The 59,754-nt window shown below is 58.0% G+C and overlaps 4 protein-coding genes across 5 annotated transcripts; 1 reads left to right on the top strand and 3 right to left on the bottom strand.

Annotated features, from left to right (window-relative positions):
- Positions 1-1,841: 1,841 nt before the first annotated feature.
- TCFL5 (transcription factor like 5) lies at positions 1,842-20,137 on the top strand. Its single transcript, XM_004332579.4, is given in 7 exon segments — positions 1,842-2,540; positions 3,631-3,817; positions 4,102-4,264; positions 5,657-5,903; positions 7,761-7,902; positions 19,351-19,439; positions 19,441-20,137. Coding segments are annotated over 7 exon segments (1,509 nt in total). The 5' UTR covers positions 1,842-1,890; the 3' UTR covers positions 19,472-20,137.
- Positions 20,138-20,141: 4 nt separating this feature from the next.
- Positions 20,142-42,220, bottom strand: COL9A3 (collagen type IX alpha 3 chain). Its single transcript, XM_073793163.1, has 32 exons — positions 42,143-42,220; positions 41,580-41,648; positions 40,355-40,390; positions 39,671-39,742; positions 38,991-39,044; positions 37,830-37,865; positions 37,574-37,597; positions 37,304-37,357; positions 36,637-36,690; positions 36,182-36,223; positions 35,022-35,078; positions 34,562-34,615; positions 33,893-33,946; positions 33,645-33,698; positions 33,156-33,209; positions 32,760-32,813; positions 31,931-31,984; positions 30,941-30,994; positions 30,792-30,845; positions 30,562-30,606; positions 30,364-30,417; positions 30,230-30,283; positions 29,682-29,735; positions 29,505-29,576; positions 27,226-27,261; positions 26,676-26,720; positions 25,310-25,342; positions 24,988-25,134; positions 24,763-24,817; positions 24,075-24,257; positions 21,794-21,871; positions 20,142-20,970 (listed from the first exon to the last, which is right to left on the bottom strand). The coding sequence occupies exons 1-32, from the start codon at positions 42,218-42,220 to the stop codon at positions 20,780-20,782; spliced, it is 2,055 nt and encodes a 684-aa protein (XP_073649264.1). The 3' UTR covers positions 20,142-20,779.
- Positions 42,221-44,523: 2,303 nt separating this feature from the next.
- OGFR (opioid growth factor receptor) lies at positions 44,524-51,887 on the bottom strand. The gene is made up of 7 exons (XM_033839770.2): positions 51,562-51,887; positions 49,793-49,861; positions 49,072-49,150; positions 48,130-48,208; positions 47,292-47,358; positions 46,506-46,654; positions 44,524-45,844 (listed from the first exon to the last, which is right to left on the bottom strand). Exons 1-7 carry the CDS (start codon positions 51,853-51,855, stop codon positions 44,851-44,853), a joined length of 1,731 nt encoding a protein of 576 aa, XP_033695661.1. The 5' UTR covers positions 51,856-51,887; the 3' UTR covers positions 44,524-44,850.
- Positions 51,888-54,359: 2,472 nt separating this feature from the next.
- Positions 54,360-59,242, bottom strand: MRGBP (MRG domain binding protein). 2 transcript variants are annotated; one of them, XM_033839771.2, is made up of 5 exons: positions 58,946-59,242; positions 58,466-58,587; positions 56,204-56,285; positions 55,848-55,922; positions 54,360-55,375 (listed from the first exon to the last, which is right to left on the bottom strand). In XM_033839771.2, the coding sequence occupies exons 1-5, from the start codon at positions 59,091-59,093 to the stop codon at positions 55,188-55,190; spliced, it is 615 nt and encodes a 204-aa protein (XP_033695662.1). In that variant the 5' UTR covers positions 59,094-59,242; the 3' UTR covers positions 54,360-55,187. The 2 variants fall into 2 exon arrangements, with proteins under 2 accessions (XP_033695662.1, XP_033695663.1); XM_033839772.2 differs by lacking the exons at positions 58,466-58,587; positions 58,946-59,242 and adding an exon at positions 56,580-58,453.
- Between the last annotated feature and the right edge of the window lie 512 nt (positions 59,243-59,754).

Raw genomic sequence — 59,754 nt, 5'->3', positions numbered from 1 at the left:
GAGGGCTCAAAACTGTTATCTGCAAGGAACCCGCCCAAATCAAGAAACACAAAAAACAACGTAGCTGTCAATGGTCTTTATTTCCAATAAGCGAAAAACCAAGTCGCATATAATCTTGATTTTATTTTCTTTTTTAAACATTGTAAATTTCACCATACTCCGTGATTTTGCTGCTCAAAGTGGGGTCAACTGATCAGCGGCACACACATCAGCTGCGGGCTCCTTAGAAAGGTGGCATTCCGGGTCGCACCTAGGCCTGTTGAATTAGAATCTGCTTTTAAACAAGATCCCCAGGGCGAGCCTGTGCACATTATGGTCTGTGTTGATGTCACGCTTAGAATCTTCTCAAAGATTTTATCGATATCATCCTATATATTTAGTAGTTATATAATTTTCTTTTTAAATTTAGTTATTTTGATGATCTGAAACTAATTTTTATGTTAGGTGTGAGAAAAAGTGCTCTTGTTTTTTCCCCCACACCTGATACATTTTATTGAGTAAGCGGTCCATCATTTTCCTACTGGGGACATATTAAGTGGACAAAAAGAAAAGCAAATATATATATATATATTTTTTTTTTTTTTTACTTTTTTTTTAAAGTTTTTTGGCTGTGCCACGTGGCACGTGGGATCTTCGTTCCCCTACCAGGGATTGAACCTGCACCCCCTGCAGCGGAAGCACAGAGTCTTAACCACTGGACCTCCAGGGAAGTGCAGGATGATCTTATATTGTTCAAAGAAAAGATACTGCAGAAGAAATGACTAGCACTCCATAGATGTCTGAGCTCTGACAGAATGAGCAATTCAGAGCCTGATGGAAGAAAACTGCCTAAATCACAGGCCTTTCTTTAAACCACGTGGTTCCTATACAGAAAACAACCACTGGTTGAGATGGGGGTAAGGGTGAGAGGTGGGTACAGTAATTATTTTGAGCCCGCAAAAATAATTCTTCTAAAGACCACCTATTCTATGATACCATTTCTAGGACGTACCCAGGGTTGGCAAACCCATAGGGACAGAAAGAAGGTTAGTGGGTAGGGAGTGCTAATGGGTATGGGGTTCCTTGGGGTGATGAAAATGTTCGAAAACTGATTGTGGTGACAGGATGTGAATACACTACCACTGAAGAGCACACTTGAAAAGGATGAACCCACATGGCATGTGCATTCTAGCTCATCACTGGCCAGTGTTTGTCGAGTGCATTGATTACACGAGCCCTGCCGGTTCTAGGAGGAACGGTGCACCACGTGTATTTATTTATCTGACTGAGTTTTCACCTACGTACAGCCTGCCTTGTCACACCTGTATTTGGGGGCGCTGTCTCACCTGTCTACTGTTCGGGCTTACTGTAGGCCTCGTGTCCCGAGAAGGGGGGGACCGCGCGGCACCCCGTGGATACGTGGACTCGTGGTGAAGCGTTACCTGGAGAGGCGCCTCTTGCATGCGCCCTGATACCCGGCCAGGCCCTGGGAGGCCCCGCGGACACTCGACCCAGGTGTCTGACCCTCGGACACTGGACTCGGGCGTTTGGCCCCTTGGACATTGGGATCCGGGCGGCCCGGCCCTGCGGACACTCGACCCGGGTGGTCTGGCCCCTCAGGCACTGGACTTGGACGGCCTGGCCCCGCGCGCCGCAGCCTCGCCGCCCGAACCCCACGCCCCAGACCTGCGCGCGTAGCTTGGGACTGGGCGCCGCGGCGGAGGCGCGGCGGGCGGTTGGTGTGGCCGGGCCGTGGGGCGGGGCCGCGGGGCGGGGGCAGGGCCGCGCCGGGGAGGGGCTGCCGTTGCGGGCGGGCGGCGCAGGCGCGCTGCGGCCGGCGGTTTCCGCGACCCCGCCCGCCCGGCCTGGCCCCGCCGGCCTGCCCGCGCACCCTACGCCGTTGGCGCCGGCATGTCGGGCCCCGGGCAACCGGAGCCGCCTCAGGCGGGCGGGCCGGCGGGCCCCGAGGGCGCGGACGCGGCGCTGGGCGAGGCGGGGCTGAGTTTCACGACCACCGACCTGAGCCTTGTGGAGATGACCGAGATCGAGTACACGCAGCTGCAGCACATCCTCTACTCGCACATGGAGGCGGCGGCGGCCGACGGCGAGCTCGAGACGCGCCTCAACTCGGCCTTCCTGGCGGCGGCGGCGCCGGGCGCGGCGGCGGGGGGCTTCGCGGCGGCCGGGGGCGCGGCGGCGGGGGGCGCGCCGCCCGTGTACCCGATGCTGTGCCCGCCTGCGCTGGCCGATGGCGGCTTCGCGGGCGCCAACCAGTGCCTGGGTCACATTGACTTCCAGGAGCTGCGCATGATGCTGCTGGGCGAGGCGGGCGCGCCCCCCGCCGCCGAGAAGACGCCGTGCGCCGACGGCCCGGGCGCCGGCGCACCCCGGCCCAAGGCGCCCGACGGCGCCGGCAAGGAGAACGTGGAGGGCGCGCCCGAGGCGCGGGCCAAGTCGGCCGTGCGCGTCCGCCTGGAGGACCGCTTCAACAGCATCCCAGCCGAGTCCCCGCCAGCCCCGCGCGGCGCGGATCCCCCCGAGCCCGGCATGGCGCTCAACAAGTGGGTGCATCCCCCAGGGAGCGGGCCGGGTGTAACTAGGGTCCTCTGCAGAGAGGCACCAGCCTGGGTCCGGGTGTAAACCAGGGTTCTGTGCAGCGAAGCACCAGGCTGGGTCCGGGTATAGACCAGGGTCCTCTGCAGAGGCCACCAGCCTGGATCCGGGTGTAACCAGGGTCCTCTGCAGGGAGGCACTAGCCTGGGTCCGGGTGTAGACCAGGGTCCTGTGCAGAGAAGCACCAGCCTGGGTCTGGACGTAGACCAGGGTTCTCTGCAGAGGCCAGCGGCCTCACTGCAGCTCGCATCTTAACAGGGAGCAGACCTCAGTGGGTCTGGAGGCTGAGCTGAAAGTTTGTGTGGTCTGTGAAGCACAGCAAGCAGATATTAAGTACACAGCCTGCAGCATCACCTTTGCAGTGTGCACTCAGCGTCTGCATGCGGAAGAGAGATGAGTTGAGATAAGTGCACACATGTTCCTGAGGAACAAAGGTTTTGTCCCCAAATCACTCACCTAAATGTCAGGAGAGACCTCTGCTTCCCCCTCTGTTGACTCAGGTTGAGGCTGACCTCATCTTGCACAGATGCATCCCCTGGGAGGAAAGACGTCATGTTGTGAGGTTCTGAGTGTAAAATGCAGCTTCATCCTTCAGCCAGACTGCCAGCCCATAAGTGATCTCGCAGCAACAACTATCGGAGAGGAGTCGCCTGTCTGCTAGGGTGTCTCCTCAGCTTCCTGTCTGTCCCCACCCTGTAGTTTTCCCCATTTTGCCCATAGTCGTCAGATTTTGGAGGATGGCCAAAAAAACAGATTGGTGTCAGAAGTGTGATGGGAAGGGAGGTGTAACTAAAAGATGACACACAGCCACACCTTCCAATGTGAGGAAGAAAGTTTGAACTTGTCCCCTACAACACTAGCTGATAATTGTCTGTAGAGATTTCCATGATGGGGGGCATTCATGGTAACAGATTCAAGTTCCTATCTAGAAAATCAAATGTTAGCCTTTAGAGTGTGATAGTTAGTGATTGTGGTGTTTCAGGAAACTTACCTGCCACATGCTCTTCATGTGTTTCTGGGTTTCTTTTGTCTTGGCAGTTTGGTAACTCTTATTCGCCATCCATCCGAATTAATGAATGTTCCTCTCCATCAGCAACAAAACAAATGTACAACATTAGTGAAAAATAAAACTGCTGCTGCAGCCACTGCTCTGCAATTTACATACCCTCTGTTTACTGCAAATAGTTGCTCTGCTAGTGGAAATTCTAATCTTTCACAAACACAGGTAGGGAAAATGATTTGCGAAGCTTTGCTCTTCTGTATTAAATGGATAAATTGTATTTTAGTTAGGCCCCAAGGATTTTTTTTTCTTTCATTGAGCTCAATAACTTTTTTAAATCGAGAGTATTTATGTGGTTCGGGGATATTTAAAAATCCTTAGTGCACCTAAAGTTCTTCAAGTTCATGTGAATAGCTTTGACGTTACTTCTATTAAAGTGCATTTTATTTGTACGTAGAGAGGAGATTGTCACCTGTTGATAAAGTTCCTGTTGCTTCATTTTTTTCCAGAGTTCTAGTAACTCATGTTCTGTACTTGAAGCTACCAAGCATCAGGATATTGGATTGCCGAGAGCATTTTCTTTCTGCTATCAGCAAGAAATTGAATCCACTAAACAGACTTTGGGTAGTAGAAACAAAGCTTTGCCTGAGCAGGTTTGGATTAAAGTAGGAGGTAAGCGATAAAACAGAAGCTGGCAGGTGCTTTCTCCTCCTGCCTGATGTCTTTGCCCCCCCCTTTTTTTTTTTGGCCATGGGTGGGAGAGGGGAGAGAGGTGGTTTATAAACAAATGAAATGATCTCGGAAGCCTGCTTGCATCTTAGAAATCCTTCCGTCCCTCTGCCCAGTCACCTCACTTTGAACATCCTTGCGAATTTTGAACATCACGTTTATACTTGGCCTGGAAACGTTGAGTTTAGGGGCTGCTTTTTCTTAACAGTAACCTCCTTAAACAGAAAAATGATAGACTTAGGTACATTTTCGTTACCTTCAAGTTACTGACAGCACTTTCAGGTTTTTTTTTTTTTTCTCTTATTTCATACTTCATGAGTGAGGCAGGAGTCTGAAATCCGCTCAGACCTTTAGAGGACGATCTGCAGATGGGCAGAGGATTGAGTTGGGAGCAAGAGGCCATAAGGTGATACAGAAAGTTTTAGAAATAAACTTCTGAAGGCAAACTTTGCTTACCCCTGACGTTAACCCTCAATCCGTTTTTCCTGGGAAACATTCTTTTTCGAGCTATCCAACAATAACACAGCTTACACTCAGCTCTTCGAGAGCTGATAAAGACAGGGTAGGGATGCAGCTCTCCTTCTTTCTCCCACGCCAGTGATTAGTTTTCCATTGTTCTTATGACATTGCTCGCGAAAGTATACGTTAACATTTGTAAGGTAGAAAGGTTAATGTTAAAATAGTCCCTGTACTGACTACTCAGCTGAAGAGTATTAGCGATACTTGCGAATTCCTCTCTATGTCTTTTGAAAAGTTCTCACCATTCTGAAATGTGTGTTAAGGGGTTCTTTCACCGTAGAGGGTTTGGCTTTGTACGGTACCTGGGGAATGCACATCACCGCAGGTACTAATTAGACGCCTGCTGTACTTTGATAGAAATTTGACATATTTCTGTAGCACAGGTCAAAGCTATGATGTGATTACTCCTTTTGTGGGGGGGAATCTCACTTGTAAGGTGAGGGCATGTTTAATCCTAAACCACTTAGGTTTTGTCCTCTTCTGAGCATTGCAGTTAGAATATCAGTTGTCTATTAGGATAATTGCACATCAAGAAAATCTCTTGGAGAAAATATTTCAAGTGTTTTTTTCCCCATTCTGAATATCAGAAAAATCAAACAACTTCTTGGTTTTTTTATTCATAGATGACAGTTAAAATGCCTGTTGATTTAAAAGGGGGACTTTTGACTGTATTGCTGTATAAGCTGTATTGATTACGGAATACCTGGGGTGTTTATATCTTGGATCGAAAATACCAAAAAATATATTCAGCATTCACGAGGGTAAGTTTAGAAGACCAGAAAAATGAAAATACCACTTTTTCCTTCTTTTGCAAAGAAGAAGCGCTGTGTAAGCAAGCAATAAGCAAGAGGAGTCGGAGTAGGATACGTCAGCTGGACACAAACCTAGAACGAAGAGCCCTGGGAGAGCTCCAGAATGTGGGTGAAGGCTCCGCAGCAGCGCAGGGTGCCTGGCAGTCGGTGGAGTTGTCCCAGGCCACCTTCGGGGAGCAGACCCAGAGCGGGCCCCAGCGGGGCCGGTCCCAGCGCAGGGAGAGGCACAACCGCATGGAAAGAGACAGAAGGTAATGCGTGACGTCGGTGGCGTGCAGTTGTCTTAGACGCCGAGCTGATGACAGTGGTGGTGGTGACGGGCGCCTTTTTGTGGAAAACAATGGTGTAGCCATTTCTGTGTTCAAGGGAGGGAAAGCTGGCTAGAGTCAGTGGTCACCGTGCTTTGCTAGGTGGATGGGGGTACCCGAGACCACCCCCAGGTCTGATGATTCATTAGGAGGACTCATGGCTTTGATTTATTTTGGACGAAGAACCCAGCAAAGTCGGCAGAGGCGCATGGGGAGAGGTCTAGGGGCCCCAGGCGCCAGCTCCCCAGAACACCTCTCAGCGGAGCCACTCAGGATGCCTGTCACCCCCCAGCACTGGTGACATGTTCCCGGACAGCAAAGCTCCTTAGAGACTCAGGGCCCTGGATCCTACTGGGGGCTGGTCGGGGTGGGGGGGGGGGGCATTCCCTACCTGGCACGTGGCCAAGTCCCAGACACCCAGAAGGAAAGCTGGTGTTTATAAGCCAGTGGCCAACGGTGGTGGGAACCCCCCCGAAATCTAAGTTCCCAGGTGCTGACCGGGGCAGCCTTCCTGGGAGGGGGGCCGCCTGCGTACTGGCCTACTCAGTTTTGCTTGGCTCTTTTAAGGATATTGAAGAAGGAGGAAGGTACAGCTTATGTAAGTTGTTTTATCTGTGGATTTTATTTGTGCTGCTCTGTGGAGAAGCAAAAGGTGGTTAATTTTTCTGTTATAGCTGGGTACGGGATGAATCCCTAACTTCGTCATCTGTTGAGTGCTTTGTACCAGTTTCTGTTTTAGGCTCAGGAAATAGAGCATTGAGCAAGACAGATATTCATCTCTGAACCTACAGTGTTGAGCAGTGGAAATTTATTTATTTAAAGGGATATATTAAAGCTAGGCAGCTAGATACCTTTCCTAGGGATGTGTCCGCACATACAGGCCAAGCGATGGGCATCACTGAGCTCACCGCGAATTATAATGGGCATTGTTTATATTTATTTAATAAACATTTACTGAATACCTACCATCTGAAAAAAAGCCTTATACGTACTACGTGTTGACGGTAAAAGTTTTCATCCTTACTCTGCCATTTCCTAGTTTAACAACTTCCTACACACTCTTTACCTCTCCACCTGAGTCTCTCATCTATAAAATAGGGATATCACCTACTGCGTAGACGGGACACAGGAATTAAACAGGCTGGAATGTAGTGTCTGGCCCAGTGCCTGCAGTTGCAGAGCATCTAGTGAGTCCCTGCTGTTGCTGTTACCTTACAAGGTTGCTCTAGAGTTCTGAGTGTACAGGTGGGGAAATAGGAACAAGGGCCGTATTACCTGAATGTAATACGTGAAAGTTAAAAATGGTCTAAGACTCCAGGTGGGATGTAAGTCATCCCTAAAAGGACTGGATTTGGGGATATTCACAGGCTGGTGGTCTGTGGTCCTTTATGAACCGGGGCGCCTTGGAGAATCAAAGCTGTGAATCCTAGCTTCTGTGACTTCCTTGGCACCTGGGGGGCAGGTGAGTGAAAGAATGTCCTGCCCAGAAGAAACACACACACAATTTTGCTTCCAGTTTCAGGGGGTTTGGGTCCATCCTTGGTCTAGAGACTTGGACCTGGTCCTTGCTCCTGGCCCAGGAGAAGTAAACGGGAAACTTTCCAGGGAGCGTGGCTGGGCTTAGTGGGCAGCTGAGGGTGGGCTGGCCGCTGTAGAGGGGAGCCCCGAGGTGAGGGCCTGCCCTTCCTACGCTCTCAGTGGCCAGGCCGCGAGCTGATTCCTCAAGACACACAGACACCTGCTCTATTCCTTTGTTCTGCTTCAGCTTCTCTATGTGATCACTTTGGGTTTTGACTGTAGGCGCAGAATCCGCATTTGTTGTGATGAGTTGAATCTTTTAGTCCCGTTCTGCAACGCCGAGACGGATAAGGCGACGACGCTGCAGTGGACCACAGCGTTCCTGAAGTACATTCAAGAAAGACACGGGGATTCTTTCAAAAAGGTTAGTATCTAGGCCAGGATATTTTCAGAATCCTGTAAATGTATCCGTGTTGTTATTTATCCTTTTTCCTCTAAGATGTCCCAAACTGTCCTTTGTTTCCTGGAACCAAACGTCCGATGCTGAGTCCAGTGTGAATAATGCCCTGCTCGTCACTTACCAAGGTGCTAGCCACAGCCTGGATGTGTGGTCAGCTGGCAGTTAGGCCCCTGCTCTGTGCAGTGGATTGTTTGGGGGCTTAAAGGGGTTTCAGAGACCTGCCTGTAGGGTATGATTTTTTTTTTCCCCCTCAGAAGATGTTGTGAAAGGGATAAAGCACAAATAGGAAAAAAAAAGAGGCAACTAAATGTCAAATAAATAATCTGGATTTCAAACATGTTCAGAAGGCAGAGAAGAGAAACACTGTGGCCTGGGGGATCGGGGTGGGCGCTCAGGGGCTCGAGCATCTCCGTTCCTTAGGGCAGCCAGCTCGACCTTGACCCTGTCTGTCTGGGCCGAGGAGCCATTGATTCCCTGCAAGCCCTCCAGGTGGGAGCGGATGCTGGGTGTGAGTGAGGGTCCCACCTGCCCCCTCCTTGGGGGTTCAGATGAGAGAACATTCCCTGCATTGGCTTCTGTGCTCTGCCTTGGGGGGACCTTGGGTCCAGGTACCGGCCTCATTTCTCTGGGGATCAGGGCGCGTGGGATGAGGCCTTAGTGAAGAGCGGCCTGGTTTTGCTGCTGGTCCCTGCTGTCGTGTAGTCGCTGCCGTTGACGGCAGCACGGGTCTGATTAGAGAACCGAGCTGAGGTTGGCACTATAAACGTGCAGCCTTTTGAAAAAGAGCCTTCCGTATCTAGATCCTGGGGGAGCGGCCGGCCGAGCGCCCCAGGCTGCCTGGAATGAGGCCCCTTGGGCTGAGTGCTAAGAGTTTGTCTTCTCCGTTTCCCTTTTCTGTGCCCACGTGCATTTCCATCTTGTGTGTTTCGTAATTCCGTCAAGTTCCTTATTTTCATTGTATATTTAATTGCCTTTTAAAGCAATACCTGCGTCAAGTTTGTGCTGATTGGATCATTTATGGTTATTTATAATGTGGTTACTCTTTAACATTATTTTTTAGCGATAGACTTGGTTTATTGTAATAAAATAAAGCTTTTATATTTAAAAAAATGATTTAATGGTTGGCTCTGTGTACCTAATAGTGGTAAATTATTATTTATATGATCCATTCAAATATGATGAAGGTGTTTGCAACAATAAAAAAACTTAACTGTCACTATCTGTACTCAAAGATTAAATAGGTTAGAAACTTATGGACATTAATTTTTATGTATATTAGGCTTCCTGAATATTTCTGAAATGTAGTTACATTGAATTTGTAGATTGTTTCTGGGTCGGATTACAAGACCCATGAAGAAACAGGCCGAAGTGACGTCAGTAGCAATTTGGGGGGAATTAGAATGTAGGCAGCTTAAACCCTTGTGTCCTTCCTGTTTCCTCAGTGACTTTCCCCCTCTTACTTGCATGAACATTTTGCATTTTGAAAGATGTGATACACGAAAGTCTTCAGTGATTTTCCTAAATTATTTCAGTACACATCTCATCCCACAGGTCTGTTCCGACTCTAACCAGGCTTCTGTCCGAGACACTGGGGGCACCTTGAATAAGACAGAGACCCCGTGGGCTGGAGGGAAGCGGCTAACAGGTTGAGGGTGAATGGACCACCTCCATCCCGGTGTGGGGTCTGGTTGACATGCTGCAAAGATGACTCTCCCTGCTGCGCAGCAGGGAGACTGGACTCCAGGAGGAGAGATTAGGGGTGGGCAGGAGTGGAGACACAGACCCTGGTCAGAGGCCGCAGCGGCTCTGCTGAGACTGGCCAGGGCCCGCGGTGCTGGATGTAGGGCTGCTGGGCAGAGGAATTGGGGTCCACGGTGGGGTGTCTGGCTGGAGCAGCTGGGCGGGTGGCGCTGTTTCCTGAGATGGGAAGACGTGTGGAGAAGCAGGATGGGGTGGGGCGGAATCCACGTTCTGTGTCCGACGGGCTAGGTTTTCAGTGCCCAGGAGGCGTCAGGTGGAGGAGTTGAGAAGGTAAATGAGTCTGCAAGCAGGTGGTTCCCTTTGTTTTATTTTTCTACTGAGCACAGAGTTCACTGAACACCTGCCCTCCCCTCACCTAGTCTGAGCCGTCAACATTTACCATGTTTAACACACACGTGCACACGCACAGCACAATTTCAAAGACAATGACGTATCATGACCCTTCACCTCTAAATATTTACGCCTGTGTCTCCCATGTAACGCCAGTGCCGTTTTCACACCTCACAAGGTCGATAGTCATTCTCTTCTACCATCTACTACCCAGTCCGTATTCTCATGTCCCCCAGATGTTCTAAAGGTGACTTTTATGGCTGCATTTTTTCCCAAACCAGCACCCAGCCATGCTTCTGTGTTGCATTCAGTGACGTTTTTCTGTCTCTGAGCTATAGCAGTCCTCCCTACCCCCCAGTTTCTATTACGGCACTGAGCTTTTGAAGAGATCGGGCCAGACAGGTGCCTGTAGAACCCTGGATTTAGATGATTCGTTGTATTTATTTATGGTCATTAAAAATTTTTATATAATTTTAAACTTGCAGGAAAGTTCCAAGGTGAGTGCTAAGAGCTCCTTGTGTGCCCACCCAGGTTTACCCAGAACCCCCAGTTGTTCACATTTTGCCCCATTTGTTCTGTCTCTTGCAGTCTAAACCATTTGATGGTAAACTGTGGGCACCATGTGCCTTGATACCCAAACACTTCAATCGGTGCTTTTAACGAATATTACATTATCTTACATAACCAGAATACAATGGCCAAAATCAGGACACTTAACATTGGTGTAATACTCTTATCTAATTCAAATTTTGCCTCTTGTCCCAATAACATCCTCTACACCATTTTCCCCGGTCCAGCCCCAATCCAGGATCGCTGGTGACGCAGTTGTTGTGAGGTGACATTTTGGGGTCGTGACCTTGAACCCTAGCCAGGCTCTGGGGCTGCGGGGCAGTCTGTCACCCTGTGCTTCCCTCTCCTCTGTCCTGTCACCATCACAGTCGTTGGGCAGGACGGTGGCGCTGCCCCCCTGCTTTGTCTTCCCTCCTCCACCTGAAGTTGGGCTGGGGGCCCGGCCCGCACCCACGTGTCCTTGCGCACCAGCCCCAGTTATCAGGTGCAGCCGTACTGTTACTTCTCCCTTTCCTGTGCAGTAGGAATTCTGTCCTTTTTATTTTAAATTTAGTTTATTGCAGTGTGGTTGATTTACAGTGTTGTGTTAGTTTCTGGTGTAGAGCCAAGTGACTCAGTTGTGTGTGTGTGTGTACATATATATATATATATACACACACACACGTATATATATACACACATTCTTTTTCATATTCTTTTCCATTATGGTTTATCACAGGATACTGAGCATGGTTCCCTGTGCTGCACAGGGAACTGTAACGCTCTACAGGGTTAGGACCTTGTGTGTCCATCCTGTATATAATAGTTTGCATCTGCTCACCCCAAGCTCCCACTCCATCAATGCCCCACCCCCACCCCCTTGGCACCCACCAGTCTGTTCTCTGTCTGCGAGTCTGTTTCTGTTTTGTAGATAAGACACAGCATTTTATCTGTTTCTCACATTTATTTCTCACGTTCTGATCAGTGCAGATGGCAGTTTTAAAAACGTGTTGGGGCTTTTCCATTGTGACCTCTTATGTGGTCAGTTTTTTAAAATCCTGTGTTTATTTGGAAAGGACGTGCATTCTCGGTTCGGCGAATTCTGTATGTTTATTAGGTTGAGGTTACGAATTGTGGTTCAGGCCTTTCCTGTCCTCTCTTGTCTGTCAGACCTGTTGTTCTCAGAGCCCCCGTGGCATCTCCCACCGTGACTGGCCTTGTCCCATCTCTGTGGGGCTCTCAGCGTGGCTAAGTGTCGGGGGCGCACCCTCCCACCTGGGCCCCAGGTCTGTCACCCCTCTTGGTTTCATTAACCCTTTTCCTTTAATTCTCTCGTCTCTCTGTACAGATGACACCTGTCTTCTTCCTCTTCCTGACTTCCTGGTATAATTTCTCGACATGTAATTGGAACGATCTTTCTTTTTCCCACTAAAAATAGTTTTTATTATTGGCCTTCTCCTATTTACAAATTTAATGTGAATATCCAACTTTGACCAGACGTCATCTCAAGGTGTCTGATGAGTTGTAAAAATCCCTTAACACTCAGCTATTTCACTTAAGTTTCGTTGAAATAGACACTAATTGAGAGAGCAGGGTAACAATTACTAGCTTACCTTTGACGCAGTCAAGGGCGGGAGGTGTCCACTTGTCTCCCTCTTTCACGGTCACCCCAAGTTCCCATGAACTGAGTCCCAGGGACCTCGTGAGAGTCTAGATCGAGCTACACCTTAACCCCACTGCTGGCAGAACTATTCAAAATAAAGACGGGTGCCCAGGGCTCCTCATTTTATGATGATTGTTTAGAAAAATCTCTTGAAGTACCTTCTTGCATCTGAGAGGTGATTGTTTTCTTCCTCTGACTTCTACTTAGGTATTCTCAAAGGTCAATTCTGCCTTCTCAAGTACAGGCAAATATTTTATAGCTGGGCTTTGGGTGTCAGAATATAGAAACCAATGTATCAAACCATGGTTCATCTTACATTGCATTAAGACCCGTTGAAAACCTTTTAAACTTTGGGAAGGAAATTAGAATGTGTTTCTGTGCAGATATAGCTTCTGAGCATAGACAGTTGTTGCAAATGGCAGATGGCCGTGGCTGGGATGCCACGTAGCGTGTGGACAGGTGGAGGGCGCCAGCCGTTCCAGATGACTCAAAAGTCAGAGCAGTGGCAGCAGAGAGAGCGCTTATACTTCCCTTCCTGGACACAAATTAAATAGAAACCTATTATAGTCCAGCAACAAAGAGACAGCACAATTCAAAAATGGGCAAAGGACTTGAATAGACGTTTGTCCACAGAAGATAAGCAAATGGCCAATAAGCACATTTAAAGATGCTCAACATCACTAATGATCAGGGAAATGCAAATCAAAAGCACTTTAATGGATGTGAGATACCAGTTCACACCCATTAGCTGTGGCTACTGCAAAACAAAATAACAAGTGTTGGTGAGGATGTGGAGAAATTGCAACCCTTGGGATTGCTGGTGGGAATGTAAAATGGTGCAGCTGGTGGTTCCTCAAAAAGTTAAACATAGGGGCTTCCCTGGTGGCGCAGTGGTTGGGAGTCCGCCTGCCGATACAGGGGACGCGGGTTCGTGCCCCGGTCCGGGAGGATCCCACATGCCGCGGAACAGCTGGGCCCGTGAGCCTTGGCTGCTGAGGCTGCATGTCCGGAGCCTGTGCTCCGCAACGGGAGAGGCCACAGCAGTGAGAGGTCCATGTACCACAAAAAAAAAAAAAAAAAAAGTTAAACAGTTACCCAAAAGAATAGAAAGCAGGGACTTAAACAGATATCTGTATACCAGTGTTCATAGCCGCATTATTCACAGTCACCAAAAGGTGGAAACAATCCAAGTGGTGGAAACAATCCAATCAACAGACGAATGGAGAAGCAGAATGTCTGTACAGCCAATGGATTACTAGTCAGCCATGAAAAGGAATGAAGTTCTGACACATGCCTCACAATATGGATGGACCTCCAAAACAGGATGCTGACCGGGAAAAGGCAGACACAAAAAGACAAGTACCGTATGATTCCACTTACATGAAGTACCTAGAGTCATCAGATTCATAAAGTCAAAAAGTAGAATGACGGGTGCCAGAGACTGGGGGAGGTGGTTGGATGGAGGGTACATGTTTAACAGGGACAGAGGTTCAGTTTGGGGAGATGAGAAAGTGCTGCAAATAGATAACGGTGATGTTTACACAACATTGTGAACGTACTTAAGCCACTGAATTGTACACTTACAAATGGTAAAAAATGGCAAATTTTATGTTATATATATTTTACCACAATAAAAACATTTAGACTTAATTGTGTAAGAATGCTATGCTTTAAAAAAAAAAACTTACAGAAATGTATACACGCACAAAAACGGAGAGACTAGAATAATGAACGCCCGTGTCCAATAACTCAGCTTCAGGCATAACTTTGTTTCACCTATACATCCCCATCCTCCCACCGTCACTGAATTATTTTAAAGCACTACCAATTGTCATATCATTTTCATTCACAAATGTATCTCTAAAAAGAAAAGGGCTGTTTAAAAGCACAACCACGTCATCATCAGCTTCCTTAATCTCCCTCCCTGTCCAGGTTTCTCTGATTGGCTCACAACTGTCTTTTTACTGTGGACTTACTTAAATCGGTATCCAAACACTGCATTTGGTTCGTAGCTCTTATGCACCTTTTAATCTGTTCTGGCTCCCCTTTCCTATTTTCCTTGCTGTTTGTTTATTGATGAGGCTGAACGTTACTGAACCAAATTTGGGTCCACTTGCCTGCACACAGTAAAGCCAACTTGCTGACACCAGTTGCGGTGAAAACAAGTGCAGCGTTTACTGCAGGTGCCAAACAAGGAGTCTGGGCAGCTAATGCTCAAAAGACCTGAACTTCTTGTTTGGCACCCGCAGTCAACGCTGCACTTTCTTTCACTGCAACCCAGTGTCAGTAGATTGGCCTTACTGTGCGCGGGTGAGCGGACCCAAATTCAGTTCAGTAACAATTTTTGGTGACCCAGATGGGATTTCCAGCCCATCTGGGATGCCAAAAATTGTTACTGAACTGAACTTGGGTCCGCTCGCCCACGCACAGTATTACACATCATGATTAGCTATACTCTGTGACGACTTCAGCAGAGAAGTTTTTTCCATATAATGTTTTTTGTGTCATTTAATATACTACATAATCTTCATTAGTTTAATATTTCTCTCTGAGATGCTTCAGGAGCCCTTTGGAAAACTCAAAGTCAGCTAGAGAAGGAAACTTACAACTGTTGTCGAAAGCAGCTCGATATTCCAGGAAAACTTTGCTGTCTCAACGGAGAGAGAAAACCACTTCCAGTCTGCACCAGCTTACTTTTAATAGCGAAGTTCATTTAGTTAATTAAATTCAATCTAATATGAGCCAATCTTGACCCCATGCAAAACTCTTTCCTTAAAGTTCCTTTTCCACAAACCTTTCATCACTTTCTGTATCTGTATTAGTTTGTCCATTATTTTTTCCCTAGCCAGAAACAACCAGCCCTGGGACGAAATTATTCTCCCTTTTTTCCCTTAACAGAGATATTTCCATTCTTTATACCTTCTCTCACTGACAATGTATATCCTACTTTCTGTACACACTGAAATGCTTCCCTTATTACTTTTAGTAGTTTAATTACACACGTATTACAATTTTTAACCCTTAAAAACTTTAATCTTTACTGAAAACCAAGAAGCGAGTAATTGGACTTTTCTTTATATCAGCATGTTTTGATTGGCAAACTTATGAACACACCTCTAAAAACATACGTTTTCCTATAGCACAGTTTTTCTCTTTAATGTAGTACAAGACGTGTATCTAATAAACTCAAACATCTCTAGCTGTTTTTCTCTCTCATAAGAAGGCAGGAGGTGAACTTAGACTTGTCTAGTAATCGGTGTTAACGCTCAAAAGACCTGAACTCCTTGTTTGGTGCCTGCAATAAACGTCGCACTTTCCTTCACCACAACCTGGCGTCAGCAGGTTGTCTTTACTGTGTGTGGCGAGTGGACCCAATCTGGTTTAGGGACAGTGTTGGTGATTGAGGTGGGTCCTGTTCAGCAGCTGTCTGAGCACCTTTGTCTCAGGGGCAGCCCCAAGACCTTGCCGCCAACCAGCCATCCTCGGCCCACAGCGCTTTTGATTTTTGTGATAAAAGAAACAAGGCACTTGCACTGGCAGGTTGAGATGTCTTTGGTAAGTAATGGAACTCACGTGTGGTGACACCAGAGTATTCTTCCCTATCACATTGACTTCTATAGCAGAATATTGGTTGGGATTTTCCCTTTTGCACTAAGGCTTGGTCATTTGGCTTTTTTTTTTTTTAAACAAATTTATTTATTTATTTTTGGCTGCATTGGGTCTTCGTTGCTGCACGTGGCTTTCTCTAGTTGCGGTGAGCGGGGGCTGCTCTTCGTTGTGGTGCGCGAGCTTCTCGTTGCAGCGGCTTCTCTCGTTGAGGAGCTCGGGCTTTAGGCACGTGGGCTTCAGAAGTTGTGGCATGTGGGCTCAGTAGTTGTGGCTCGCGGGCTCTAGAGCGCAGGCTCAGTAGTTGTGGCACATGGGCTTAGCTGCTCCGCGGCCTGTGGGATCTTCCCAGACCAGGGCTCGAACCCGTGTCCCTTGTATTGGCAGGCAGATTCTTAACCACCAGGGAAGCCTGGTGACTTGGCTTTGTCTCTGATGGGGCATTGGTTGGGAGTTTCCCTTTTCGGGACTAGGGAACCTCGACCCTGAGGGACTGTTTTCCATTGCATCGGTTGGTTTGTTTGCTTGATATTTGACAACAGCGGCCATGAATAACTAAGAAATGAGTGATCAGAGCTCTGTTCCATCTTGTAGTCTAGGGTATATTTTACTAAACTGGTAAATGTTCAGCTGTGCTCCTATAAAAAGAAAAATGTTTTTTCTGACACCACATGGCCACAACTTTCTTCAGACTCTGGAGAAAATTGGTTAAGATGAGACTCTTTTGAAATTCCAAACCTGGTTCTTTTTTGCCTATGCAGTTTGAGAAAGCTGGCTTAAATATTTTCTCAGAATTCTGACCCTCAGAGAACAAAAATATTTCTAGGAGAAAGCTTGAAGCCATAACTCTTACCATGTCTTTGAAATGCAAACACAACCCACATTGCCTGAGACTTCAGCCTGGGTTAATTAGTAGAACTTCAAATCAAAAGGAAAAAAAGGGAAAGAGCCTTTTTAAACTCAAGTAGGTAAATTTAACTTGTTCCAACTGTTACAAAGTTTTACGTTTGCTGGGTGAGTTGCCATGACACGTGAGGTCATGATTTCCTATCTTTTCATTTGCATTTTGTTTGTTATTAAAACAGGAACCCTCATTTGGGAACTTGAGGGAATTGTTGGACTTCACTCTTTGTTTTTGTCCTGCAGGAAATAGATTTTGTTCTTCATGCGTGTGTGTGCGTGTGTGTGCGTGTGTGTGCGTGCACGCGCATTTGTCTCGTGTGTAAGTGTGCTGGTGTGGGAAACTCAAGCTTATTTCCTGAATGCAGCCCCTTGGGGTGCATTCTCCAGAACTGGACCACTTTCAGTCACAAACAAATAAAATGTAAAAAAAATGATTTTCCTTTGTAACATGGCCTGGCCATGATACTCCATAGATTCAGGAAAAAAGTGGCCTGTTAATGGATCCTTAAATTATGCTACTATTATGCAGTTAGGGCTGTTTTACAATAGAGAGGGAAAATGGGATCAAATTTATAAACTAATAAGTTTTTTTATTGAAATATAAGCTATGAGATCTCCGGATGGATGGATGGATGGATGTCTTTATATAATATTGTCATAAGTAATAAAATAGAGATAAATGGGATAAAAGCTTTCAGGTGAACTCTTTAGGAATAGTCGTGTATTAGTTTTTCCGGATTTTTGGTAACTTGAAACTTTAGTTTTGCTAAATTAAGTTATATGACGGAAATTCATTAAAGGTCTAAGTCATTTTTCATTAAGGTAAAATACTGGAACATTGATTGCTGGAGAAGTCTAAGTTTATCTTCTCTTGTCTGCTTATGAGAGAGAAAAAACTAAAGATGTTTGGGCTCATTAGATACATGTCTTGTACCACATTAAAGAGAAAAATTGTACTATAGGAAAACGTGTGCTTCTAGAGGTTACAGAATGTGCTCATAAGTTTGCCAATCAAAACATGCTGAATAAAGAACAGTTCAATTACTTGCTTCTTGGTTTTCAATAGAGATTAAAGTTTTTAAGGATTAAAAATTGTAATACATATGTAATTAAGTTACTAAAAGTAATAAGGGAAGAATTTCAGTGTGTAAAGAAAGTGGGCTAGGGGCTTCCCCAGCGGTCCAGTGGTTAAGACTCTGCGCTTCCACTGCAGGGGGCAAGGGTTTGGTCCCTGGTCAGGGAACTAAGATCCCGCATGTCGTGTGGTGTAGCCAAAAAAGAATGGAAATATCTTTGTTAAAGGGAAAAAGGGAGACTAATTTTGTCCCAGAGCTGGTTGTTTCTGGCTAGGGAAAAAATAAGGGACAAACTAATATGGATACAGAAAGTGATGGGAGGTTTGTGGAAAAGGAACCTTAAGGAAAGAGTTTTGCATGGGGTCAAGACTGGCTCATATTAGATTGAAGTTAATTAACTAAATGAACTTCGCTATTAAAAGTAAGCTGGTGCAGACTGGAAGTGGTTTTCTCTCTCCGTTGAGACAGCAAAGTTTTCCTGGAATATTGAGCTGCTTTCGACAACAGTTGTAAGTTTCCTTCTCTAGCTGACTTTGAGTTTTCCAAAGGGCTCCTGAGGCATCTCAGAGAGAAATATTAAACTAATGAAGATTATGTAGTATATTAAATGACACAAAAAACATTATATGGAAAAAACTTCTCTGCTGAAGTTGTCACGGAGTATAACTAATCATGACATGTAATGCTGCACGTGGGCGAGCGGACCCACGCTGGGGTCAGTAACGTGACTACTGCTTCCTGCAGGACATCCCACCTTCTGCATCTTGCAGACCCGTGTCTTTTGTTTCCTGGAGGCCGATGAGCTTCGGGTGGTTTGCGTGCACCTGCCTTCTCTTTTTGTGAGCTTGAGACTGACTCAGCCATTAAAATTGAGGCCTTTCACAAAGTGTCTAGAGGCGTAGTGCCATGAACTTGACCCGCGGCCGGCAGGGTGTTGGGGAGTTAGCTCTTGGTCTGGCCCCGTTGCCACGCCTAACACGAGCAGTCAGTGGGGCAGGGGCAGGGGACAGCAAATGCCCATGGCAGGAGGGGTGTGTCACGGTACAGAGTGTCTGTGTGGGGTGGTGGAAAGTTCTGGAAATGGATGGTGGTGATGGTTGCACAAGAGTGTGAACATACTTAATGCCACTGAATTGCAAACTTACAAATGGGCAAAATGGTAAAGTTTATGTCTGTGTTACCACAACGAAAATAACAAAAAAATATGGCTGCTTCTAAAAAAATATCAGAAGGGTTTACAATATGGTCAGGCATTTTGAGAATCTATTGGAAAACTAAATAAAAATACACGTAAAGGTAACTATTTGAGACAAATGTTTGAATCCCCATTTTTATCATCTGTATCCCCTTACAGGATGTGACATACGTTTGTGAGTGACACCTTAACTATATATTTTGAGGTGGTTTAGCTCTTAATTTCAACCATTTGTGGGTTTTTTTGTTTTTTTTTTCATTTGTGTTTTTGAAGATAACAGTTTTCATGTCTGTGTATATTGTACGTTAATGGTCATTTCTCAACTTTAGGAATTTGAGAGTGTGTTTTGCGGTAAAACTGGCAGAAGGCTAAAGTTGACCAGACCAGACTCCTTGGTGACGTGTCCCACACAGGAGAGTACAGAGTAGCCCAGCTATGGAGACCAAGTGACTGACTGGATGTGAGCACTGATGTCTGGGAAGCAAACGGCTGTTCCTTCGTGACCCATAAACATTTCCTAGGACCCTGGAACTCAGCTCTGATAGTCTGACTCTAAAGGGACATGATTCAGCTGATGGGACTCCAATGGGGACTTTGAAAGCACATTCTGTAAAAATATTTATCTAAAACAAAATGCTTACCGATTAACGTCCTCTTAGACCATTTGGGGATGAAGACATCTTGACAATTAGTAAGTAATTTTTCAATTATCTGTCTGATTCCATCATGTTTTCTTAACATGATAACTTGAAAAATTAACATCCTTTGTAATTTCTTTAGTCTTAGAAGGTACATTGCTTTTTACTTATTTTATTTACATTTTAAATATGCCCCCTTAGCAACTAGAACAAGTTAAATTGTTCTTAACTGTAAGTAAGACATTTTATTTCATTTGTCTGTCGCTTCCCCTTGTAATGATTTCTAGCTGCATAGAACTGTATTGCAAAATGCAGTCCTATTTTAAACCTTTTTGCTAGAAATTTTCCAGAGATCTCCTTTAAAGGTACTTGTGTCCGTAAATGAAATACTTGCTGGATATTAGACTGCTTCAATGCCCTCATTTTCGTATTGAGAGTCATTACTTTCTGTGTAATAAACTGTAGTGTTTGGAACTGAGGTTTTCAAATGAGTGGCTTTATTTGTTACAATAGATAAACCAATAGACCTTAGTGCAGTACAGTCACTTGCCATAAATACTGTCAATGGGAGATAGTTAAACGTTTGTACACGAAGGAGGCGGGTAAGTCAGACGAGACCTTTGTATGGAAGGGATACTGTACATTAAATTCTTTATTTTTTTTGTAATACTGTGGCCAGTCATTAATCTGAAGATTTCCTATATCATTTTATTGAAATGATATCTTAGCCTTTACACAAATGCCATGTAAACAAGTTGCTGAGTATTTTTTTCTCTCGTGAAATTGCACAAACCTTTCTCTATGTGCACCCGAGATCCGTCTGAAACGTTGGGTTGATGATTTTATTACATAGGCCTGGGTCTGAGGTATGATGTTACAGCCGAATGGACCATTGTAAATACACGTAGAGACAGAACACTTTGACAGCACCTCGATGAAGGACGCTCTCGGGGACCAAGTGTCCAGTCGCTGCCGCTGAGGACAGGAGGGGCAGGCCTCGCTGGACGGCACGGCGGTCTCCGACCATTGATGCCAGGACACTGCTGCTCCCCGCGGGGCCCTGGCACAGCTGGCTGCTTCAGTCGGCATCGCTTCCTCACTCGCTTCCTGAAGTTGTGTTTTAGGAGCTCCTGGAACCTGATTTTTCCCCGCCCCCTCCCATCACGGCTCCTTGGCAGGCGGAGGTGTCGCAAATGCCGGGGGTCCCCTGAGCGCCAACAGCACCGGGAAGGCCAGGATCGCCAGGGAGCCCAGGCTCTCCGTGGGCCCCGTCGCGGCCATCTTTGCCAACACCGGGCACGCCTTGCGGTCCTTGAGACACACCAGGAAGGTGAGTGGAGACACAGAGAGAGGACATCAGTGGTGTGTCCGTTCAGCCAACCCAAGTCTTGTGTTTCTGTAGCTCGTTTCTTAACTCTGGGAGGGGCCCAGGGGAGGCGCGCTCAGGCCGGAGAAGGACGAGGGCAGAGGCCAGGGCGCAGGAGTCTGGGTTCTGTCCTAAGCAGGGCAGCTCAGACTTGAGAAGAGTCAGCTGGCGCCATGTGAGGAATGGGTCTGGGGTGAGTGAGGGGGATGCTGACGGTGCTGGTGGTAAGCGTGGGAATGGACTAGGTGTGAGACAGAAAGCCCCGCCCCCCCAGGTGGTGGGCACCTGGGCAGGTGGACGGCAGAGGAGAAACCAGGAGCTGGGGGTGCAGGGAGGGGTGGAGTGAGCGAGGAGCTGTGCCGACAGGTGTGTGTTTGCTCCCGGGACGTGTGTGCGGATGCGGCGGCCCCGGGGCAGCCCCCGAGAAGGCTCGGGATGGAACGCGGCTGGGGCTGCCGTCCTCCCTCTCGGCAAAGTGTTTATATTCAGCATGAAAAGTGCCAATATCCAGGGTACGTGTGGGTCACTTAAGAGAAAATTCTGTTCGAATTTAACTGAAATAGATACTCGATGGCTTTAGTTGGATAGAATTTAACTGAAACTCCTGAACTAAAACAGACACAGGGCGATCTGATTAAAGGGTCGTTAAAACAGTCCCTAACCTGGCCTTTAAGGGTGCATCGTCAGGAGAAAAGTTCCCTCAGAAGAGGGGAGACGTGCTCGGCACCCAGAGGTGCCTGTGTAACATAGGTGACAGCGGCCTCATACCTTGGAGCCCTTGGTCTCCGTCAGGCCCGTCCAGGCCCTCGCCAGCTGGGCCTTTGTCTCCTCTGTCCCCCTGGTTTCCTGTCAAGGGCAAGTGACACACGCATTTGCTTGGAAGCCCCGATTCAGGTTCAGAGACAGACTTCCGCTGCCGGCGAGTGTGCGGTCCTGCCTTTCTGCAAGCTGGGTGCCTGCTTCCTAAGCTGTCTACCGGATCAAAAACGTTGAGAAAAGGACACCCAGCAGCGTCGGGCTGGATGGATTTGACAGAGTGCACCCACCCGCGTGACTCGCCAGCCTCAGAGCTGCACTTTTGGACCTTTAGTTTGTTCACAATATTTATGCCTGTGAAACAGCTGAGTGTTTGTCCTGTAGCCCTATGTTCAACGTGATTTTTGACAAATTATCTAAGGTGTTTTGAAACGTCCCCTGAATTGTGTTCTCTCCTCCTCCACCTGCAGCTGGTTTTGGTCTCTGGGAGGGGAGCCGAGGCCCTGCTACGAGGGCCCGCTTGTCGGCCTGTGCTTTGTGTGATGCTGGCCGCAGACAGCTTATCCTGAGTGATGTTCTTGGAAAATTGAGCCTCTTGTCAACATAGTGACGCTCAGTGAGGCGAGCAGCACTGTTGGGCGCGGTCTGTCCTGCCTGATGGTAAAAGCAGTGACACCAGTTTCCTTTCCGTTGGTGTTTGTCACTTTTCCCATCGCAGAGGGTAACACACCTTCTACAAAGGATCAGGAGCCCCCGGGCCGGGCAGTCGGGGCCTCCCGTGGGGCCTGGGCTTTCCTAGCCTCCAGAGCAGGTCCCCCATCTGCTGGGTCCCCGGGGGGGGATGGAAGCCCAGCCCTGACAGTGGCTTCTGCCTGAAGACCTACAGTATATATTCTCGTTTAATTCAAACAATAACCTTCGGTCATCCCCACCCCGAGGCAGGCGCCCCAGGGAACACGCTGACCCCGCGCCGTGCGGTGGCCTCCCCTGAATTCTGGGCCGTTTTTCTGAGACCCCCTAAAGTGATCAATGCTATTTTTGAATTTTATTTTCAAAAGTCTTAAAGGCATTCAGATCCCTATTTAGGGAAAACCTTGTTTGGTCTTTCTCTGAGGACAGCCGTCCCCCCCGCAGACTGTACTGGCGTAGATGGCCCAGGGACGGGCAGAACTCAGACACGTCTCCAAGACAACAGGGAGATGTCTGATGGTAAACTTGGGACGGGGTGAGAAGGTGCCTTGGACACGTTTGCCCTCTAGTGTTGAAACTATTCAATCTCCCGGCGTCTTAACAGTAATGAAATGATACCTCTAATTCTGGAAGCATTTTCGTCTGCTGAGGTATTTTAACTTAACCTCACAGAGGACAAAAGGAGCTCACAGAAGTAAGTTTCCCTTGGAAACTTTTCTCTTAAGCTGTTTTTCAGAAACAGAAAATTATTTGGTCAATAAGTTTGGAACAAATTGCAATCGCGAACTTTAAATCCTGAATGGGGGCCGTGAGGCTAGCTGCCTGGGGGCAGGCCGGCTGCAGGGGCAAACGGTTAGAATGTAAAATGAACTAAGTGTTAAAGGCCTTGTTGGAAAAGGTTAGTGGCCAACAGCTCCCTGTCTGGGCACCAGGCAGCCCTACAATGGCACCCCTGCGTGGGATCAAGATTCTCACCTCGTTTCAACTCGTCCCGAGTTCGTTACAGTCCTTAAAATGGATTTTTGATTTATAATTTTTGTCTTTTGCCACAGAAATGGTCACACATGCCAGTTTTCATGAAGGGAAGTGCTGTTACGTACAAATGGGGCTCCTGTGCGTTCATTCCTCACATTCTTCTCAACCCTCCTCCCCCAAATGTTATTCTAACGGTATTTGAGAAAACCATCACTTTTTGAAAAACGTTGTCACACCCGTGGGTTTAATAAGGAATTAACTGAGCTGGGCCTGAAAGCATGAAGGGCTGTACCCGAGGCGGCTTCTAGCAACGGCTCAACCTCCCAGGGCTTTTCTAGATGAGCCCGTGGACCCAGAGGGAGGGGAGGGGAGGCGAGGGGAGGGGAGGGGAGGCGAGGGGAGTGGGCCCCCCCCAGGCAGCTCAGACGTGTGTGTCAGACATGGATCGGCAAGGCCAGAAGGACCCTGGCTGAAGGCCAGGTGACTCTGGGCCCATTTCCCCTCTGGGTCTCTTCCCCCGCCCTGTCCCCGCAGGGGAGCCTCTCTGCGTGGTGGGGGTAGATTTCATGGTTGGGGTACTGGCTGGGGGCTCTGGCGTGTGGCCGCGTGGTGGGTGGACTGCACTCACCTCTGGGTCCGGGGTCTCCCAGCTCTCCGGTGGGACCGCGGTATCCAGGGGGCCCTCGAGCCCCGGGGTGACCAATGGAGCCTGGGGGCCCCGGGGGGCCGGGGGGGCCAGCAGGACCTGGCCGACCGATGGACCCTGGTGCTAAGGGCTTCCTCAAGTGCGCGGCTAGCTGTGCGATTTGCTCTTTTGGAAAACAGAGATCAGACATCTGTTCATCAGAAGGGTGTTACGTAAAGCGCGAATATACTGCCTTTCAAAGGAAGTTTGTTCATGGATTGAAAAGGGCTTTAACCGCTTTGGAGACATGTTAAATGCTGTCCAGTCCTCGGTGACCCAAAGAGTGAATCACAGCCCTAGAGCTCCTTAAAGAGCTCATGACTCAGAGAGGCCAAAAGAGCTGAAAGGGCACGATTATTTGACCCTTGTGACCACCTCATTGAGCAGACATTTAGAACATGCCCCGTGCACCAGGCACCGCGGTGAACCCTGCGGGGAGGGGCCCCCCTCCAGTGCAGACCCCGAGGACCGCGGGCGGTAGGCCAGCCCGGAGCGTGGCTTGGCTGGAAGGTGGTGGAGGGTGAGGCTGTGTGGGGATGGGGTGAAGGCGAGGATGGGGCTGGGGGTGGGAGGGGCTGCAGCTCCAGGGGCGGGGCCGTGGGCGGGATGGGACGGGACAGAGGGCACTCACCGCTGACCATCCCCACACACAGCTCTCTGATGTGCTGCTCGCTGGCTTCTTTGCCCTGGAATTCACCCCAAAATCCATCATCGTATTGGGGGCACGCTGGCATCTCCTTGAGGCACCCCCACTATCACACTCTGCAAAGTAACCTTGATCATCTAGAAGAGAGTTGATCTAAATCCAGGAAAAGCCCGACACCAGTGAGTGCTGGCCCCAGAGAGGGACACGTACCGGGACTCCGGGTTTCCCAGTGATGCCGGGCACTCCTCGCACGCCCTGGAGGCCCATGGGGCCAGGGTGGCCCGGGACGCCGTCTATGCCGCCGGTGCCATTGGGGCCCTGGATGCCCTTGGGACCCAGCTCCCCTCGACTGCCGGACTAGAGGGAAACAGCAGGAAGGGGTGGGTCAGGGCATGGGCTTCTCCCTCTGGGAGAAGAAGGGCCGACAGTTTCCTGACTTCTGACCAGAGCAGGCCTCTGAGATCTGCACGGCCGTCAGGGCCCCGGGGCTGGCCCGGGGGCCCCGAGGAGCCAGCCTCTACCGGGCACTCACCTCTCCTTTGGGTCCGACAGGGCCACTGGGACCCTGCAAAAGAGCAGAAGGGAAGATGTGCGTTTTAATTACTTGCGTGTTGTTAGTTGGTGGGAATTACTTCCCCAGGAACCAGCCTAGCCGGTTATTAGTTGGGGACGGAAGAGAAAAGCAAGTCATTCCCTGGAGCTGCCTCTGATGGTGTCACGATGGCCACAGTGGTCACTCCTCTTATTCTCGGTTTCGTTTTATGTGGCTGAGGTTGTATTATAGCTACTGAGTTTTTAACCTTATTTTCCCTAAAGGGCGCTCCAGCGGCATAGTCCTTTTTCTCATCCATGTGTACTTTGTTCCCATTCTTTATCTTTTTTAACATCTTTATTGGGGTATAATTGCTTTACAGTGGTGTGTTAGTCTCTGCTTTATAACAAAGTGAATCAGTTATACATACACATATGTCCCCATATCTCCTCCCTCCTGCAGAGCTGAGGGTCTCTGTGCCTAAGGCTCCCCCTTCTCCAGCTGTGACCTCAAGAGGCTGCCTGGCAGGACGGGGACAGGGACTGGGCCCCAACCAGACAGCAGACGGCCCAGGACCACTCATCCATCCATGCCACCGGCCTCCGCCCAGGCCACAGCTGGTGGCCCCCCTCGAAGCCGGAGGGAGATGGAGGGGCCAGGCTTTTCAGCTCAGACAGCCTGAGTGGTAAGTCGCTGAGAGCACAGTGTGAGGGGCACTGCCCGCCTCGCAGGCAGGGATGGAGCAGGTCGGGGGGCTGTTCCCAGGGTCCCGTGTGTCAAGGTCATCTAGGAATTCACCAGATGAAGGACACTCGCGCACACGACTGAGACCGTCTCAGCTCAAGCTGGGAAAAGTTGGCTCTGGGCTACAAGGTTGTGCTGGAGACGAGGGTCCCTGGGGCTGAGCCCTTTCCGTCTCCTCTAGACTCAGAGGAGGGCTCAGTCACAGAACTGGAGACCCTCACCACTGGGAGCCACGAAGATCTTCATCCCCAAACCCCCTGACTGTTCCGTTTCATTCAGCCCCTGAGGTGTGGCTCTGTCGACGAACTCCGTCAGGCTTTTATTCTAAACTCGACCTGAGGTTTAGCTCTGTGGAAGCAGCGTTTTCTGTAGCTCAGTCTCAACGCTGGCTAGTTCATGCTGGAGACACAGATGGAGCACAGGAGGGGGTAGAAAACCCCAGAGCCGGGCCTGGGGCCACCTCCTGCCTTAGGGGCCAGTCAGCAGCCAGGACGTCCCCTGCGCCTCGGTCCTCAGCTCGGCCCACCCCAGCCTGGACCTGCAGACGCTTCCCTTGCCCAGCCCCCACCCCGAATGTGGTGAGTTCTGTCGTCGAAAGTGAGGCCGACTTAGTCATACTCACCAGTTCTCCTTTATCCCCAGGAAGGCCGTCGGCGCCCGCGATGCCCTGAAACGACACAGCTCAAGGTTGCAGAACTGTCCACGCTGCCGTCCTCCAACCGTGGTGGGAGCCGGTGCCCAAGACCCCGACCCCGGCCCAGGCACCAAGCAGACAGTAAGCAGAGCCTCGGGTGGGTTTAGCCTCTTCTAGGTCCTCCTGCTGCTCCCGGGGGGTCAGAAGCAGAGCTGCGCCACCGCCCCCGCCCCTGCTCCTGGGCCCCCCAGAGAGAAGGTGCTGCCTGGAGAACAAACACTTTTCTAATCTGCTCCTGGAACCCAGATGGCCAGCAGGGAACACGCCCCACTCTGAGGGTCCCAGAGGAGCCGCCCAGGCCACAGGCGTCCCCCGTTGTACCCAGGAGCCAACTGGTCCCGGGTCCGGCTGGGTGCCCAGAGTTGTCAGCCTGGGGGGCGCGGCGGGAGAGGGAGGGAGATGGGAGAGATGAGAAGGATGCCCCCCAGCCCTGAAGACAGCGGGCAGCCCACAGCTGACCTGACCACCGGTCGCTCACCTGGTCGCCCTTCGGGCCTGCAGCTCCTCCCGAGCCCTGGGCAGAGAAAGGCTCAGCGTTAAAGAAACCACAGGGATCCCTGGGCGACCCGTACCCGCTGTGGAGCCAGGACGAGCTGGGGGCACCCGGGCGGCTGTGGAAACAGCCTGCTTCCCGGACGTTTGGCATCCTGGCCCCTACGTGTGCTGGATCCTCCTGTGGAGCCCTCATCTTTTTAGGGGCTCGAAGCCTCGCCCCACGTGGGGTGCACGCTTGTTTCACGGGCCCTGCTGCCGGACAGCAAGGCCTCTGGGCTCGGCACCACCGGAAAATATTGGATCGCGCGGCGTTTGCACTCACACGATCCCAGGGCAGCTTCCCGCCGCGAGCTGCCGAGTCAGAGCCCAAGCTCGTGTGGATCCCCTTCCCGGGGGACTGCGGGATTGGGGATCACCTTCCCAGGGGGGCTGCGGGATTGGGGATCACCTTCCCGGGGGGCTGCGGGTTAGGGATCACCTTCCCAGGGGCTGCGGGATCAGGGATCACCTTCCCAGGGGGGCTGCGGGATCGGGGATCACCCTCCCGGGGGGCTGCGGGATTGGGGATCACCTTCCCGGGGGGCTGCGGGATTGGGGATCACCTTCCCGGGGGGCTGCGGGTTAGGTCACCTTCCCGGGGGGCTGCGGGTTAGGGATCACCTTCCCAGGGGCTGCGGGATCGGGGATCACCTTCCCGGGGGGCTGCGGGTTAGGGATCACCTTCCCGGGGGGCTGCGGGATCAGGGATCACCTTCCCAGGGGGGCTGCGGGATCGGGGATCACCTTCCCGGGGGGCTGCGGGATTGGGGATCACCTTCCCGGGGGGCTGCGGGATTGGGGATCACCTTCCCAGGGGGCTGCGGGATTGGGGATCACCTTCCCGGGGGGCTGCGGGTTAGGGATCACCTTCCCGGGGGGCTGCGGGATCGGGGATCACCTTCCCGGGGGGCTGCGGGTTAGGGATCACCTTCCCGGGGGGCTGCGGGATCGGGGATCACCTTCCCGGGGGGCTGCGGGTTAGGGATCACCTTCCCGGGGGGCTGCGGGATCGGGGATCACCTTCCCGGGGGGCTGCGGGATCGGGGATCACCTTCCCGGGGGACTGCGGGTTAGGGATCACCTTCCCGGGGGGCTGCGGGATCGGGGATCACCTTCCCGGGGGGCTGTGGGATCGGGGATCACCTTCCCGGGGGGCTGCGGGATTGGGGATCACCTTCCCGGGGGGCTGCGGGATTGGGGATCACCTTCCCGGGGGGCTGCGGGATTGGGGATCACCTTCCCGGGGGGCTGCGGGATTGGGGATCACCTTCCCGGGGGACTGCGGGTTAGGGATCACCTTCCCGGGGGGCTGCGGGATCGGGGATCACCTTCCCGGGGGGCTGCGGGATCGGGGATCACCTTCCCGGGGGGCTGCGGGTTAGGGATCACCTTCCCGGGGGGCTGCGGGATCGGGGATCACCTTCCCGGGGGGCTGCGGGATCGGGGATCACCTTCCCGGGGGACTGCGGGGTTAGGTATCACCTTCCCGGGGGGCTGCGGGATCGGGGATCACCTTCCCGGGGGGCTGCGGGATTGGGGCCTGTCTGGGAACTGCCACAATCACCCCTAAAATGCTAAAATAAAAACTGTCCATCGGCGCAGATGGCAGCGCGAGGAAGAACCCGCCCAAAGGGTCCAGAGAGGGAAACTTCCCTGTGACCTCAAAGTGCAGGCGAGGGTGACCGGGGTGGCAGGGGATACAGTAACCGGCCCCTCGCCCCCACGGGGACGGGCGCAGTGTCCAGGGCCTCTCTCTCTACCTCTTGGAGGCCCTGGTGCCCTTGGCATGCCCCTGACCCCTGGCGTTTCTGGCCTGAAGGCTGAGGAAGGGCCCACTGTCCCAGCCCCAGGCCGTGGTTTCTGTGGCCCACCAAGCCCGGGATGAAGGGGTGCCAGAGATGGCAGCTCCTGGGTCCTGTCACTGCCAGCAGGTGGACGGACGGCCAAGGAAGGCACCTGAGGTTCCCCTGGGACCTGGTGTAGCGCGGCTAGGCCGGAGCCCAGACACAGCCCACAGCCTCCTCCCGGGGCCCCCGGTCACCCAGACTGGGGCCCTCTGTGTCCCAAATATCATGGGACAATAGGGACACCCACAGTGCCCGACTACTGCGCACCCATGGTGTGAGGTGCCTCTGGGGGCTGCTGACGTGGCGCCGCTGTGTGTCCCGTGGGACTGTGGGTGGGGTGCAGGAGCAGGACACCCCTGCTAGGACAGCCACTTACCCGGTCGCCCATGCCGCCTCGGAGGCCTTGGGGGCCGGGCAGGCCAGGGTCTCCCATGCTGCCCTTCCGGCCCTACAGACAAGGACGCAGCGCGTCAGCACCCACAGGGAGCCCAGTGGAGGCCCCTCCCCAGCCCGGCTGGCCCACCTGGGCTCCCTGGGCGCAGACCTCACCCACCTGGAAACCGCGGACACCAGGGGCTCCGGGGGGGCCTTGCGGGCCCAGAGCCCCCTGAAAGACAGACAGAGAGTGTGAATCCAGCTCCGCCTCCCCCGCAGGGGCTGGGCAGACACAGGAGCTGGTCCCCAGCCATCTGGCCCAGTTACTGGGGAAAGAGGTGGGAGGGATCCTGGGGGGCAGCTGGGGGTCGCAGAGGTCAGGCATGCCCTCGGGCCCCGTGCGTCAGTCGGACTTGGCGTGGGGCACCGATGCCGATGTCTTCCTTATCTTGGTCTATGGTGGGGCTGAGAGGCGGGGTGCTTCCACCACACCTCCCAGGCCCCAGGTGGGTGCTCCCTCGGCCGGCTGGGTGCTGGGACTTTGCTTCCTCAGCACAGAGGTCTCAAGGACAGGACAGCTCGAGCCTGGCTACCACCGTGTCCCAGCTTTCACAGGCTCAGCCCCTTCATGCACCCAGAATGCCACCGCAGCCCACACAGAAAAGGGGGCCCCTCGGCTGTGGCTCCAGGCCCACCCCCACCCCAGGCTTCATTCCCCCGACTCACCGCTGAGCCCCTGTGGCCAGCCTCGCCACGCTCCCCGGGCACGCCAACGTCTCCCTACACTCGGGGAGGGGGACAGAGGGTGTCAGTGGGGTCCGCGCACACTTGGGTTGGGGGTGAGGGCTGCAGATACTCACGGGGACACCGGGCTCTCCTGAGGGGCCAGCCTCGCCCAGCTCTCCAGCTCTGCCCTGCAGGGGAGGGGGGAGCCCTGCGTGAGCTCTGCCCACATCCCTCTGCCCAGGATCCAGGCTGCGGCCTACCCGCTTCCCCCTTTCCCCCTCCCCCTCCCCTCCCCTCCCCGCTCCCCTCCCCAGAAGAAAGAAGCCACCTACCGGTTCTCCTTTCTCACCCTTGGACCCTGCTCGTCCAGGGAGACCCTGCAGGTCAGAGGTCAGAGGTCAGCATACAAGACCAGAGGCAGAGCACCCCCCAAGGGTGAGGGGCTCCTGCAGCCTCCCCGGCCTTGATGCACAGCCCCCTGCAGGCGCCCCCACTCAGGAACCCACGGGAGGAGACCACTGGCATTGTCCCTGGGGCCATGGCAGGAGCCCCATGCACTCACCGGCAGCCCATTGGGACCCTTCTCTCCCGGGGCACCATTGCGACCAGCTTCTCCCTGTGGGAGTTTGGGGGGACATGGGGTGCTGAGGCCCTGGAGGCTGAACTCCCTGCAGACCCCTCCTCCCCTGCAGAGCGCCAGCCAGTACCAACCTTCTCGCCATCGAGTCCCAGCACACCGTCCCGGCCATCCTTGCCCGGCATGCCCTGGGGACAGCGGATGGCGTGAGGCCCAGTGGGCAATCAGCCTGGTCACCCTCCAGGTCACGCCCGCCAGCCCCTCCCTTCCCCGGCCCCCCCCTTCCCCAGGCCCCTGCACTAGGTCTGCCCTCCTGGGCGCAGGGGGCAGGTAGTAACCTGTGCTGCCCTCCGATCGCACAGATGAGGGCGGTGAGGATGCACCCAGACCACACGCTGCCCCCCGCGTCCCGCGTCCGCCCAGACTCTTCATGCGCCCCAGAGAAGTTCTGCTGTGCCCACTTTACGGACGGGGAAACTGAGGCTTGGGAGCCAGGATTTGGGCTCAGGCCTGCCGAATCCTAGAGGCTTGACTAATTTTGGAATCTCAGACACAGCCGTGTGCTGGGAAGGTGCCAGGAGAGCAGCTGGGGTCCCTCCCTCCCCTCCTTCAGCCTCCCACTGCCAGGCTGTGCTACCCCAGGTGGCCTCCCAGGGGCCCATCCTCTAGGGCCAGGATGGGGAGGGGGCCAGGAGGAAGTGGGGGTCTGGGCTGGGTATGGGCACATAGCAGGGATGAGGGGGCACAGGTGGGGAGGGCCAGTACTCAGGACCCTCAGAATGCCCCCCACCTGTGCCACCCAGTCCCCCACCACCCTCACGTGCCCCTGGAATGCAGATGAGCTCAGCCCGAGACCCTCTACCTCTGTGTGGTCTAGACGGCAAAAGATTCCGTGGCCTCCGGCAAAACGCAAGCGTGCGGGCCCTTCACCCACAAATTAGGCATTTCCAGAAGGCGACAGCAGAGCGAAACAAGGGAGGGCCAGTGGCCCGCGCAGCTGGCCCAAGTATAGCCCAGGGCCGTGGGAGGAGAATGACTCTCCCGGGGAAGCAGGTGCAAAGGGCAGGGAGCAAGGGGCTGGCAGAGCCCCCTCCGCCCCTATGCTGGCATCCACGGGCACTCACCGGCTCTCCGACCAGCCCGGACATGCCAGGGACACCTTTAGGACCAGGCCTGCCCTGAAAGACAGGCAAGGGACCGCAGTTAGGCCCATCGGGACTGCTCCTTCCAGATACCTCACTAGGTCCAGGGGAGGGGGGCGGGGGAGGTAGGCCGGGAGCCTTAGACGCGCCGTGCGCCCCACTTTCTAGGTGTTGAGCTTGGGCCGGGGACAGCTGTGTAGGCCGGGTCCGACCCCCAGGGGAAAAGACCCGTCACCCCGGGAGCTGAGGGTCCCGTGGATGCGGCAGCATCACATGGCCGCCTCCTGGACCTCCGGCCGCTAGGCTCAGGCGGGGGGAAGATGGGATGGTTCAGAGACGGTCACTTCATTCTGTGAGATGCTGAATTATCTCTCGGCTTCACTTATGTTCTGCTCAACCCGAGAGTCGTTGGCTCTGTTACTGCATCTCACAGCTGGGCACCCTCGGCCCAAGGTCAGGCCCCACCGCCCGGGGCCTCTTGACGGATGCCAGGGGCCAGGGTGCGCACTCAGAAGTGTGGTCCTCCGGACCCTGCCCTGATGCTCCGGAGAGGGGTTGCCGAGGTGACAGTAGCTTCAAGGAGCCACGGGGGCAACAAGGCCGGGGGACTCCTGGGGGAGCTGCCTGGGCAGGGGGAGGGCTGGGACCCCCAGGCCCAGCTTGGCACTGTCCAGCGGCTCCCCCCCACCCGCAGGAGAGGGCAGCTGCCCCTCGCCTCCCTGGACTTACCGTCCATCCCCCACCACCCACCCGCCCTGTGGATCAGGTTCTCCCAAGGAAGGACCCAGAGAACACAGGCTCTCTCACTTACGAGGTCGCCCTTGGGGCCGCGCAACCCCTCTGGGCCCCTCTCGCCTCTGTCACCCTGCAATGACAAGGGGGGACGGGGAGAGAGTTAACTCAAGAAGGTGGGAGAGCAGGGTGACGATGCTGAGGGTCACAGAGGTCAGAGGGACACTCACCGCACCTCACCTCATGTCTGGAAAGAGAGAACGCAAATCTCCCACGAAGGACGGGCTGACTCTGGACTCGCCCCCTCCCCCCAGGTGTGTCCACTGGTACCTGCCCAGGTGTGCCACATGTGATTCCCCCCAGGTGTGCCCACGGGATGGGCAGCCCAGTGGGGCTGGGGGAGGCGTCAGAGTGAGCAAGAGAGAAGAGAGCCTGGGCCTGCACGGGACCACCCCCCACCCCCAGACACACGTACCACTTTCCCAGGGGCTCCTGGGATCCCGGGGGGCCCTCGGAATCCGATGGGACCCTGTGGAGGAGAAGGGGCACCTGAGCCTCTCCTCTGAAGCCTGGGCAGCATCCCCCAGCACCCGGCTCCATCTGGAGAGGCCCGCCGGGAGCCCCCCACCCCAGCCCCCCAGCAGGCCCCTCCCCCGTCATCCCCCCAGTGGTCCCCAAGCCCCTCCCCCTCCCACATTTGCCAAGGCCTCCCCTGCTGTCCCGTTTGCCTCTCCCATTCCCTTTGGGCCCAAGCCACAAAAGCCTTCACAGGCCCCGGTTTTGGGAAACATCCAGTGAGTGGAGGCCCAGAGGGCTGCGGTCACACAGGCCACCTGTGGCCACTGGTGAGGACCCACGCTCAAGGGGCCCATCTAACGTCTGGAGGTGGCCCCCAGCCACCTCTTGACCTCGGGCTGGCCCACAGCCCCTCAAGGGCCAGGCAGCGGGGCGCTGGTGGACTTACCCGGTCCCCGGGGGGTCCGAGTGGCCCTGGAAACCCTTGTAGGCCCCGTGGACCCTGCAGGGAGAGAGCTGGAGCTGCAGGGCCTGGGCCGGCAGCCCCCGGGACCGCACACCTCCCAGGAACTGCTGAAGGGCTCTGGTATATCCCCCAAAACCCTGCCTCAGGACCCGCACCCGATTCCCGTCCTGGGAATTGGTGGACTGTCCCCACCCCACATCCTCACCTGTCCAACACCTCCCCTTACTCACCTGCAGCCCCACGGTGCCTGGGATGCCAGGGGGCCCGGGGGGGCCGGGGTCACCCTGCAGGAGAGGAGGGTGGCATCAGCCCCGAGCTCTCCCCCACCTCTCCGAGCCCACGGCCCCACCCCGCTGCCAGAGCCCTTGCCATGCGGGGCGTCGCCCCACTTCAGAGCTGAGCCCCCAAGGCCCAGAGGGGTGGTCCCGTGTCCTCCCCCGCCCTCCCCAGACACCTCCTCCTGGCGGCGGCCAGCCCCTCTGCTGCTCACACGGCAGTCTGGCGGCTCGCGCCGCGCTAGAGGGCACCCAGCCTCGCCCGCAGCCTGTGGGTGAGGATGCCCAGATGCCCTCCAGGGCAGTGGCAGGGACTACTGGGGGCCACTCCGGGCTGAGGCCCACCTTCTCCAGCCCGCAGCGGGCCCGCCCAAGCTCAGGGAGCTTCCGTGTGAGGCCAGGTGTTGCGGGCTCTGTGCAGAGACCCTGCCCCAAATCACCCGCCTCTAAGAGCCGGGCCCCGAGGGGAGGCGTGCACAGAAGCTGCTCCGTCAGAGGGCACCGAGATGCCGCCAGCACGTCCTCACACACCCCCAGCCCTGCCCGAGACCCAGCCCCCACGCCCCCAAGTGCCTGTGCCTCCCAGCCACCCCCGGGCGCCACCCAGCCGCCAGCCGCCTTCACCTTCTCGCCATCCTTGCCGACTTCTCCTTGCTCCCCTTTGTAGCCGGTGGGTCCCTGAAAGACAGCGGCGGGTGGACGGTACAGACCCCACAAGCGGCCCTGAGCCAGTTAAGGCCTGCCTGGCCCACTGGCCCAGCTGGGGAACAGAGGCCCGGTTGGGAGGAGAAGGGCTGGGCCAGGGAAGGGGGCTGGGGGCCTGAGGCCAGCCTTCCCCCATGCCCTCTCTCAATGCCCCCCCCAGTCCCCAGCGGGTCACCGCGGTGAAGGGGGACAGGGACAGAGCGAGGTCCCCCAGCAGGGCAGGGGCCAGCCCGCCTTGCTTCCCGCAACAATCCTGCAACCAGGGCAGGCTTTCTGGACGCCCACCTCCCCCCGGACCTCCGCCCACACGGGGGCCCCGCCGCCTCCTAGGGGTGTGAAGGTGAGCTGGGGTCTGAGTCAACCCTCAGTGGCCGCTCACCTTGAACCCTGGCATTCCTGGGGGCCCCGGTGGGCCTGGCGGGCAGATGGCCGGGCACTGTTGGGAAACAGAATGGTCAGACCCTTCCCAGTAAACCTGGGGCAGTGCTGAGGTCAGAACCCAGGGGCCCAGAGATGGGCCATTTGGGGTGGGTGAAGGGGAGCTCAGGCCACATGGGGGCCTCCTGGGGAGCCCAGACAGGGCCTCATTCAGGGCCACCGTGGGGCGCGGTGAGGGGCCGCAGAACCAGAGCGCGGCCGCCGGCCCCTCATAGCCGGCTCCGATGTCTCAGCCCCAGCGCAGGTTCAAAGCAGCTATTCAGCGTCATGGCCGCCGGCTGCACAAAGGGGCCTTTATCACGCGCCCGGCTCTGCAGCCAGCTCTGCTCGGGGGTCCCCTCGGCGCCAGAGGTGCCTCAGGGAGGGACACGTGGTCCTCGGGCACAGGCCGCATGCTCCACACCTGGGGGCTCGGCGAGCCCGGGGCGGCATGGGGGTGTCTGGATCATTCCACAGCTGCTCTGGCACAGAGCCAGTGCCATCCACCTCCCCCAGCTGTCCTCCTCTTTCCAGAGGACCCCCAAACCCTCCCTCAGAACGCCAACCGTCAAGCACTCGGGACACGGGCTGGGGAGAGAAGGGCAGCAGGGGCCCCAGTGGGCAAACGGGCTGGGCCAGGCTCTCCCTTTAATAACTTCCAGCCGCTCCGAGGAGGAGGCCGGGTGCTGGCCTGGCCCACGAACAGCTGTGCAAACGAAGCCCACAGGCCCCAGGCCTCCAAAGTCGCTGTTTTCTTCTGACGGGAGACACAGCTCAACAACCAAAAGCAGGTCCCAGACTCCGGGCTGGAAGCTTTTGTGACGGGGAAACCTCCCGTCGCGCCCCCAGCGCAGCCACGCTCTCCGTGCCGAGGGGCGGGGCGGGGCGGGGCGACACGTGATTCTGCTTAAATTGACTTCAGTTCGTGCTGCTGCGCATGCCGGGGTAGACCGGTGAGGCGGGGAGGGGCAGCTCGGGGGAACTGTACCCAAAGCTGGTGCCACCGGCACTGAACCCGTCCCTAGGGGCCCCCGTCCCTGCCTCCCTGTGCTCTCCAGACGGGCCCCTCCCACCAAGACAGGCACCCCGACAAAGGGCTTCACAAAGACAGCACGTGCCCACCTGAAGGTCAGTAACGCCTTCGGGAAGGACCCCTGGGCGACCCTGGAACAGAGAGACGCCAGTTTTGACGTGGCCCCCCCCCTTCCCTCCCCCCACCCACTCAAGACCTCCTGGGGACTCAGGGGCCCTTCATCCCCCCGTGGCCAGTGCCAGGTACTGCTGGTCCCCCCCCTTGCAGGGCATGTGACAATGACAGAAACCACCTGCCCTTGGGGCGGGGTGGCCACTAGGCCTGAGCCTCACTAGCCCTGGGTCAGCTGAGGCACACGGATCCAGCCTGGACTTGGCTCACGTCTGGGGTGTGGCCAGGACTCTCGACGTGGACATGGGAGCTGGGGCTGGGGGCATGGGGGGCCCGAGGACGGGCACCCTGGGGACAGGAAGGCAAGCCCACCAAGCAGTCGTCATGCCTGGGACTCCTCCTGAGAGGCTCTAGAACCCCGCCCAGTACTCACAGGGGGGCCGGGAGGTCCCGGGGGGCCAGGGAGGCCTGGAAGTCCAGAGGGTCCCTGTGGGGGGGATGATGGCTTAGACGGAGCAGGGCCAGCCCTGACCTGAGTGAGGGGCCCCGCGACTTCCAGAGAGAAGATGCCCCTATGGGGGCACCCCCAGTGCTGCCGTGCTGGCCCGCCCCAGCCCTGCGCGTCCTGAGGTCTGCGCTGCCCTGTCCTGGGTGTCAGCCACGAAGGCCCACCAAGAAAGAGGGCGAGGGGGGCTTCCCTGGCACAGTGGTTAAGACTCCGCCTGCCAATGCGGGGGACACGGGTTCAAACCCTGGTCCGGGAAGATCCCACATGCCGCGGAGCAACAAAGCCCGTGTGCCACAACTACTGGGCCTGTGCGCCTAGAGCCTGTGCTCTGCAACAAGAGAAGCCACTGCAGCCAGAAGCCCGCGCACCGCAACGAAGAGTAGCCCCCGCTCCCCGCAACTAGAGAAAGGCCGCGCGCAGCCAACGAAGACCCAATGCAGCCAGAAATAAATAAATAAATTTTAAAAAAGAAAGAGGGCGAGGGGGAGGGAGAGGAGGGGCACAGGGAGGCGGTGACAGGGGAGGGAAAAGGGAAGGAAAGCGGGGAGGCCCCCCCCATGGTTGCATTTGGGGAGTCCTGGCAGACACTCACCGGGGGGCCCCGGAGGCCAATTCCGCCTGGGACGCCGCTCACCCCTGCCTCTCCCTGGGGGAGGTAAGAAGTGAGAGTTGGGGGTCTGCACCCAAGGAGCTCTGAGGATCCCCGGGGAGTCCAGACCAGGCTCCCATATCCCTACACAGGGCCAGCCTGCCCTCTCCCCCCTGCCCCAGTCCTGGTCTGGGACCTGGTCGCCATGTTGGCTCGGGGTGTGGCGGGCATGCTCGGGGGTGGGGGGGGGGCACGAGGGTTATCAGTACTCACGGGGGGTCCAGGGAGGCCTTTGCCCTGCAATGCCAAGCACGGGGTCAGAGCTTGCTTGGGACGGGAGGAGGTCGCCCAGCACCCACCCCGTCCCCCTGAGCTGTCAGGTGAGTTGCTGGGGATGAGAAGGCACAGCCCAGATAGCACCCAGGCCCCCAGCCCAGGGACCAACCCCCAGGAGAAGCTGCAGAGGGGCAGCACACGTGGCATTTTGGGGCCCCTCAAACTCCCACCAGGAGGAGAAGACAGTACTCACCCCCAGCCCAGGTGGCCCTGGGGGTCCCAGACTTCCCTGCGGAACGAAAGGGGGCATCAGGGGTGGGCTGGGCCCAGGCACCGTCGCCTATGTTTGCAAACCTGTCCCCTTCCCTCTCAAGTCCATCTCCCCTGAGGAGGGGGTTCTTGTTTTATAGAAGACCGACAGGGGGTCGGGGGGACCTCTGATGTCCCAGGGGCCTGGGACTGGTCCTTTACCAGCAGTCCTGAGGAAAAGCCTCCTACTGCAGGCCACCAGGAAGGCACATGCCAGGTGTGACCTGAGCCACACAGCATAGCCTGATGCCCGGCTCCTCCAGGAAACCCTCCGGACTCCTTGGTCCACAGTAGGAAGCCCCAAACCTCCAGCAGCTGCTGGCCTGCCCGTCCGCCCAGCACCCTCCTGGTCCTCTTGCTGCCTTGCATCCCAAGGATGGGGCCCTTGTTCAGGAGGCCCTTCCCCTCCTGTGCCCCAGGCTCCCTGCAGAAAGCCTGGAGCTAGTCCCCCCTCCTCCCTTCCCCCACTTTCCCCCACTCCCCCAACGTCCTTGGAAACATCAAAGCAGCCACTCTCTTCCTTGTTTCCCACTCAGAACACTCCTACAGCCCAGTTCCCAAAGGCAGGGCTGCGTCCTGGCGCCCTCCCCCCATCACAGCCCCCCTGCCCTCTGCACCCCAGGGCTGGGGGACAGTCACTTCTCGAAGGGGGGACAGGGAGGGAGTTGTCGGTCTCAGCTTTGCACTTGGAGCCACGAGAGGAGTTGGTTGGTCAGAAAGGGGGTTTTGGTGAACAATGGTCAGACTCGGGGGACAGGCTGGGTGACCGTGGGCCCCTAGGGTGGGCACAGAGAGAGGGGCAGCAGCTCACCAGAGGAGGAGGAGGGCATGTGGGGCCGCTCACGCCCCAACCATACCAGCCCCCGCAGCACGGTCTGAGGGCTGGGACAGCTCTGACCAGAGGGGGCGAGGGGGCACTCATCACCCTGTGTCCTCATGCCCTCCAGCCCCCTTCCACCCCACGGCAGGGGCGGGGCCCAGCCAGTGCAGTCACAGCAGCTGCCCTCAGAACCCACAGCCTGTGGACAGCTGGTGCTCAGCCTGGCTGCCCCTGGCTGGGACCTCGCCCCTGAGCTGAAGCCACTGGACGCGGTGCCTGCCTTACCCGTTCTCCGGGGGCGCCCTTGGGTCCAGGGGGTCCATCGTGCCCGGTCAGACCCTGGGGAGGGAGGTGGAAGGAGGGATGGAGGGGTCACATGGGAAGGACGTGCCCTCTCGGGGAAGAAGCAGGCGTGGGCTCCGCCCTAACTAAAGCCGGTTGAGAGAGGCCAGAAAGACCCTCGGGCCGGGCACCTTCCCCTCTGGCCCCACCCACCACCCACCTGGTGGGAAGCCAGCGGCTGGAGCACCTGCCGGAGTGGGCAAGCCCAACGGGCAGGAGAGTTCCCCTCTGACATCCCCTCCAGTGTGTGCGAAGCCCCCAGGCCTGGGGCCAGGCCTTAAGCTCCCGAGGAGCCCCTGACGCAGGCACCCTGGGGCTCGGAGGGGTCTGGATAATGGGCCTTTGTTCCCAGAGAAGCCAGAGCTGGCGGGACTTTCACCTCGCCTGTGCGCTGGCGCTGGCGTCTGGCAGACGGGGCCAGACACTAACAGGCATGGGATGAAGGCCAAGGGACCCTGCCGGGGGACATCCGGAGACACTCTTGGGCCTGGCTTTCCTGCTTGAGCTGGCCCAGTTGGAAAACAGCAATTAAATCTGACTCCTGGGCGCTGGGATGGAACCCGTCCAGGCTGGGAGGGGAGTGGGGGGCTCGTGGGAGGAGAAGGAGGGGCCGGCACACTCACATCCACACCAGGCAGTCCCGGCATCCCGGCTTCTCCTGGTTTCCCTGGCTTCCCCGGGGCCCCTTTCGGTCCCTGTGGAGGGAAAGGGCAGAGGTGTGAGCGAACCTCCAGCCAGAGCCTTGGCCTTGACCAAGGAGAAGAGTGTCCTCCAGCGGGGCACGACCTAGCAGCCCTGGATGGGCCCCTCTTCACCAGAGCCCCAGCCCTCCTGCTGCCCTGCCCTCCCCTTGCTGGCCCCAGGAGGCCTTACCCCTCCAGCTGCCCCTCTCCTCTCCTTTGGTCACATCTGGAGGACACTCACCCAGACGCTTTGGCCTCCCCAGCTAAGGGCCAGTGGGCCCCTCTGTGGGCCCCTCCGTGAGCCCGGGACCCTCAAGTCCAGGGCCTGAACGGCTCTAGGACGGCTCACTTGTGGGACCTCTGGCGGGCTGGATGTGCAGGTCTGTACGGACCTCTTCCCTGACCTGCCGGCACTTGCCCGGAGACTCACTGGGTCCCACCCACACCCCTCCCACCTCTTCCCGCTCTGCCCCTGCTCCAAGGCCGCCCTATGGCAACCCGGGGCCCAGCATGGTGGGAAGGGGTGTCAATGACCCCCCTGCTCTAGGCCCACCCGTCCCCTCCAGACTAGAAGGAGGCCTCCTCCCCCCACCTCCCCCCACACCCGGCAGCCAGGACACTCACCAAGGGCCCAGGCAGCCCTGGAGGACCAACTTCTCCCTGCAGAGAGGGAGACGCCCACACGTGACCAAGGGTCCTCTGGAAGCTCCGCCCAGGGGAGCAGAGCTGGGCCCCAGAGGAGGCCCCAGGAGGCAGGATGGAGCCCCTCACCCCATCATCCACACCTGTAGGCACCTCCCCTCTAGGGCCAGGTGCAGAGGCAGGTGGTGGGGAGAGGGGTGAGCTGGACAGACTGGGGATTTGAGCCCACTTTGAGGGCACAGGGACACCCCAGGAACGGTGGGAGGCGTCATGAAGCCCCACCTCTCCGCCTGCCTGAGAAACTCCAGAAACCCGGTCGGAGGTGGCAGCCTCCAGACACACAGAGGACCGGGAAGGCACCCTGGTACCCTCTCCACCCTGACGGCCACTGGCTCTGACATCTTTCACCCGAGGCTTTCAGGCCAGGCTTTAAGTGGAAACGTCCCCAGAGGGAACGACTGGGGAGCCCTGGGGCGCCAAGTGCCCAGCCCCACCAGGAGGGGAGGCCACCTGGGTCCAGGGCCCAATACAGCCACACTGAGTGACGGCCCTGCGGCTGGGGTGGCGGGAGGGAGACTCAGGACCATCAAGGGCCAGGCAGGGCCCTGGGGACCCAGAAGGAGGCAGGTTCTACCCAGGGAACAATACTGGTGAGGAGCGGCCTGGAGGGCCCTGACTCTCACGGACGTGGCTGAGTCGGGGGCTCTCAGCCTGCCGGGTCCTGGGGGCAGCCTTCAGGGTCTCATCTGCCTCCCATAGAGCTTCGGCCACGCCTAGGCGGGGGCGCCCTTGGAGGAGGCCACTTCTGGGGCAGAGCCAAGCCCCAGCCCCGTCCAAGGCTGGCTCCAGCCTCTAGTAGCCGCCAACGAGACCCACCCAGAGGGACAGCCTTTACCCCCAGAAACGAGGAGTGCAGACCCCTCTGGGGACCCAGAGACACACACCCAGTGCCCACACCTCCAGCCCCAAGAGCACCATGGAGCCACCCGCCCCCGTCCTGGGGAGGCAGTCCCCGGGGGGTCCACCCCCCGAGAAGGAACAAGGATCGTCTTTGTCCCGTTTCACTCCCCACAGGGCCGCTGGCTCATCGCCCCAGCCCTGGGAGGTGCAGTTAGCTTTCTCTCCATCAGGACTGGGGCTCAGGGAGGTTGGGGCGGCAGCGAGAACCCCGCAGAAGCTCCCCGGCCATCCCCGCCCACACACTCACATCAATGCCGTCCTTGCCTGGCTTCCCAGGTGGTCCTCGGGGGCCGGGGGGGCCTCGAGGTCCCACTTTCTGAAATGGAGAAATGTCATCAGGCAGCTGCATCCCCACCCTCTCCCGCTGGCAGGGGGGGGGGTCCCCCCTGGTTGGAGGAGAGCTAGGGCCTGTCCAGGGCCTTGGCAGTGTCCCCTGCCACCTCGCCTGGGCAGGAGGGGCTGCGCCGGGGCTGAGCCCCGCAAGCAACAAAGGCCACATTGTATCTCTCTGGTGGAGACACAGCGCTGGCACCGGACCCTGCCTGGTGAGGAGGGGCAGGCCCTGCGCGCATCTCCGAGGTGTCCTGGCGTCCGTGGAGGCTAGCCGGGGGATGGCGAGGAAGCTATGGGGCGACAGGACTGTGCCCGCTGTCCCCGGGGCCCCGGGCTCCCCGGCTCCCTCGCTGCCCCCGGGGGTGAGGCGGGGAGCTTATCCCCTGGCTGTGCTGCTCAACGCAGACCTCAGAGCCACGGACCCCCACCCCAGCCGCCTTCCAAGGCGAACCCAGCGCACCGGGGTCCCGCGCTCACCTGCGCCCCGGTCACGGTCACGGTGGCGGCCAGCAGCTGCCCAAGCAGGAGCAGGGCCAGAGCGGGGGCTCCGGCCATGGCTGCACACACGCTCTGAGCGGAGCCGGCGGGGTGGCAGCGGCCTGAGCTCGGCTCGGCGGGCGGGGCTGCCGGTGGGCTGGACGCCAGTTCCCGCCCCACTGGCCCTCACACAAGCCCCCCATTCAGCTGGGCCCACCTGGGTGGGCGGGGGCTTCTGCGCTGCCCCGCGCCTCCCTGCCGAGACAGTCGGGGAAGAAAAGAAACCCAGTGGCGTTTTTTTGGCCAGCCTCTGAGTTAAAATTACCCTGGGACTGGTGAGGTACACACATGCACCTTTTAGCAAGCAAGAAAGAGGCTCTTTTCTCCCCTTGGTCCTCGACCAGGGTGTGGAGAGGGAGAATCCCACGTTGAAGGGCTCCTTTGGAGAAGGGGCAGTCCTGTCAGCGGGGTGGGTGAGTCCCATACTCCTCCCCAGGGTCCGGAGAGGGACCCAGGCTGCCCAAGGCCCAGGAAGACCCCCAGAGAGGGTGAACACGCCTGTGCCAGGGGTGAGACAGGGCCCACCGCGGCCCCGGTTCCCACTCCGGGGCCCTGCCGTGGGCAGAAGAGACTCTAGGGCCATGCCTGCTAGGCTGGAACGCTGCCCACAGGGCCCTCTCCCCAAACTTTAACTGTACTGAGTGGTCCATTCATGTGAACCAGCAGTGGCAAAGGCCGGACTCTCACCCGGCCCCGCCCCCGAGAGCCAAGCGGGGGCCCTGCAGAGAGGAAGGAAGGCCCACCGTGGTCCTGAGGCCCGAGCAGGAGCCCTGAGGCGGGCGTGGGCCGTTCCCGTTTCTCACAAGCCTTGGCAGCCCAGCGGTTGCCAGATTGGGCACGCTCTGCTTCACCCCGGGAGCGCATGGGGACAGCGGGGTAAAGGGCAGCCCCCGGGGACACTCAAACATCCAGGTCACCTGCAGAGCCACTGAATGCCCGGAATCCCAGCCCCGCCTCAGGCGTCTGAGGCTTTAGGATTCCCTGGGAAACGCTGCTTTAGGATGAGCTTCGTTTCTGCAGGTGAGAGCTCAGAACTTTTGAGATGACGGGAATTAGCCCAGGAGGGAGCATGCAGCTAACCGAAACAGTTAAAACCTCCCCTCCCCGTTGGGTTCAGCTGCGGGCTGCTCGTCAGGCTTGGCCACACCCTCCAAAGGGAGGGTGGATTCTATCAGGAAGGGCCAAGAGGATCCCCCGAGTTCCAGCCTTCCTGCCAAGTCAGAGTCATCTCAGGACATCCTCAGAGATGCAGTGCGGGGCTGGGTGTAGGGCACGCAGCTTCACCCCACCCCTACCTCCAAGGCACCTCCTGCCCAGAGCCCTCTCCTTCCTGCGCTGCCGGGCCAGACTCAGAGGAAGCCTGGCTGGGAAGCGGCTGGAACCCCCCCTCCCGCCCCCGCCCTTACAAACTCACTCCCAGCTCTGTGCAGACCCTCCCACCTGCTGCCCGGAAACACCCTCCCCCTGGAGAGCGGCCCCTGCCTCGAACCCAGATAGCCACGGTGGCCTGGGGAGAGGCCACGAGGCTGGCCTCACGTCCACCGGTCAGTCCGGTGTCACTGCCCACCTGTTCTGGGCCATCACTCTCCCCGAAGTTTGCGGGTCAGGTGGGCCCGAGCTGCCTGCCCTCCCGTTCCCAGGCCCCACTGCTGGCACAGACATCCGGCCCCCAAGGACTGCTCCGATGGGGTCCACTTCTCACTTCACGCCCCAAGCTTCTCCACCTGAACCTGAGCCCCATAACGGTCTGGACGAGGACCTGATGACACTATGTCCCACCCCCACCCCAGCGAGTGACTTCCAGTTTGTCTATCCCCCTCCCCACAGGACAGGAGCTGTGGGGAGAGCATGAAAAGGGGACCCAGGTCCCGGCCCCTAACTCCCTCCCCCTCCCCCGCCCCCGCCAGGTGTGACCTCCATCACTTCCGAGTCTCCTCGTCCTTGGTGCTGATGTAGAATGGAAGGGAGTGGTCCTGGCACAGGGGACAAAGCCAGGTTGAGGGGGAGCATGCCCTGCGGGGTGGGGGCTGCTGAGGGAGGGAGTCACTCCGTTCCCAGGCTGGTCCCTGCGTGGAGGACCGATGGGGTGAGGGGCAGCTGTGGCCGCCAGGGAGGGGACAGAGGGGAGCCGAGGGACCAGCTGCCCAGCCCCAGAGGCTCTGGGGTCAGGGTGCCCAGGAGGCCTGCACCACTGCTGCAGCCCAGGCACTCCCACGGGCAAAGCGGTACCACAGCCAGGCCACGTGCACCCAGGGGTGTCCAGCCCCCAGCCCCTCCCCTGCCCCGGCCACCACAGGGCCACCATCCACGCCCAAACACTCAAAAGTCAGATGAGTTTATTCAGAAAAGGCCTCTGCACCAGACTAGGAAAATGAGCCCCCCTCCCACACCCCCAGCCCATGAGGAGCCAGGTTACAAAGGTGGGGGCCGGGCAGCGGTACAGGACGAAAGAGGCGGGAAGTGAGGTCGAGGTAAGAAGGATGCTAAAGCCTGGCCTTCCCCAAGGGCGGGACCTGCCCTTCCAGCAGTTGCAGTAGTGGCTGCAGTGACCAGCAGGGAGAGGCCGCAGAGCTGGGCGCGGAGAACAGCTGGCGACATGGCTCCCAGGCCTGCGGCGGGGCGGGGCAGGGCCCCGGGCGTCCCCTTCCCTAGGGCTCTCCGGGCTCGACAGAGGGTCCTGCCTCCGTGGGCTCTGCCCTGTCATCCACCTCGGGTCCTGCGGTGGCTGGGCTCCCGGGGGCACCCTGCTCCGGCCCTACCGGGCCACCTGCTTCTTCTTTGACCCCATTTTCACCCTCTTCAGCCACTGGGCGCCCTGACGGGGCAGGGGGCTGGGCGGCGGCCAGCGTCACGGTACCATCCCTGGCAACCTGCTCCGTCTTCCTGCGCTTCCTCACGTCGTCAGCCACCTTGGCCTCCAGGGGCTGGGGGCGGGGCTGCTCGGCCTCCTCCGGGGCTTGGCTGCCCACTTCCTGGGTCTCCGCCCCGAGGCTGCCCTGGCTGAGGGCACAGCCCTCCAAGTTCAGGGCGATCTTCTCCACCTCCGAGGCGCTCGGGCCCGGCTCCCCTGGGGCCCGCGCCCGCAGATTCGCCTCCAACTTCCTCTTCTTCCTCTCCTTGGGGTTTGGAGACTCTGGCCCCTGCTCGTCGCCGGCCTCATCTCCCTGGTCCTTCTCCGAGGCTCCAGCTTCCTGGGGCCCTGTGCCAGGAGGCTGGGGACCCTTGGCCACCGGGTCCCCCTCTTCATCCCTCCCTGGTCCGCAGGTCTGCCCCTGGGCTGCGGCCTCAAGGAGGGGCTCCCCAGGGCTCTCCTCCCCGTTGGCCTGCCTTGGGCGGGCCGGCCGGGGCGAGCAGGGAGGAGAGCACGGCCTGAACTTCTGCAGCTTGTCGTGGGGCCCCCAGACGAACCTGCAGCGGGGCCGGAAGTGCTCCCAGGCGAAGTACAGCAGCTCACGGCGCTGGTGCCGGCACCGCACAGTGAACACAAAGTAATCCAGGGCGCTCTGCCGCACGCCCGGCAGCTGCCGGCGCACCAGCGTCTCCTCCAGGAAGAAGCGGGCCAGGGGGGCCTGGTAGTGCTCCAGGCCCAGCTCCCCCAGCGACTTCAGGATGCGGGTGATGCGGAGGTTGTTGTGGCTGTGCCTGGAGGGGACAGGGGGCGCTGGCAGGGCTACGCGGGGCTGGGCGGCGCTCGGCCAAAGCCCACCCTTCCCTCCCCCGCCACCCCGAGAGCCTGATGTCCACCAGCAGAGACACTCCGGCCCACAGGCCAGTCTCTGTCCCCACCCGCTCCCCCTGCAGGGCCCCGGTCCCTGAGAAGACGGCCCGTGAGCCTGGACCATGTAGGTGAGGGACTGTGATGCACCCTCTAGAAGGGTGACTGTCCCCTGGGTCCCATGGAACACCCACCCCCACCTCAGCTGAAGAGGACCAGGTGGGGACCCTCCAGAGGCGGGGCCTCAGTTACCCATGGGCGCGGGTGGTTGTACCATCAGCAGAGTCATGCTCTGTGCCTCCCCCAAGCCCAGCACTTCCCAAGGCAGGAGAGGGGAGTGCGCCTGCCACCCCCAGCGGGTGCGAGGCCCAGGGACGCTGTGATGGTGACGGAGCTCCCCTGACAACCTGACCCATGCCCACGTGGGCAGGGGGGCACAGCCACGAAGCTTGTGGACTCACGCGGCTTTCTTTAGTGCTCACACCCCTATCAGGTGGGGTCCACCCCCGCTCTGCAGGCCTCGTCCCCAGCCTGAGACCGGCTGAGCGGCCCCCGAGCCACTGGGCCCGGGCTGGGCGGCGCCCTCACCAGCTGAGGTTCTGGAAGCGCTTCTGGTAGTTCTGTGCTCGGCACACGCGGCCCGTGTCTCGGTCCGTGAGCTGGATGCCGAAGAAGCCCAGCATGAGCTCGTAGGCCTGGACCAACCGCTTCCTGGCCTCCGTGGAGCTTTTAAACGCCTGCAAAACGCCCCCCGAGAGCAGCAGGGAGCTCAGGGTGGCGCCAGTGCAGTGTGGGGCCGCACGCCGCCCTCGGTCCCCGATTCATCCCGGGGCTTCGGCTCAGACCCTTAGGGTGAAGCGTCAGGGCGCAGAAGCCCAGGGATGCTCTCTTCACTCTGAGCTGCCGCAGGGTCTCTCTGAGGCCTGAGGCGCTGCTGTAGCCCCAGGGGGAACTCCCTGACCTGAGAGGGGACCTAAGGGACTCCAGGGCTGGACGCGGGGCAGCAAGCACCCCCCCGTCTCCTCGGTGCACCTGCCTGGCCTCTCTCGCGGGCTCCTTGGCTCCTGGAGCCCCCTCCCGATCGCCCAGGGCATCCCCAATCCAGCCCAAGCCAGGGCTGACCAGGGCAGAGCCCGGGCGCTCTGACTCTGCTCGTGGCCCCTGCCCGGACCCCTGGATGTGAGCGATCCTCACCGTCGGATTTCTCTGGAAGCCCGCAAGGAGCACTGAGGGCAGAGGCGAGGACCACTTGGGAGGGAAGATAGTTACACAGCGGGGGGAGGGGCTCCTCTAGCTCCTGTACCTCCAGCAGCTCCGGAAGGGCCCGTGAACCCCTGTGGCCAGCCAGGCCCCTCCCCGGGCCTTTAGACTCACCTCGACCTCTTGCAGCGTGAGGGGCTTGGCGTGACAGTTCACTCCCGGCTCCCGCAGGGGAAACAGCCTGTGAAGGAGGAGATGGCACAGGCCCCGGCAGTGGCAGACGCGGGCCACCAGCCACCTGGCACGCGTTGGCTGGGCAGCCTGGGGCGGCTCTCCGCTTGCCTCCGGGGGCTGGCGGGACCACACGTGCCACAGGTTCTCACCAGTCAGTAAAGCCAAGGGGCAAGGGTGGGAGAGCTCCAGGGAGGGTGCCCAGGATGAGGGCCCAGGACAGACCCACCTACAGAAGTCCCAGCTTGCCCACTCAGCAGCAAGGGCACCTGCCAGCCGCCCCCCGGGAAGCCCTCCATTCCTTTTCATTTTCACGTTCTTCTGTTCCTCCCATCATTAATGCTGTGGAATTATTCCCCGGGGAACCCTGCGCCCCGGGTTGGCCCCCTGCAAGCTGTCCTTAAAGGACACTGCGTTTGTGGGGCAGCATCCGGGGGCACCTCAAGGCACTGTTAGAACCCGCCCCCGCAGCACAGGGGCTCCGCGGACAGGCTCGGGACAGGCTCATGGGGCCTCCAGTCCGCTGGTTTGCTGCTTTTCCCGTCCCCATGAGCGGCAGAGGCTGTTTACAGCTGGAGAACCCGGGAGAACCCAGACTGCAGGACCCGGTCTCCCCTGCCCCGCCAGCAGTGCCGGGCACTGGGCCCTGAGGGCAGTGCGCTGTGCCTGGGAGAGGCGGAGCCAGGCTCCGGCCTGGGGGGTGCCTCAGGCCTCTCCTCCGGAGCCCCGCCCTGCAAGCTCAGCCCCGCCCTGCAAGCTCAGCCCCGCCCTGCCCACTCACCACTGGATGTAGGAGTGATTATCCTCCAGGAGGCCGTACTCTTCCTTCCAGTTCTGAAGAATGTCTTCAATGAAACAGCCTGGGAGCCCCACGGGGACAAGTCAGCCAGGGCCCCGAAAGCCCCTTCCCCCACTGCCCTCCGCTCCTTTCGTGAGGACCTCGGGGCCTGGCAGCTTCAGGCTGTGCACATCTCGTGTGATTTTAACCCTACTTCGGCCGACTGCCACTCTGCCACCTGGAAAGCGGACCCTCATTGCTGATGGAGAGCAGACCTGAGTGGGCAGGCCCCATCCGGGAAGGACACGTGGTCCCAAACCTGCGCCTGTCTTTGCAGCAGGGGGTCCTCGCCATAGCCCACAAAGCACAGGCTGCTGGCCGGAATTCTGCCCTCAGACAGAACCTGCAGCCTGGGCTCCCGCAAGGCAGCCCGTTTCTGCAAAGGGCCAGGAGGGGAACAGCTGAGGCCGCCGGCCTGTGCTGTGGCGGGAAAGCAGCCTCAGACAGCGCGTAAGTGCAGAAGCAGGGGTGGTTCCAAGGAGACCTCACTATGGACACTGAGATCTGAATCTCATACGGTCTTCACATCTCACAAAATGCTATTATATCTTAAATCTTCCCCAACCATTTAAAACCGTAAAAACTGTTCTTTCCCGTTAGTTTACATATGCTGCTTTCCCACCATAGAGGGAGAGTCGGGTAGTCGGACAGAGACGGTGCGGCCTGCAAAGCCACCAGCATTCCTTGCCTGGCCCTTCGGAGCACGTTGGCCAGTGGATCCAGGCCAAGGGTTGGGGACTTGGCAGCCCCTCGGCAGCTTCCAGGGGGCCCCGCGGGGCTATCTGAAAGCCACGTGTCCAAACCAGGTCCCAGCAGACCAGACAGGCAGAGGGGAGAAGGGGGCCCCCCAAGGCTGGAGCTGTCAGCAGCTGAGCAGGTACACACCGTTAGGCAGGAACCGAATCTCGTTTTTGTAGAAACTCAGGTTGGGCATGTCACCACTGGCATCTCCTTCCACCAAATCCTGAGGAGCCAGAGAAAGGTGCCAGACAGGACATCACCAAAACAGGCCGCCTCCAAGGGCCCCTCACGCTGAAGCGTTCCTGGGATGGGTGGGAGGGAGCGGGTGTCTGCTCTTGGCCCCTGAACCTCCAGGCATCCGGAAGGCTGGTGAAGACCCCGAGTGCCAAGCCTGCGCCCTCCACCCCGAAGGTGAGGACGAGCCTCCACACTTGGGGGACAGCAGCCACCTCTGACCACCAGCGACGACCTTCCCCCCACCAACGCGGGCCAGGGCTGGGAGGTCCCCTTCATCTGCACCCCAAAGACAGCCCAAGGATCGCCCGAGACTCTTGGGTGCAGACAGCCAGGGCTGAGGGAAAGGAGGCTGTGAGACGGGCTAGCGGTGCCGGGCCTCCTGTGGACGAGCTGCCGGCTGGCGCCGTCACGTGTTTTAAAGGTAAGGGCACTGAGATGGGAGTTAGGGCGCCGTGCTGTCACCCCATGATTAGGGGAAGAAGCAGCAGGCCCAGCTGGGGTGTCCGGCAGGACGTGGGACATTGTCTGAGAAGGGCTGGTGGGACACTGTCCAGCTGGCCTTCTCCGGGAGGAGGATTTGGTCCTGGGTGGGCTGCAGGGGGCAAGGGCGCTGCAGGCAGCTACCTACCGGGTAGTGGTGCCGGTACCTGCGTGTGTCCCGCGCTGCTCGCCAGTTTCGGGACCCTGTCACCTTGAGCTGGGAAGAGAGGAGATTGGATGAGACCCCTCCCCACTCCTCAAGGTGGCCAGCAAGCAGGACCCACCCCACGGAGCCCCCATCCTGGTGACGGCAGCGAGGACCTGGGCTGTCAGCAAAATCAGAGGGGGTCGGAGTAGCTGGAGTGAGGCTGGCCCCCTGCTGCTCGCTCCAGCCCTCAGGAACCCCAGGCCAATGTGCACTCTTGGGGTGGAGCCCCCCTAACTCTAGTTTCACTTTCTCCTCCCATGTTTGCTGGCTACCCTGCTTGGATCACACCCCAGGACCTCGCCCTGGGAACCCCGCCTTTCCCAGCACTTCCTCCTTGCGCTGTGCTCTAAGTTGTCACCTAAGGGGCTGTGTCCCTAAGGGCACTGGCCTTGCCAGGAGGGGCCCCAGATGCTTCCCATGGTGGGCTTCTTAGCCAGATGCCAGTGTGGCCAATGGACAGCGGATGAAACTGAAACTCAGCAGAAGCTGGCCCCGCCCCTCCATCAGTTTCCATTTGTCTGCCCATGGAGCTATGGTGGTGACAGTGTCCTCTCACCTACGCTGCACCATGCCCGGTGGGCATCTGCCTGGGGAAAGAGCCAGATTCCTGCCCTGTGACTCCTGTGACCTGTGACCCTGACCACTGCCCAGCCGACCTCCCTGAAACACTAGAGAAGTGCTGAGGCCGCCGGCCTTCCAGCCAGGCCCAGGAGCCCCTTGGGGTCCCTCTCGCTGACTGACCAGTCCAAGACACAGAGGGAAACCTGAAAACCAGAGCTCTCATCTGCTACAGGGAGAATCCATCCCTGACACCACACAGGCTGGAATTCAAGACTCCCTAGACATGGTGCCAGGACGCCCTCATCCCAAAGTGAGGGGGACACATGGTGACAGCTACCACTTGGGGCCTTCCCTCTTACCCAGAACCCCAGCTGCACCCACTCCGGGGATGTAACACCCGGCGAGTGCTAGCAAGTAACCGCTGGTAATGATGAGTTACCATGGTTATGACAAGTAACCAGTGGTGACAACGAGTAACCGGTGGGCACAGCCGGCCACCCTGGCGCAGGCACACCACACACATGTAGCCTGTAAGGCCACCTCCAAGACGACGTGGGGTCAGCCCCAGCCCGAGTGGGTGGGTGCTGTGCCCAGTGAGGATCATGGGGGTGGGGCAGGCTGGGGGCTCTGGGCCTGAGGGAAGCTGGAGTCCTGGACGGTGGGGCAGGGTGAGGTGAGCCCCGAGGGGCGCCGGGTGGAGGAGGAGCTCCGGGAGGCCGAGGGGAGCAGTGGGGGTGGCCAGCACTGAGGGCTGGGGCCTCGTTAGAGGACAGAGCCAGGGCCTGAGGCTGGGGTAGGACAGAGGGGAGTCCAGGATGTGCGGGGCCACTGCCTTGAAGAGGTGTCCTTACGCAGATCTGGTCCTGGGGACAGGGGTCTGAGGGTGGCCCTGGATTCCCTGCAAGGTGCCCTGGTGCGGGGGCGGATCTCAGGGTGCCCTGGGGATCACGATGGGGGAGGAGGACAGGGCCGGGAAGAGGGCAACCGTTGGAGATGGGGAGCCGGGCCCCAAGCCGGGTCTCCGGGAGGGGCCTCCACACTCGGCCCCGGGGCCGGGGGGGCAACGATTTTCCAGGAGCCGGGCCTTGCCCCCTATTCCAACGCGGCCTCCCCAGGGGCGCCGAGTCCCCAGCGCGCGGGGGCGGCACCTGGAACGCGCTGGGCCGCGCGTCCGCCTCGGCCTCCACGTCCCCCGGAGCGCCGGCCTCGCCATCCTCGTCGGCTCCGGCCCTCGGGCCCTCGCCGTCCTCCTCCTCGTCCTCCTCCCAGGTCGAGTCGCAGTCCGGGTCCTCCATACTCCAGCGGCGGCGGGACCCGCTCCGGCGGAAGCGAAAGTGATAGAGGGAGGAAGCGCGGGGGCGTGCCGGGGGGCGTGCCAGGGGGCGTGCCGGGGGCGGGCCCGGGGCTGCCGACTCCGTCCGCCCCGCCCGGAGGAGGCCCATCCCCAGGAGGACCCCTGAAGGATGTCCCCCTGGAGGAGGCCCATCACCCCGAGAAGGCTCCTCCGGAAAACGCTCACCCCCTTCCCCCGTGAGGTTGCCCCCCACATGCCCACCTTGGTGATTTCTCCCTGGAGAGGCCCCCTGGAGGATGCTCCCCGCGGACACCCCCTCAGGATCCTCCCAGAATATCCCTTCCCCCTGGGAAAACGTCCCTCCCAAAGATGTTTCCCTGGAGGATGCTTGCCTCCCCAGCCCACCAACCTGAAAAGTCTCTCTTCCACTGTCCGGGAATGTTCCCCTCCACCCTGAGATCCCCACCCTGGAGATCTTTTTCTTGGAGGATGCTTACCTCCTAGAAGTCCAGAACCATCCCCTGGAAGAAGCCCCGCCCCCACGTCCTCCTCAGAAGAATGTAGCCCAGGATGCCCTCTCCTCTGAGGATGTTTCCAGAGGGTCCCTGTCCCCCAGAGCACCCCCCAGAATGTCCCTTCCCCTCCAGAACATTCCCCCTGGAGGATACCTCTCTCCACCATGGTGCCCCCTCAGGATGACCTGAGGCAGGATGTCCCCCGAAGGGTGGCCCCCTGGAGGTTGTCCACAGCAGATGTCCCCCACCCTGTACGAATTTGTGGAGGATGTCCCCCCGCAAGGATGCCCCCAGGAGGACACCCCCTGGAAGTTGTCCCCCAGGTGTCCCCCCAGGATGCCCTCCAGGTGTCGGCTGGGGCAGCAGTCTCATCAGATTTCCTTTGGGGACTGAACTGCTTTCAAGCCCCCTCAGATGGTTGGTAGAACCCATCTTTCTGAGCAGTAGGGCAGAGATCCCTGTGTCCCCTCCAGAAGTTCACAACTGGGCAGTTTGCTTCTTCAAGGCCAGCGGGAAAGTCTCTCTCCAGTAGAGAGTCCCATAGTGCAGTGTCCTCGTGGGTCTGCCCTCCTGTCCCCCTTGCTGCATTATAATGGTTATAGGAAAGCACAGGGGCTGCCTGCACTTACGAGGGGCCACCAGGCAAAGATCCAAACACCTGGAGACAGAAATGACCGGGGATCACCCTCGGGGCTGTTCAACACAGACTGAGGCCCAGCCCAGCCCCCGGGGATGCTGACCTCGCCCAGCCCTGCAAGTCAGCTACCAGGCCTCAGGGGACGTGACAGTCCTCAAGCTGTGTGGCCGGGAACAACCCAGAGCTGAACAGAACCTGCCAATCTTGGCCACGGGCACAGCTAAAGACCTTTTTTGGTGCTGGTGCCAATTCCTTGCAGGCTCACCAACCTGTTACCTCTCTGGGTACCATCTTGCCTGGACGACTTTCTAGAAGGACAGTGGTGACTCCGCCAAAGGTATGGAGCTCTGGGCATTTCTGCAGATCGTCTGCAACCGATGGCCTGGGCAGGTGTCCCGAGGAGCAGGTGACAGGAGAGCTGCCAGGCATCGGGTGGGGCTGGCCCACCGCAGGCTGCGGCCACGGGCCTGGCCTTCACCTTAGCTGACTTGCAGCTGGCCTCGGAGGCCCTGGCTGTGACTTCCAGCCTCTGATGAGGCACTGATGGGTGCTGGGGTGCCCTCCAGGGTTGGGCAGCTCTGAGAGCACGTGGGTGGGCAGGTTCCCCCGCTCTGCCCCAGAGAACAGACAAGCATGCAGCGGAGGCAGGGCCGTGGCCCCAGCCTGCGGCGCTCAGAGCACAGCCTTCCCACGGCTGCCTGCGGCCACGCACAAGGCTTGTTCTCAGATGCTGCCCAGCTTCCACTTTACAAGTGCCATTCACACCCAGCTGCACCTGGGCTCCGTCTAGATCCACCCCCCCGCGACCCGTGGCAGGAGGTTACCGCCGAGGCTGTGATCTTCTGCTGGAGACTTACCCCACGGGGGCCCCCCATGAGGCAGGTCTGACCGTGGGGTGCAAGCTTCTGCCCCAGCTGCCCACACAGGAAAGTCGGGCTGGAAGGCCAGGGCTGCTCAGGGTCGGCAGACCCGACCCAAGACGCTCAACCTGACACAAGACACTGCTGGACAACGTCAGCCCTGCCGGGGAAGCGAGTGCCGGCCTCCGACCCCGCGCCAGGTGGCCTCAGCCCATGGAGCTCCTGGCCTGGCCTCGTGGGCTCAGCCTGTTCTGACCTCGTGCTCCTGGTGCTGGGGGACGGGTGGCATTCAATGTCCTCGTGGTTTGTCCAGATGAGGGCGAGCACCTTCGCCGTCACTCGGGAGGCCCGGCTGTGCCTCTCAACACGAGCTCAGCCAGAATTCTCGCCTTCACGTTCGTTTGTTCTTCGGAAGGAGGCACCAGTTCCCGCTGGTTTGCTCTCCTGACATTTTGCATTTGAAGGGTTGCTTACATGCAACGAAGTAGCCACTGGAACCCATTGTTACTAGGTTGTATATTCATTGTATCAAGTGATCCAGTACATCAAAGTTAGCTTCAGTTATAAATCCTGAAAAAATACAACTTCCTATTGTAGGAGGAGTTAACTTACTTTGGTATCAGAATCACACAACTCCAGGTTGCTTTTTGTGTTTTAATGTCCCTCAGTCAAACACAAGCGTACCTCGGTCAGCCCGGGGCCCAGGCTGCGGCGGGTCAGCCCCACGGCCTGCCTCCCTCCACATGCTCATTTGGTCTGTTGCAAGTTACTTGAGAATACAAAAATAACCGCTACAAATTCTCTGTGTCGGCATATAAAAACTGAGCAAAAATTATCTCAGTAGTCTGTTACCTTAAAACAAAACATCTCAGAAAAAATACAACACAGGTTTAACTTCTGCAGTATTTTTTTTCCATATAAAACACTAGTAAAATAGGCTCCTTAAAAATTAAATAGTGAAACATCAACCAAATTATATACATCGTTACAGTACAAGTGAGTGAGGCAAAACACCCAGTTCTCAGTCTCTCGGGTGGCGGAGGGGCCGGTGCCCGCGGCCTGACGCTCTCCTGAGGCCGCAGTCAGTTGACAGCGGTAGACAGATGGACAGATGGACAAACGGGAAGACCGGGGCTCCTCAGAGCACAGAGGGGGTCGGTGTGTTATTGCTGGCTGTGCCCCGCTCTCTGCCCACGCAGCCTGGTTTGCAGGCCCGTGCCAACACTTAGCCACAGGTGCAGCTCAGCCGTCGTCACGAAGCCACGAGTGTCCGGCGTGATCGTGGCCTGGGCTCACACCTCTTGGGTCTCAGCATCTGAACGTGTCCTGTTCCGGTCGTCAGGGGCCATCTGAGCCCAGGCGATCTGAGTGGCACCGCGGGAGCCTCTGGCACCTGAGGGCAGGCAGCAGGCCCAGTGGCATTTGACCCGACTGCCTGGTGACCACGGTGCCCGCCTGCTGTGAGCGTCTACGTCCGGCGCCGCTTGGCCGCGCTGGGGCTGGAGGGGTTGCTGTTGGCGGTCAGGACTTTGTCGGTGACCCGGCTGCGCTTCCGCTTGTCCGGCCCCTCTTTGGACCCCAAGTCTGAGTTGCTCTTGTCTTTGTCTTTGCTGGACTTTTCTGTTGCTTTCCCCAAGCTTCCTGAAGATGAAAAAACTGGGAGACAAAATCATTTGGCTGAAAACAGAATATCCAAAATTTTATTTCATCTTCCTGTTCAGTTTAAGAAGTCTACACCTACACACATGACATTGACCCCAAAAGGCTCCTCCTGAACTGGGGGTGCCCATGTGGCCTGCCCCTTGGGGGAGCGTGCCCGTCTTTGCTCCTTGGGGTTTGCCCTGCACTGAGACGGCCGCCACCCGTTCCACTTCAGTCGGACACCCTCCTGCACCCCGTGACCACTGACCGGGCCCGGGGCCAGGCTGTCCTGTGCCCCCTTCCCCGCCCCGTGCCGGCCCCGTGCGTGACCTCCCAGCGTGGGAGGCTCTGCCTGAGCAGACGGAAGGGGCCTTCTCAGCTGCTGAGCCAGACGCCAGGCCCTGGCTGCCAGTGACGGGGAGGCCTGGCCAGGCTGGGGTGCTGTGCCCCTGGGGCCCCAGGAGGGGTGGGCGAGCTCCATACTTACCATCATCGGCCACATTGTGGGGGTCCACGTCTTCCTTCATTTCCTCGTTCGTATCCTCCTCAATGACCACTTTTCCTGGGGGGAGACGGCCGATGGTGACCTAGAGCCCGGGGCGGTGGGCGCCACAGCCCCACCCGACCTGTAGCAGCTCAGGCCAGGGGCTCCTCCTGACTCGGGAGGCGTGTATGTCCTTCAGGAAGTCCTCCCCCCGTCCCGGGGGCCCCCAGACCTCCCCCTCCAGAGGGCCCAGCATCCCCCTCCGGTGATGCTCACTCCCCGAGGCTCGTGACCTTCACCCTGACGCCACCACCCTCAGCCTTTCCTAGTTCCCAAATCTGCTCTCACCCGAGTCTTACCTTCTCGGACTTCTTGAATGATTTCTTCTGGAAGGACGAAGTTCCTCTCTGGATTTGGGAATGGAAGAATCTCAGACTCGTGCTGATGGCAAACAGGGCATTTTGGTTTTTTTTAAGAAACAAAGAAGAAAACTTGATTTTAAAAGTCACATTGAAAAGAAAATGTGACTAAAGACATGTAAGAGACAACTCAGGAGCGACCAATGAACACACGTGACCGTCTTGGGGGCTGCAGTGGGCAGGCGCAGGGCTGAGACCTTTCTTCTTTCTCTTGTGCAGTCTACAGGGGCTGGCTTGTCACAGAGACCCAGACAAGGCCAAACTACAGTGTGGGCCACAGGCAGGCATCACGATGGGAATAAGGGTTTAGTGTCACCTGAGATGATGCCGGGCCGCTCCGCCGGCTGGCACGCCTCCGGGGGCAGTCAGGCAGTGCTGTGGCGTGGCCTGGCTGCACGGGCTCCCCCTCCAGGAGAGCGCCTTCAGAGCCTGCGACAGCCGTGAGGAAAGGCCATGGTGCCTGGGTCCCGTGTCCGGGGGGAAGGAGCCAGGGAGGCAGGGAGAGCCACCCCCGTGGAAACCAGGTAAGCAAAGCAAAATGGAGGGAGGTCACACACATGCCAGAGGGAGAGAGGCCCCGAAAACACGGACCACCGGACGAAGAGAAAGGTGAGCTGGTGGGAGGGGTCTCTAGGTTGGGAGGTGGGTCAGGAGACAGGGCCTCCAGTCCCCAGCTTGGGAGCTGTGCTGACAAGCCAGGTGGTCAGCATGTAAATGTGCCACCCAGCATCCGGAGCTTCGCAAACCCCGAGGCCTCCGGGGCTCACGGTCACCTGCGGGGTGCGGTCCACAGACTCATGTTTAACCCCGAGGGCTCCGGGGCTCACGGTCACCTGCGGGGTGCGGTCCACAGACCCATGTTTACGAGGCCCCAGGGGACCGAGGCATCAGCTCCATAGCAGTGCTGGGGTCTAAGGAAGCGGGGCGGGAAGGGCCACCTGTCCTGGGCTGAGACCCCTGGGTGGCCCCCCCCAGTGTCACGTGGGCCCTGTGCTGGGCGTCACAGCCACAGGACCTTGGAGCCAGGGCCGGTGCCTGAGAGCCAACTGTCTCTCCTACCGCACCAGGGCCCCCCAGGACAGGGGCCCTGCCACACTCATCTCTGTGTCTAGCTCCTGGCCCCCAGCCTGGAGTCGGGGTGCAGGAGGTTCCTGGGGGTCGGGGGACCCCCAACGTGACAAGCACGGGAGTCCTGTCAAGCCTCTGAACACAGGAATTCTCGGGGAGCGGGGCCCCAGCTCATGGGCACGGCCCCCCTGCAGGGCCTGCTTTAGTTTAGCGACTTGTCCTCGAGTTTCCTGGGTACTGACTGTGGGCCAGGAGGTCAGTTCCAGGGCCCAGCTGTCAGTTCCCCTTTCTATGCGAGGACGACGAGGCGCAAACGACTTGCCCAAGACCAACAGGGAGCAAATGGCAGCGCGGTTTATGGACACAAGAAGGCCCGGGCTTCGCTCTCCACCTCACAGATGTGCAGCAGGTCTCAGCTGGGGGGCTGGGGCAGCCCCAAGTCCCGAGGAGAGGCAGAGCCTTGCCTAACCCCAGCACGGTCTCCCACCCTGCTGGTCACCTGACATCCCCACTCCCACTCATTCTCCAGACACCCCGGCCTCCTCTGCGTTCCCTGACGCACCAATGCCTGCTGCCACAGGGCCTTGACACCTGCCATTCCTCTGCCGGGAATGCCCACCTGTCTTTTCTGCCATCCTGGTTACCTAGTTAACCTTTTCCCCCTCAGACACGGCCAGCTGGGGGTTCCATGAGGCCTGGGCCCCTGCCTGCCTGGTTCTCACAGAAACCACCGTATTCATCTTAATGTGACTCAGACCCGGTCACCTCCCTGCCTGTAGCACTCGGGGACTTTCCACAAGACTGACAATGGCCTAAGAGCCCCCTCCCATGAGCTTCAGCTCCCTAGTTATCTCCTGGCAAGACCTTAACCGGCCACCCCCCAACCCCCCACCTAAGGTAGTTCCACGCGATAAGTAGCTACCGTCATTAGGCTTGTGTTTCGTTAAACTACTCAGAGCTATCTTGTTCAACAACTGGTCCCCTGTGGGACATCCCAGACATCAAGGTCCCTGAGGCCAGGGCCCGGCAAGGACCCAGGGAGGAGGCACGGAGGGGGCTCCCTGCCACCAGCTCTGTCTGGGGAGCGAGGGGCTCTGGCCCTGGGAGGACGGGGGAGGGTGGGGTCCTGCTCACCAGCGCCTGCATGTCGTACATGGTGCTCAGGTGGTCCCAGATGACCTTGGATGGGACCTGCCGCCCGATGTTCTGGCTGAACTTGTCTCGGATACAGATCATGTGGAAGTGCCGGTTCACACCTGCAGAAGGAAGGGGTCAGCTCGTGGGGAGGGGCGGGCCAGCAGGTAGGGTGGAGAGGAGAGGTGGGGGGCAAGGGGGCGAGAGGGGCAGCGGTTGGAGGGGCTGGGGGTTCGGGGAGCAGGGGTGCGGGGGCAGAGGAAAGGGCAGGGGTCAGCGGGGAAGGAGTAAAGAGGGGCCGGGGTGGCTGGGCGCAGGAGCGGGGGCTGAGGGAGGGGGTGGGGTGCGCAGGTGGGGGCAGGGTCGGCGGGGGTGCAGGCACAGGAGGCCCCGCCCCGTCCGCCCCGCGCGCGCCCCCGGCCGTTGCCCGCCGCCCCGCCCCCACGCGGGTGCGCGGCCTCGGCGCGGCGCTCCGCTCACCGACGGGCTTGTGGCCCAGCATGGCGTGGAAGAGGCACACCTCCACCTCGGGGCTCCACACCACCGTCTCCTCGGCAGGGCTGGTGGCCGCTTCTCCCGGCCCCTTGTCGCCCGCCGCGCCGCCGCCGCCCACCTCAGCCTCCCCCATAGCCCGGCCGCCCAGCGACGAGCCCCCTGCGGGAGCTGGCGCGGCCACGGGCTCCGCGCAGGCGCACTCCACGGGGCGGGCGCGCGCTCGGTGGGTTCGCTCTCGGGCTCGCGCGCGGCGCCTGCGCAGGCGCAGCTGCGGGCTGGGTCGCGGCGACTCCTGGCGGCCCGGTCCCGCGGCGCAGCGCCGTCAGAGTGCGGATCACTGGAAGGAGTGCGTTTGGGGAGAGGGATGGAAACGCCCTAAATTAGGTTGTGGCGATATCTGCACAGCTCGGGGTAAACCCCGCTGAACTGTACGCTTTAAATGGCGGAATTTCAAGTTACACCCCAGTAAAGCAGCTAAGAAGAAAAGAAACAGGCAACCTACAATGCCTGCGAGTGTGGGCTCCAAGAGCTTCCATTGCCCCTGGCCTGAGCGCTGCAGAGGGGCTCCTGCGCACCGGGGAAGGGGCGTCCGGGCCCATCCTCCCCGACCCGGGCCTCTGGAGTGGTCGGCAAGTGGGTTAACCCTGGCCGGGGAGGGGCGGGGCCTGGGCCTGGGCGGAGTCTGGTCCGAGGGTGGGGTCAAGCGGGGCGCCGGCCTGGGGGCAGTCCCGTGACGAGCTCAAAGCAGCACCCAATCGAGGCCGCCTGCTCCGCCCCGCCCCATCCCCGCCCAC

The sequence above is a fragment of the Tursiops truncatus genome, chromosome 15 (genome assembly GCF_011762595.2).
Source record: "Tursiops truncatus isolate mTurTru1 chromosome 15, mTurTru1.mat.Y, whole genome shotgun sequence".
NCBI lineage: Eukaryota > Metazoa > Chordata > Mammalia > Artiodactyla > Delphinidae > Tursiops > Tursiops truncatus.
Note: the sequence above shows the minus strand (reverse complement) of the source record. Positions and strands in the feature narration are given on the sequence as shown.

Coding starts and splice junctions, on each gene's coding strand:
- COL9A3 (XM_073793163.1), bottom strand. CDS start 42,220: ATGGCCGGAGCCCCCGCTCTGGCCCTGCTCCTGCTTGGGCAGCTGCTG. Junction 30,846..30,940: donor TGGGACTCGATGGCGAGAAG/GTTGGTACTGGC, acceptor AAACTCCCACAG/GGAGAAGCTGGTCGCAATGG. Junction 24,258..24,762: donor GTGTGTGGGGATGGTCAGCG/GTGAGTGCCCTC, acceptor GTTTTCCAAAAG/AGCAAATCGCACAGCTAGCC.
- OGFR (XM_033839770.2), bottom strand. CDS start 51,855: ATGGGCCTCCTCCGGGCGGGGCGGACGGAGTCGGCAGCCCCGGGCCCG. Junction 49,862..51,561: donor CGCGGCCCAGCGCGTTCCAG/GTGCCGCCCCCG, acceptor CTCTCTTCCCAG/CTCAAGGTGACAGGGTCCCG. Junction 47,359..48,129: donor AATCACTCCTACATCCAGTG/GTGAGTGGGCAG, acceptor CCTCCTTCACAG/GCTGTTTCCCCTGCGGGAGC.
- MRGBP (XM_033839771.2), bottom strand. CDS start 59,093: ATGGGGGAGGCTGAGGTGGGCGGCGGCGGCGCGGCGGGCGACAAGGGG. Junction 55,923..56,203: donor CATTCAAGAAGTCCGAGAAG/GTAAGACTCGGG, acceptor GTCTCCCCCCAG/GAAAAGTGGTCATTGAGGAG. Junction 55,376..55,847: donor CCACAATGTGGCCGATGATG/GTAAGTATGGAG, acceptor TTTGTCTCCCAG/TTTTTTCATCTTCAGGAAGC.